The sequence below is a fragment of the Panthera leo genome, chromosome B1 (genome assembly GCF_018350215.1).
Source record: "Panthera leo isolate Ple1 chromosome B1, P.leo_Ple1_pat1.1, whole genome shotgun sequence".
Classification (NCBI taxonomy): domain Eukaryota; kingdom Metazoa; phylum Chordata; class Mammalia; order Carnivora; family Felidae; genus Panthera; species Panthera leo.
The window spans coordinates 34,197,327-34,269,415 of NC_056682.1; the positions used below are offsets into that span (position 1 = coordinate 34,197,327).

General features: G+C 42.6%; 1 protein-coding gene across 1 annotated transcript; it reads left to right on the top strand.

Annotated features, from left to right (window-relative positions):
* Positions 1-13,379: 13,379 nt before the first annotated feature.
* On the top strand, positions 13,380-24,662 carry STC1 (stanniocalcin 1). The gene is made up of 4 exons (XM_042934542.1): positions 13,380-13,687; positions 15,689-15,831; positions 16,547-16,758; positions 22,918-24,662. The coding sequence occupies exons 1-4, from the start codon at positions 13,570-13,572 to the stop codon at positions 23,186-23,188; spliced, it is 744 nt and encodes a 247-aa protein (XP_042790476.1). The 5' UTR covers positions 13,380-13,569; the 3' UTR covers positions 23,189-24,662.
* Positions 24,663-72,089: the final 47,427 nt, after the last annotated feature.

Here is a 72,089-nt window from a genome sequence, read left to right on the forward strand (position 1 = left end):
AAAATGTTTACAACATGGTCAAAATAGCTTTCATGAAAATATGTATGCTTACTGTATTATATAACAAGAAGTGTTTCAAATAAATTAACTAAACTTCCGATCAAAAAAGCTATAAAACTAACAGCAAAATTAGAAAGAATAAGTTAATAAAGGTAAAAGTAGAAATTAATTATCTAGAACAAATACTAGAAGATTTGATAAAACCAAAACGATGGTGCTTTGAAAACACTATAATAGGGGCGCCTGAGTGGCTCAGTCGGTTGAGCGTCCGACTTCGGCTCAGGTCATGATCTCACGGACTGTGAGTTCGAGCCCCGCATCAGGCTCTGTGCTGATGGCTCAGAGCCTGGAGCCTGCTTCAGATTCTGTGTCTTCTTCTCTCTCTGCCCCTCCCCCACTCATGCTCTGTCTCTCTCTCTCTCTCTCTCTCTCTCTCTCTGTCAAAAATAAATAAACATTTTTAAAAGAACACTATAATAAACAAATCTTCATCAAGTCTGATTAACAAAAAAAAAAAAAAACAGAGAAAAGATACAAATAAATAACATTAAATGCCAACAAATGGTCTTAATCGCAGGTACAGAAGAAACTTTACTAATTCAAAGGGAATACCATGGAGAAATTTATACCAATGTAATGCAAATACAGATGAATAATTTTTTTTCTTGGAAAAATATAAATTGCCATATTACTCAAAAAAGAGTAGAATATCCAAATAGAGCAATGAGATGAAAATAAATGAAAAATAGGGGCACCTGTGTGGCTCAGTCGGTTGAGTGTCCCACTTTGGCTCAGGTCACGATCTCGCGGTTGGTAAGTTCCACCCACACACGTGGCTCTGTGCTGGTAGTGGGGAGCCTGCTTGGGATTCTCCCGCTCTCCCTGCCTCTCTGCCCCTCCCCAGTGCTTGCTCTCTCTCTCTCAAAATAAATAAATAAATATTTTTAAAAGTTTAGAAAGACATTATATTAATCTAGGAAATAATTAAAATGACAATTTGATTTCACCAAATATTTTCCAATTACTGCTATTCAGCATTGGTGAGTGTATGGATGAAATGTTCATTCTCGCAGACTGCTCAAAGAAGTAGTGTAGGGGCGCCCGGGTGTCTCAGTCAGTTGACTGTCAGACTTTGGTTCAGGTCATGATCTCACGGTTCGTGAGTTCGAGGCCCGCGTCGGGCTCTGTGCTGACAGCTCAGAGCCTGGAGCGTGCTTTGGATTCTGTGTCTCCCCCTCCCTCGACCTCTCCCCTGCTCATGCTCTGTCTCTAGCTCTCTCAAAAATAAATAAGCTTTTGGGGCGCCTGGGTGGCTCGGTCAGTTAAGCGTCCGACTTCGGCTCAGGTCATGATCTCACGGTCCGTGAGTTCAAGCCCCACGTCGGGCTCTGTGCTGACAGCTCAGAGCCTGGAGCCTGTTTCAGATTCTGTCTCCCTCTCTCTCTGCCCCTCCCCTGTTCATGCTCTGTCTCTCTCTGTCTCAAAAATAAATAAACGTTAAAAAAATAAAATAAATAAACTTTAAAAAAAATTTTTTTTACATAGTAATATAAAGAGGGATGCCTTTTCAGCCTCTATAAAATATTACATGCATAGCCTTTGGCCCAGAAATTTCACCATGAAGGAAGTATTCTACAAAATACAGAAAGCTTACACATGCCCCAAAAGGCATTTACAATGATGTAGAATAATTTGTAATATTGAAAATATTGGAACAAGCTAAATGTCCCCCATTATGGGATTGGCTATATATTTCATATAACAGTTTTAAAATAATGTCTATCTTTGTTATACTTCAGTAAAAGTGTCATGTAAAAGTGTTTTTAAAGGGGAAAAAAAGCAAATTAGGGAGGGCTGTGTGCAATGTAATCCTACTTAAATTTTAAAACAATGAGAACATTGTATAGTACACTGTATCTAGCAGAATATTCACCAAACTGTTAAGAATAGTTCTCGGCTCTTACTTGTGTTAATATATCGGGCTTTTCTGGTTGCCCGACCTCTTCTTTATCATTCCCCAAAGAACTCCAGTTTTGTGCCTCAAGAGAAGATACCTCCATCCCTATTTCCTGAAATGAGCCTTATTGCTCTATTTATCCCCGTCCCCCTTAGCAGTAATAGCATCAGGAAATCACATTTAAGTCATTAAATGCAAGATGTTTTTCAGGTCAGGGTTTAGTTCAGGAATAAGCATGTGACTCAGGTCCGTGCAATAACAAGCCAGAAGGAGCATGGTGAGGGCTTCTGTAAAATAAGTTGGCTCTCAACCGTGAGCAAGTGGAAGACAGGCTATCACTTCAGAACCCCAGGAAGTACTGATGTGAAACCAGAAGCAAATACAACTATTTTGTCTGCATGAGGGAAATCGTCTCAAGATAAAAGCCACAGAGGAGGGTGCACCTGAGGGGATCCGGAGTAACAAAGACAGAGCTATTAAGATAAGGTGAACCTGAAGCCTTACGAATTTCGTAAACTGCAGTTAGAAGGGTCAATACCCTGGTTGTTTAAGCAAGTTTGATTCTGTTATTTGCCGCTGAGGGGATCTACTTTATACCCTCGATGTCTCACTAGCGTTTAACAGCTAACTATATTTCCTTTTTGGTGAAACACTGTCTTCTCCTAATTTGGTGATTGCCCCCTCTCGTCTCACTGGACTTGCCTTTTAGAAAGTCACTGGACTTTCTTGCACCCTCCTCTTCCTCTACCCAACCATTTCATGTCTGCCACAAACCTCTTCCTTTTATGGCCTTCTTCAATTCTCACCCAATACTTTCTCCTTCAATAATCTCAACCACTTCCATGGTTTCTAAGCCCTGACAACCACCACCCCATTTATAACTCCAGCTCAAATGCCCCTCTTGACCAGTAGATCCAGATACCCAACCACCTACTCAACATCTCCTATTAAGCACCTCAGCGTCTTAACTCAGTCCAAAATTGGGGTCATCATTTTGCATCTAAACATACAAAAACTCTCTCCCAATGGTGTTCTATATCTCAGCGGATGTCCCCCCCCCCATTCATCCAGTTCAAGAGAGAAACCCAGAAATTATCTTTGAATGTGCGCTCTTTCTCTCCTCACCGTTCCCCACCCCGTACGTCAATCACCTGATCTCACTGATCCACTAACCTATGTCTCTTGGAGCCACTCATTTTTCTCCAACCCCACTATCCCTTCGATCCAAATGCCGTTCATCCTCACTCACGTCCTATGAGTGTACCTATTCTATCTTGGCTCTCAAGATAGATAAATCCAGTCTTCATCGTGTAGTATGAAATACACACTTTTTAAATGCAAATCTAACCGGGGGCGCCTGGGTGGCTCCGTCGGTTAAGCGTCCGAATTCAGCTCAGGTCATGACCTCGCAGTCCGTGAGTTCAAGCCCCGTGTTGGGCTCTGTGCCGACAGCTCGGAGCCCGGAGCCTGCTTCGGATTCTGTGTCTCCCTCTCTGTCTGCCCCTCCCCCACTCATGCTCTGTCTCTCTCTCTCTCAAAAATAAACAAACACTTAAAAAAATGTTTAAATGCCAGTCTTCCCAATGACACTTGTTTGCCTAAACTCTTTAATGGTCTCTCGTTGCCTGTAGGAAAGAGTTGAAAAGTCTTAACATGACTACAAACCCATGCTTGATCCAGCCCCACCCAACCTCTTTGGTCTCATCCAGTATCATTCTTCCCCTTCTTACCTCTTTCAGTTCCTTGGACTCCCCATACGGCATCTCAGGATGACCATGCGTTCTGCTTCCTTCTCACTATAAACCTCTCCCACTTCCACAACACGGGTGAATAACTAGATGGCATCCTACTCATAGAGAATGCGGGCCGTGGTCGGTGATCCCGAGGACTCAGCGACCCAACCGCCTGGCCCCCACTGTTGCCTAACTGCTTCTTGTTATTGTCCCGACTTCAGCTCAAACACCCTCCTCTTCAGGAATCTCCTCTGACCACCCACCCACGTTCAGTCCGATTTATTGCCTTGAATGTTTGAACTGTGACACCCGGTACATTTGTGACTATTTGTTTATGTTAGCCTGTGGCTGCCACTTAGCCAAACTAGTGACATTAATGAAGGACTGAACATAATGTTGTACATAAGAATGTACGTTGGATTTTCCCCCTCATAACATGTCAAATGCCGAAGTAATATTTAACAACCCCTATTTTCTTCCTATCCCTGCTGATGTTCTTGGCTTAGAAATAGTGTGAAAGAAAAAAGTAAAATAACATGGATAATCCTGTCTCTGCCAATAATTTGCCTTTTAAACTTGTCATTTCATACAGTTAGGAAGCCGAGAGAATATACATGTACAAATTTCTGTCCCCTCTCTACTCATTCTTCCAAAACAAGCATGGGCAAAAGACCTCACCAACGGAGAATCAGCTATTTGGATGGCACACAGATGCCCTTCTACAAAAGAGGTGCTTTAGAAAACTAGACTTTGGAAACTCTACCAGGTGAACACCCACCATACTACATATGAATGGGGAAAGGTGTAAGCTCAGAGCTTCCCCAGCAGTTTGAAGGAGCGAGAGCTCGGAACCCCTCAAGCAGTAATGGCTGTCACTCTAAAGGTCTTTTCTTTACATAGAGAGCAAGCCAAGAAACCACCACACTCTCCCAGACTCATCAATGCGGCCATTGTGCTCCTCCTCCCCTTTTCTCCAGACAAGAAAATAACCCTCAATCAGATCGAGCCATTCCCTAAGCAAGAGGCAAGAACAATTTCGAGGGGGCAGTGAGAGAAACACAGACAAGGGTAATCCAGATAGCCTTGTTCTGCTGCAGTATTTGGGGCAGCCAGCAGCCCTCAGCTGTGAGTGCTAGAAGGAGCAGTGTGGGGAGAGAGCCAGTGGGGAGCCGAACCCAGCAGAGAAATTCCAAAAGTAGCAGCACTCCTACACATCTGGGTGCAGCCGGGCCCGACGACCCTGAATCATGGGTAGCAGCAGAGAATTGTCTAAGCTGGAAGAGAAAGACCATTCTGGAGCGCCCCTGCCCCTTCCTTCCCTGCTGTGCTCCACCAGGCAGTTTTAGAAGAGTTTTGTACAGTTGAACGCACAGTTTTTGGGAACCTAAAGAGAAACACGCTGTACTATCTTCCTAAGTATATTTATATCTGAAATTGAGCGTTTAAGCGTTCTTCTGTAGAATACCACCGGTCGGAACCATGCCCTCTGGAGTCAGACCCAATGTTGAGTCAAGACGCTCCTTCTTAATAACCCTGCCTCTTTGAACTTCCCTTTCCTGCTAGGTAAAATATGCATCATAACACCTGACTTCTCCCATTGTTTAGAAAATTCAATGAGATATGAGGTATTCAAGTCCTGTAGGCCCTCAAGGAAAGGTAAGTCTAAATAGGAAGGTAGCTATAAAGAAGGAGCTTGAGGCTCCAGGGATAAAAGCTGGTCCACAGCAGAACCAAGGTAAACTCAGAGAAGGTAAGGAGCTAATTGGCTTAAAATCAACATTCCCCAGAGTGGGTTCCAAGGAACACCAGTCCTGCAGGATGTCGATAAGTACTACTCATTAAAAAAAAAAAAGCTTTCTGAATAATACCTTTGGGGCACATTGGACTAAACAATGTAAAAGCTTTCTTACTGCAGGATTTTTGGGTGACTTCAACATGCTGATGCTCATGGCGAAACCCTGGTGCATATTGTAGGACTATTTTACCTCTTGGAATACGCTCTAGGAAATGTGGATTTACACTAACGGATGCCTGCGTCCTGTCTGATAACTCCTTCATAAACCAAAGCCGTAGGAGCAACCTATTCATTAGACACTATAGGATGGTACCCTCTGTCTCTGAGCTCGTCAGGGCTTAAAGATCACCGAGAACGGGGAGAAACCTTGCCGGTTCCAAAAGAAAAAAAATACAATAAGAACACTGCAAAAATTTGCAACAGATATTTAAGTAAACGTCTACAAAATGCAACATTATACCCCTAGCCAATTGCTATTTAACACTTCATATATAATTACATAAAAATATACTTCTGATGGAATATGAATGCATCATAACATATTTGCCATATTGTGATTCAGGGGCTCCATTACAGCCTAAAGTTTAAAAGGCCGTTAGTTACCTTAATAAGGGCCACACCTTTAAGGGCACCTGGGTGGCTCAGTTGCTTAAGCGTCTGACTCTTCATTTCAGCTCAGGTCATGATCTCATGGTTTGTGGGTTCGAGCCCCACATCAGGCTCTGCACTGTGCTTGGGATTCTCTCTCCCTCTCTCTCTGCTCCTCTCCCGCTCTCTTCTCTGTCTCTGCCTCTCTGTCTCTCTCTCAAAATGAATTAAAAAAAAATAAGAGCCACACCTTTAAATAGATATTACAGTGTATCTCACACACACACACACACACACACACACACACACACACACTGGAGCTGGAGATGTTCCAATCGATTAAAAATCAAAGTTATAAACCAAGCCCCCGGCATGACATCTGCAGTCAGATTCAGTCACTTAACAGTGAGATAGGTTGGGGGTTCCCCCTCCCAACCTTCCACAAGCCTTCATGCCCAAGCACTTAGTAGAGTTTGGATTCTTCACCCTGTAGCAAATCCCTTCTGGCAACCGCCACGGAACCCTGCAGCAAGGCACAGCTCCTTGTCAGGAAATCAACCCCTCCCTGTGAAAAGCCATTCAGGACACCGATTTTAACAGCGGATGGCTTTGCCTTCACGGCTTCTAGAGGAGCGTGGTGCTTTCCGTGGTTCTTCCCAATTCATGGCAAAGGCCACATTTTAGGGAGTGAGAGGGAAAGGGGTTTGAGAGGGGCTGAAAGACAATCCCAGTTTCTAAAGAGACTGCATTTGTTTGAAAGAAGACACACAAGGAGAGGTACAAAGTCTCAGTCTTGTCACCCCATGGAAGGCAGCTTCTCACTTCCTGCTCAGTCAGCCTGAAGTCTGCTGTGAGTGATTTAAACACCAAACGAAGGACAAAATGCCCCCCCCCAGACACACACACACACACACACACACACACACACACACAGAGGAAACTGCCTTTCCTTTGTTAATCTACAAGAGACCACTGAAGACAATAAGTTACGACTATGGGAAGAAATCATTATAAACACAAATAGGAGAATAAGGAATGAGAATATCATTAAAATTTGCTGTATGAAAAGAATAAGAATCCACTGCTCCACACTACTGTGAGCTAAATTTCCCTGTCTTAGCACAGCGACTCCCCTGATGACATTTTTGCCCTTAAGGATTTCACCACTTCCTCCAAAGCTGTAACTTTTTTTCTCTCTCTCTCTCCCTCCCCCTTCCTATTATTGTCACTAGAGAGTGGGGAATGACAAGTTCAAGAAAATGCTTGCCTTGAGGCCAGAACGTGTTTCCTTTGCACTTGGATTTCCATTTATTCCACTGAATTTCCTTACAATTAATTTTTAAATGGGCTGAGAGAGTTCATTTCCCCAACAGCTGACAAAAACCGTGTTCCATGAAAGCAAACGAAATGGCACTTGGTGACCATTTTTGCTACCATTATAAAACCCTTACAGTATAAATTCTGACTCTGCATTCTGCACTTTACGACTCTGATATAGTCATTGGAATATGTTGATACTCCCATGATACCCACTCAGAGCCAGGAACTGGTTTATCTTAATTGCACTTTAGCCTAAAGCATATTAAATGCAACTTGATTATTAAATGCATTTGAATTGCCACAATAAATTTCTTGGCCAGATTTCCAAACATCAAGTAAAGAAATCTATAATCTCCTAGTCTGGCCCCTTTGCTGACTTGCCAGGTAACTTTGTCTAAAGGCTGCTCCCTCTCGACATCCTCTTTTCTCAGCCAATAAACTAGTAATAATAGATTTGTCTAGCACTCAGGAACGGCTGCAAGACACTTCTTTATACCAGGATGGCATTTTGCAAACGACAAGCTGGCTTTAGGCTAAATATGTCAGAGTGAGGCTTCAGCACAGGTTGTTGACGTGGATTTTCTTAATTTCTATTTCACAAACTCGTTGGCATCACCCATCGGTCTCACTCATTAGGGCTCACAGTTTAACACTGTGTATTTACTGCCTTGCGTCCAGATCTGTGTCTCCGTGGCTTGCCCCGCCCCGTCCCGCACTGTCTGTCTTTCACAGTGCTAACACCCTTCCAGGCACAGAGAGCTTAAAGAATCCACACCGACGGATGGATTGGTTGGTTAGAAGCGGTAAGCCCTGATCTCTCACTGGAGGGGTCTACGTTAAGCACTGAGTGGAGGACTTCCTCAGGCACGTGTAGTGTGACAGGTCTGCCCCAATGCCTGCACCTAACAGAGTGCCAATGTCCTCTTCGCTAAGGTGTTTTGGGGGCAGGACTGAGAAGCAGGGGAGCGCCCGTGCCCCCACGTCGACCTCCCACACTCCCCTGGAAGATTTCCAATACAGAACAGGCACAAAAAACATGTCAGATACAGAGTGAAAAGCTATTCAGCCTTGACTTTGGTCCGAAGACCACTGGAAGAAAGAATGCTAAGTGGAAAAAGGGGTCAAAGAAATTTCGTTTTCTTCACTGATGAGGTGCAATGCTCACCACCACCTGGAAATAAAATTCCTTCTTGAAAACAAAGAACCCAAAGTCACACGTGTTACCACCTGCCCTGAACAGTTAGGTACAGACATCGCCCTCCCCTTAGCACTGGGGTAGGATAATTTAAAAAAACTTCCCTGCCACTTATCTCCCTAGTAGGCAATGTGCATGTCACGAAAATAAAATTCTCCCCTTAAAAAGCATCCTGATGGCCTGAAACAATGACCAAGCTAACAGAGCCAGGAGTCACAACTTTTTTTTCTTTCTTTTTTTTAATTTAAGAGCCATCGCCTTGCTGGTTGGTTCGAGCGCCCTCATGTGTCTCAACAGAGTAACGTCACTTTAGGCCTTCCGGAGGGCTAGAGGTAACGACAGATTCAATGACACACAGTAACCTCTTCACCCCGTTTCAGGCACCTCTTGTGAAACGAAAGATTTTCAGATTGCCCCTAGGACTATGAATTTGTCCTCCCTGATGTAAAGTGACATCGTAACTTGTACCTGAAAGAACGGGAAGCCAAGGTTCACAGAAGCGGAGGCTAATTTCAACTTCTTGCCTGTTCTGGTTTAAACATGTTAGGTCATCCTGCTTATTTCTTTTTCCTCCCCCCAACCCAGACCGAGGCGCAGTGCTCTAAGCCTGCATACCCCCTCCTCCAATGCGGGGCTCGCACAACTGAAGAACCCAGGGCTGCCTCTATAATAACCAAATCTCAGGAGACCAGCTCCATCTTCCACTCTATGACCAGGGGCTAAGCCATTCTTCTCTCTGGGTCTTGGGCTCTTCCTCTGGGAAGAGAGGATAGTGGTTCATTTCTCACAGATAAGAAGCATCTGCAGAAATGCCTGGCAGAGAGTAGACAGGCACCCAGTAAATGTTAATTGGATGCAAACCTACAAACTCTTACACACACCTTGCTGCTTTGTCTTCCTTTTCCTTCTCCTTCTTTTCCTTAAGGTTCGGAAGGCATGACTCAACATTCCAACCATACAGTCAGGCCCAGAATTCCCAAAGCAGAATAACAATGATGCCCCAACCTTGGTCACTATGGCAGACCCGCCTTGATGGGTCTAGCACTCTGTTAACAACAAAAGAAAGATTTATCAAGAAACCATGCTCCCGGGTTCCTCTCACCAATTCACCATTAGCCATTCACCACTTAGCTTTAAGCTAGCCAAATCCAGCAAAGCTCCAGAGATTTTTGGCTTAATCTTCTCACTGAACTCACGCCAGCCTTGCACGGGCACAGCCAGGGCATCATCACCCAGCTTTAGGTGTTGGCAGATTCTCCCACCCACCTCTTTGCACTTTCCCTGCTCAGGGGCAATGGCAAAGCGTCCGCTCTCCTCCCCCCACTGCACCTGGGGCGCCTCCAGCTCACAAAGGCCAGGCTGGGGAAGATGTCTCATCTACTGGAAATATAGTCAAGTCCACTGTTAGGTAAGCCTACTGCTTTAACAGAAGCCAGAAAGTGCCTGACCAACAGACGTGCTCCATATATCTTGTCAACTATAAACATCATAACCAGTGAAAGGGGAAGGAAACACCCTGATGTATATTGCCCCCATTACCATTAAAGTAGGAGACAGGTTTTTTTCCCCCCGAGAGAAGTTCGTGGAATAATTGATAATTTCCATTTTATTTAAAATAGCTTGTCCTTTCCTACTGCTACCATCACTGTCCAGGGCCTTATCAACACGAACATATTACTAACTGGTCTTATAACCTCCATTCGTTTCTCCCTTCCAATCGTCGTAAGTATGATCAAAAGATCTTCCCCAAACACTAACTTCAACACATTCTTTAACAATTCCTACTCAAGAAGGCTTGCTGACTCCCTGTTGCTTGCAGGACAAAATCCGAGCTCTGAAATCTGCTATTCAGACTCCCCCTATTGTCTCCTACCACCCCGGAGAAGTTACAAAAGAACCAGACATCACCTCCAGAGTTCCAGACTCTTACACCTCCAGACTCTTACATCACTGCTATATCCAAATCCAAGACGAGAACACGATGACTGTGGACCCTCAGATATCCTTGAACTGAAATCTAAGTAGAAAGGCCCAGTGTCAACTTCACAACTTTTGGAAAGAGACTTTACCTTGGGCGTTTCCACTTAGACTCCAGTTCCCTCCTTTGACATTCAAGAATGTCAGAGATGAGAATGACCTGATGCCCCCCCCCCCACCGCCCGGCCCTCCGCCCCGGTTACATTCGCACCAGTGCGGCGGGCTGCTGTTGGATTTCTTCAGAGGATAGCTTATCTGTCCTTGTGAAACACTTCACACAGCCGGCAATGAACCTCCAGGCACGTGATAATCAATGAGTGAAATAAGAAGGAACAATAAATCAACATCAGAGGAATCACAAAACACATCCAGACACTTGTAGGACATTCTGTTCTGGTGGCCGCACCAGATAATGGGAAAAAGAATATAGATGGGAGAAATCATCACTCTACACCCTACAAAGCCAGTAGCCAACAAGGGGAAAGTGCAGCGAGAGAAACAAACAGCGCTGCCTTTAACGAAGAGAAATGGCTAAGGAGGTGGAGAATGCTGAGGAACAGAAAGCAAGATCCTCGGGGAAAAGATGCATGCATCTGTTCTCTTGTTCTCCCTCTAGGAGAGAACACTGAACCATTATATTTCATTACCATACATCGACCACTCCTGCCTAAAGCAGTGAAAACAATTTCTGAGCTTTCCAGATACGAACTCTTTGAAAAATGAAATAATCATAGCTTTTTCCTAAATTTGTAAAAAACAAAAACAGCAGTTTACAGCTTTCCCACACTGACCCTTCCTTGAAGACCCCTTCATGAAGCCTTCCCCACATCGCCACCCAGCGTTGACCACGCCCTTCTCTTACCACACAAGGTCCTCACATCCTGACCCTTTAGGAAACACGACTGAGGTTGACCATCTCCCCAACTTGACTGCAAGCTCGACAACAAGAATCCTGACTTTTCCTTCTCCTGTATCTTCTTCTGTATCTCAGCCCCCAGCACGCAGCCCAGGAGGTACTTGAGAAATACCAACACTGTCACTCAACCTAAATGGAAATGTACTTATTATTTAGTGAAAATGTGAAAATTCCCTTTCTTTCCTTTAGAAATTTCCGTTTTCCTTTATTTCCTCTATCCTTTTTTCTAGCAAACTTGGTCCTTCCCCAAAAACCCTTTTTGCAAGGGAGGGCGGGGCCGTAGCCACTCAGCAAGCCCACTCCCCTCACACACACAGAGCGGAGACTTGGTTTGTGGTTAGGGGAGTTGGCGTTGTTTCTTCCACCTTTGAAGGTGTTAGGATTTAAACTGAAACCACCGCCTTTGCAAGATCATCTTGTTCCTGCCTGCATGAATCTCCAATGGCCCTTTTGCATTTACATCCTGAAAATGTCTGAAGGTTGTCTTGCTTAATCCCTTCACTGCACCCCAGCCCTTAATGTAATGCCCACTTTTTTTTTTTTACCCTGATAAGTCCTCTCCTGGATCATCAGCCTCCTTCACAAGTTAAGGACATGCCTCAGTGCTGCCTACTTATAAGAAAATATGAGCTTCTATACCAGGCATGATTTGTGATGCCACTGTAATTTCCCCATTAAGTCTAGAGCTTAGCAGCCCTCTCTCCTACACATTCTGCTCTTTTCCTACCCCTTCCCAGTCTTGCCTGCCCCCTTACTCTCTCCCCGCCCCCAAGAAATGAACTGGTTTACCTAGCAGGTTTCATCTTGCTTCGGCCAGCTTATTGTTTCAACGTGATTATGAAGTCCCCTGGCTTGAAAACACAGTTTGTTAATTTCCAGGCATTCACGATGTCTCCCTGCTGAGTTTAGTGTGTGGAGGTGTGCATGTGTATACCTGCGGTAACTAACACTCCTGGGCGTGCAATCTTGCTGGTGACTAAGAAGATGGAATCAAGGTAAATTTGTGTAACTGGAGAATCATAGTTTTTAGAGATGGAAGTGATGCTAGACTTCGATGTTGGCATTTCACAGATTGGAAAACAGAGGCAGAACAAGGTAAAAGGACTTGACCAAGGTCACAGAGCTAATCAGTAGAAGAACGGGGGCCACCACTCAGAGCTGTCCTATCCCAGTCCGTCAGGGCCCTTCCACTCAGATGCGTCCCTCCTCAGGGGTTCATATATGTGAGTGAGAACTCAGGATGCCCACGTGCAACCAAAGTGCATCACAGACCTGTGAATATGTATGTGCCAACAAGATGGGGACAGTGCCGTGCATGTAGCTTACAACGTAGACAGTATGCAGTAAAATCGGACTGAAACGGCTGTAATGAGGTTCAGTTCGAATCCAAAGAGACCACACTCCACATCCTGCTGATGCTGCCCATTCCCCACCCCCTGTAGATCATTTGGGGAAAAAAATGTATTTCCAAAAGCACCTTGTTGAGATTTTCATGATTTTCCCTCAGTTCGATCAATACACAGTCATCCCTTAACGCCATGAAAATAGCTTTTCACACATCCATGCACACACCGTCACACACACACACACACACACACACACACACACACACGTAAAACATTGGCAGCAGGTACTTTTAATTTGCTGGAAAATATTTCTAAGAAGTCAAACAGCTCCAGCCCAATGAGAGTGCCCTCCGATTGGCTAGCCAGACCAGTTGAAGGACCTGATTGGTCCCTGATCCTAAGGACCGATAAGAACGGCTATAAAATCCCTGGGTGCAGCTCTTGGGCCCCCAGTTTGCAAAAGCCAGAGGTGCAAGAAGCAGCCACTGCAGCAGCAGCAGCAGCAGCAGTAGCAGCAGCAGCAGCAGCCAACAACAGCAACAACAGCAGCAGCAGCAGCAGCCACAGCAGCAGCAAAAGCGTCAGCAGGAACAGCATCAGCAGCAACAAAAAATCCTCATCAAATCCTCACCTAGGCTTTCAGTGTATCCAGATCCACATCTTCACGCAAGCCGGGAGAGGGAAAGAGGAAAGGGGGGGAGGAAAAAAAAAACCCAACAACTTAGCGGAAACTTCTCAGAGAATGCTCCAAAACTCAGCAGTGCTTCTGGTGCTGGTGATCAGTGCTTCTGCAACCCATGAGGCGGAGCAGAATGATTCTGTGAGCCCCAGGAAATCCCGGGTGGCAGCTCAGAACTCAGGTAAGCGGCAAACCCAGGACCGGTTTCTCCCCCAAAGAGCTGTCCTCATTTGCCTCTCGCTTTTGCAACTGTGTCTGTGACGGCTGATCTTGATAATAAATGTGCTTCATGCCTGATGGCAATAAACTGCCAGTGTAATCCAATAGCCTTAGGAAGTGGAGCTCCTTTGTTTAATAAATTGCATGCAACTAACGAAGAAGCCGGGCGCTCTGCTGAGGGTATTTCATTGCATAAGCCTACTAGCCTGATTGCCTGAAATCTGGCACGTACCCTCTTGGGGGAGGGGGGGAGGGGGCGGGGGAAAGGCCTGAATGTTGGCATGCTTCAAAGCGCTCTCTATACTTTCCAGAAGCTGAAGCCGATCTTAAGGTGAGACACGGTTTGTCTGATGCTGTCCCCCTTTCTTCACCCTTAAGTCCCCATAACTGGACTTCCCTGCCCCTTCAGAGAACACACAGAAAGCTCCCTCTGCAGACAGATTTACCGAACCATAGCCCTCAAGGCTGACAAATCCCGGGCAGATGCAGAGAAAACCCTACACATCCCACCCCTGACACTGCTCCTTCTCTTCCTCCCGGCTTTCTCGCGCTTCATTCAGCTGCCCGTGCAGTGCAGCCCGTGGCCAGAGGGCCCCCTTGAAAAAGAGTATTTGTGAAATGTAGCAGCTGTTTCTTCAAGGGGAAGGTCTCGCTCTCTGCTGACTCCCAGAGCAGTTAATTGTGTATTATCTTGGTCTCTGAAGGAAAAGAGTCCTTAGGAAGCCGGTATTAACACCTCTGCCTTTTGACTTCACTTGTCCAGCTTGCCCCTCTGACATTACTGGCCCCACTCCCCTGACTGTCAGCAAAGATGGGATCGCAGGTGTCCAAATGCTGCAGACAACGCTCCTCTCCGAAGAGCACAGGTCCCTGCCCAGAGGAGGGCTTTGCTTCACTTCCTTTTGTACTTAGTTGCTATAGAAATGCAGTGATTCACAATTCGAGCTTGCCTAAAACAATAGCAACCCTAATGCATATTAAAACTGCTTAAAGCAAAGTTATAATTTGAACCCGTGGAAATATATAATTAGGGAAATGACTTGTAACATCCCAGAGGCTGCGGGTGGTGGGAGGGGGAGGGGAAGCCTAACCGAACCAGGCTTTTGATCTCAGAGGAGAATCCTATGGTATGAAGGCTGCAGATCATTTCTTGCCGAGCTGCTTGCCAGAACACCCCCCCCCCCTTTCTGTAGGAGAGAAATTACTTTTATGGGAGATCTTATCCAGAATGTAGAAAGCCTCATGCAAGTTCTTTGCGGTTTTCTTCCAGTCTTGCACAAGGGGTGCCTTGGCCTTGTTATTCCACACCTGTGTTTCTTTTAAAAAAAAAAAAAAAAGAAGGAGAAATGGCTTTTAATATGAGAGAGATTATGCATACCTCTAAGCACTGTCCTATGGTGGGGGCTGGGGTGAAACATGAACGGACCAGATTCCTTTCTGCCAATATGAAGGTAAGTTAGCAGCCCTAAATTGGAAGGGTCTCCAAGTGCACTCCCTGGCAAATGGTCCTCTGCCATTTAGACTAAAATTCCATTCTTATTACTCCGGAGTGCGTTTTTCAGAAGCCAGATGGACTCCCTGGCCCTTCTACTTCCTAAACCTGACCACCAGCCATTGTCTCCTGCCTTCCCGGGCTTTCGGGCTCTAAGTGATACCCTCTGATGCTGGAGAGCTGTTTCAAGCACTGTGCATTCCACAGACTCTCACCTTACTCCTCCGGCCACCCAAATTGTATGTGATGGTGAGACCAACAGGGAAAGCTCCTGCCCTCTCCTTCCACGCGCAGGAGGGATCTGCCTGGCCTGCCCCCGACCCCATCCCCTCTGAACGGGTCTAGCTACTGCCCCCTCACAGACGTCCGAAGAGAAGTTCTTCTGACCCCTTGTCCTTGAATGGCGCCCCCTCGACCCTTCCGAATCACCCTCACTGTTTGACCCAAATTGGATGGATTTGTCTCTTTCAGCTGAAGTGGTTCGCTGCCTCAACAGTGCTCTGCAGGTTGGCTGCGGGGCTTTTGCCTGCCTGGAGAACTCCACCTGTGATACAGATGGGATGTACGACATCTGTAAATCCTTCTTGTACAGCGCTGCTAAATTTGACACTCAGGTAAGCAGACCTTGACCCCTGCCTTCCACTGGCTGCTTGTCGTTAACAGTGTGCTAGACTATTGTTCTTAGGAGCTAGTCTTGTAGGGAAGCAGCTGTGCTTCTCAGCCTCCTCAACCGAAATCCCCAGCTCCAGCGTGTGCATGCACACTCCCGCGTGTGCGTGTGCACGTGTGCACACACATGCACACACACACACACACACACACACACACACACACTTTCGGCCAGGAAGCCGGTTCTGTACGAGACGCTCCCCACCCTCTAATGCACGATTGTCACACGCTGACACAGGTTATCTTATAAGGGAGGGGTGATGAGCAGAAAATCCTCGCCTCTTCAAGAGGAAATAAAAATGTTCTTCCAACAAAGAAGTTCTCACTGTAGGACCCAGCATACTGGCTTGTGAGTTGAGTTATCAAAGTCTCGATCCCAAGACAAAACCGCATCATGGCTACGTTCAAGCTGCAGGGTGGCTGATTGTGGGTCTGTCTCTTTCTTTCTCCTGTCTCATTATTTCTACGGAGCTCAATTCTGAAGGTAGTCTATGAGAGTAGGGACATTTTTTTTTTTTAATCCTGGTCGCAGCATGCGAAGACATACAGACGGCCAGGGGACCACGCCAAGGCAAGCCCCCTTAAGTTCCACATATTGTATGCCCCATCCTCTCTGGGCAGCTCGAGCTAAAGCTTCTCCTCCTACCCCTTGCCTGGCAGGGAAAAGCATTTGTCAAAGAGAGCTTAAAGTGCATCGCCAATGGGGTCACCTCCAAGGTCTTCCTCGCCATTCGGAGATGCTCCACTTTCCAGAGGATGATTGCTGAGGTGCAAGAGGAGTGCTACAGCAAGCTGAATGTGTGCAGCGTCGCCAAGCGGAACCCCGAAGCCATCACCGAGGTGGTCCAGCTCCCCAATCACTTCTCCAACAGGTACAGAATGAGTCCGCTTTTTTGCACTGGGGAGGGAGGGGGGGCAGGGCGGTGGCAGAGCCAGACACAGAAGGGGGTTAATTGCCACAGTCATGATCTTATTTTAGCTTGCAGCCTTCCCAGCTTTTGCAGGGAAAATATGTTTGTGATTGGTTGTGACAGCTTAAGCAGCCTGGATTTTTTTTTTCCTCACTGTTATAGGAAAAGTCTTTCCATGCAGCTAATAGAAAGCTCCATCTGTGGCATCCCTGAGTGCATTTTCATTGTCAGTTTCTCACAATAAGCCTGAAGGGCATTGTGAAGTTTATGGACACAAGCTTTTGAGATATCACATTTGGCTGAAATTATGACTATGCACGGTATAGTTGGCCATTATAAAAACCCCGGTCAAATGTCATAATGCAGACTTTTAAAAAAAAATTTTAATGTTTATTTATTTTTGAGAGACAGAGAGAGACAGAGCACGAGCAGGGCAGGGGCAGAGAGAGGGAGGCACAGAATCCGAAGCCAGCTCCGGGCTCTGAGCTGTCAGCACAGAGCCTGATGTGGGGTTCGAACTCACAAACCACGAGATCATGACCTGAGCTGAAGTCAGACGCTTCACTGACTGAGCCACCCAGGCGCCCTTTTTTCAAAAAAATTTTTTAATGTTTATTTGTTTTTGAGAGACAGAGAGCATAATGCAGACTTTTAAATCCGCATGTGTTCTGAGCAGTCCCAAGCCCAAGCACATATTCCAGTAGGTAGCCCAGAATAAGCCAGGTCACTTCGTTGGGGACTCAGATTTCCTTTGTGAAAAGTGAGATGGCTGGACTAGATGATTCCCCCTCCCAGACCCATGTTAGTTCTTTCTCTAGTCCAGAATTTCCTGGAACGATGTTTCTGGCGAGTGCTCATATTCTCATCTGAGTATTCTAACGTGACCCAAAACCCCGGAAGTAATCATATCTGAGCACCGGCCTTTCGGTGTTGCCGACTCACTGTCTTTACCAGCCGGGAGTGGACACCCAAGACACAAGAGGGCTGACATCCTCATTCCACGACCTACAAAGTTGCCCAGCAAGACCTGGGCTTCCCCATCTGCGATCAAGTTAGGAGAGGTGCCGGTGGGGCTGGCATGGAGGTATGGCAGGGACAGTGAGGCTGGGACACGTTGAGCCCTACTGTGATGCCACACAGCCTGAAACTTGCCGCCTAGTCCTGAAGCACTATGATCCTTTGACTCCCCAGCCAAATCTGCACACACTGACAAAGATCAGTCCTATTACCTATTGCCCAGACCACCGGAGAGCTAACACCAGCCTCCCTGCTTAATCTCCTAGCCAGGTTCTGTCCCTTCTTCAGATAGCACCAACAGCCTGCTCCTCGAGGGGCTTACCAGTGATTTAGTCACACACATGTATGCAAGTAGAAGACGGGAAAGGTAGGTCTTCCTTAGGGAACCGCTAAAGGCCCCTGACATTAAAACTCTGTAAAATTTCTGATTCACACCGAAGCACACGGTAAAGGCTCTCCAGAACCTCATGTCAACTTATAAAATCATTCGTTCGGTACTGAGAAGCGACCGTGTCCTTGGGTCCTAGCTGATTTCCTCAGAACAAGAAAATCAAATCCCACATTTATCTCAGATGGCCTATCTCTTTATATTGATCTTGGTCTTAAAATTCTCCCAAAAAGATTCTTGTGACATCTGAAGAGAAGAAGGAAAAAATAAAATAAAATCGCTGGCTAATTGTTGGAGTCTCCCTTCACCACAAAAGAAAAAAAAAAAAAAAAAAGAAAAGAAAAGAATTTTTAGTAGACAGGGGCTAAGGACAAAGTATGTGTTTGTGGGGCAGCTGGCGGGGGCAGGGGTATGTTGGCAAAGCCATCATTGTAAGTCTAGATCGTCAAGGATCCTGTGACAATTTGTGACTTACAATATGGCATGCGACCAACTTTGAGGCAATGCGAACCTCTCAATTTCAACTGAGGTCATATCTTCCATTTATAAAGGGAGAGGTCGTATAGAAAGGATGATATAGACTCTGGACTGGTGATCTTAAATATCTAAGAAGCGACTCGGAATAGGAGTTTTTAATCAGGCCACTATTGCTTTCAATGGGCTTTCTTTTACACCACTTTATCAGATGGCCACAGGAGCCTGGTCATGTCCCTTTTTCATCTCGGGAAATCACGCTTATTCGGACAGTGGGGGAAAGTGGCCATCTCTTGAAGACCAGAATCTTCATGCAGCCCTTTCTCCCATTATTTCACTTCAACTGGTTAATATTATTCCTGCTCCGAACTGTAGAGATTTCCGGTTCCATGCTGGGCTTGGTTTGCTCTATTTAAGCTCCTCACTCTCCTGAAACATCCTGCTTTCCCAGCCTCTGTCCCACCACAGAGACACATTAAGTTGTGCCAGTTGGCACCGAATTGCAAAGGGAAGTAGTTACAGGTTCATTCCACCTTCCTGTGACTTATCTAGCATGAGATTTGGGCCTGGGAGAATCCAAAAGCCTGTAACTGGACCAGGAGCCAGAACAGGGACGTTTTCCACGGGAGAAATGCGCTCGGAAGACAAAGGAGAGTTGGCTGTCCCCCTGGCTGAATTCGCAAACTGCTCTCTTAGCCATGAGGGACGCAGGCAAAACTGATCAGGCAAGCTGGGAGGCGTGAGGCTTGGGAAGAAATCAGACCAATCCAGATCCAGGGTGGGAAAACTGACAAAGCTTCCAGCTCTCTAGGGCATGGATAGGGAACAGGAAACAGAAGAATAATATTGATCAAGGGAAACAAAGGACTATTTATAAACCCTCACACAGAACGTTCCTAGGCAGTATGTGTGTATTTGGGTAAAGCATGGCTGAAACAGTAGCTATGGAGAATATCTGATGTTATTCTTTACGAAGAAAAAAAAAAAAAGGTCAGGGATGGAATTTTCAAAGTGGGAGGAAAGAAACATGCTTTAGAAGGTCCTTCCAGGCTGGGTGATCAGAACACTTAGCCCATCAAGTCCCTGCGGCACATCCTGCCAACCCCTATAAAGGTGAAGAAAGGACCCTTCTGAAATAGTTCTAACCCTCCTGCAGAGGATGAACCTAAAGCAGACCTGCACCATCCTTGTTCAATTAAGAAGGAAATTATGTATCAAATCCCTAGAAACATAGAATGTCATAGCTGGAGATGGGCATAGACTATAAACACCTCATTTTACTGATTGAAAACACAGAGGCCCAGAGAGGGAAGTGACCGGCTGAAAGTCACACAGCTAGTGAATTGACCGAGTAGGGCCTAGAATGCATGTGGCCTTGAGCCAAGCTATTTGATTTCTGCTTCAAAAATGGCAACCAGTAAAACTTGTAGGAAATCTCCACAATCCAAGTAGAATAAAAAGAGGAAAAAAATAGACTACCAAGGAGAAATGAATGAATGTGCCCCATGGTGATCAACAATTAAATTTGGTAAGTTATCTCCTCAAAGAGAAGGCACATCTTACCAACAGCTATAGTAACATAAACCGTGGGTACACGATGGTGCGCGACAAATACGTGGCAATCGCTAATTCAACTTGTGCTGGAGACACGATCTTTTAAATAATCTCACTTAGTGACTTCTAGATGGGAAGGGTCTGTCTCATTCATCCACACAATCCCAGAGGTCAGTGCCATTCCTGTGTATTCTAGCCCTTAATGGAGAGCCACGGGCCTAAACTGTGGCTCACTCTGGCAAATGATGTTGGCCTCAAGGCAGCCTGACAGGTTGACACGTTTTCCAGACTTGGAGGAGCGGTAATGGAGCCATGGACATTTTACAGGGAGCCCTCTTAGCCTGCCCTTGTTGCGTTAACAAAGCTCCACAAGAGAAGCTAAGGGTAGATTTGGAGGGTGTCACTAGGGTGGTCAGGCTGGTGAGGTCCTCATCCAGAAACACCAAAAACAGGTGTCTTATCTTGGTGAGCAGTGAAAGTAGCGAAAGCTAGGCACCCTCAAAGAGGGAGAGTAAGTGCTTTAACGAAGTGGAACGCAAGAGGCACATCTGGCCTTAAAGAGGCGAGGCTAATGACAGAAGCTTGGTTTCCTTACTGGGGTGAGACTTCGTCATCCAGGCAAGAGCCTTCAATGTCAGTCTAAGGAAAGGCCTTCTTCTGTAGCTCATTTGGCAGGGGCAGTGAGGGCGGGTGGGGGGGGGGGGTCATCTGTTGTGAACAGTTCTTTCTAGAAGTGAAAGGGTTTGCTTTAAGTTACAAAGTCCTGATTGGGGGCCAGGAGGGTGAGAGGTCAGAAACCTTATTCTCTAAGATCTAATCGCCCTGTGAAATGGACCCAGAGATCACGGGGACCCATGTCCTTGCAGAGCCCAAGAGTAAAGGGGTGCCTGGGGATCTATGTGGGTGCGTAGGTATCTGAAGCTGTTGGTGCAAAGTAGTTTATTCTCAGTTTTTCCAAAACCATCTTTCTCCCCATCCAAGTGAGATCTGCTTTGACTCATGTGCTTTATAATTCCGAAGGGCTGGAAAATGTGTTTCTGTGCCAGAGAATCCCAATTTTAACAACAGCTGGATATAATCCTCCCTCGTGGGAGGGGTAGAGCCAGGACTGTGTCTGAGACCCAGGCAGCAGGATTTCTCTTTCGTTCGGCCCCCAGCTTCATCTGCTCGCCCACGGAAGGGTGACCGCTCTGCTTCATTACCCGTGTTCCACTCTGTTTACCGTACATCCTTGAAAGGACCTCTCTGGGGGGTTAAGTTATTCTGGAAGGATGTTTGATCCTGTGCTCTGCGAGGTGAGTTAAAAATAAACAGGTTTCTTTTCATGGAAGATCTTGTGGCCCCAGTGACCCGCAGGCTCCTCTGAGGAAAGAGTCTCCCCACATAAATACTGGAGGTCACTGTCATCGGGACAGTCTCTTGTTAGTGCACAGAGAGCTAATGGGTTTTGACAAGTGCCACCTCCAAGTGGAGCAAACACGTCCCACCTCGCATTGGAAAATTACCTGAACTGTCTTCCCAATGAACAGGACAAGTAATTCATACGCTGTAAATATTAGACAGCTTGTTTCTGAGCCATAACACTTAGCTTCAGGGTTTGGTATACCTAAACAACTTGCATCTAAAATGAAGGTGATTTATACCAAACCCAAAGGATTTTTTTTTGTTTGTTTGAACTTAACCACACCTACCTCTAATTTTTCTTCCTGGAACCATGACTTATTGGAAAGAACTATTATGTCTAAAACTCCCCTTTTCCTCAGTGACCACGAAATAAATTAACAAATTGACAGGAAGCAGGCAGTGTGGCCCCGGGACCCCGGCACATGAGGGTTACCAAAAATAAAGCCACGAATCCTGCCTTCAATAAGTTCACTGCCTAGTAGGGGAAACAGAACCATCCCTAGACCATGCACTGCTGCCCCGTGGGATGCTAAGCAGGGATCTGTAAAATGTCCAAAAAAAGGAAGAGGCCCGCAAAAGCTAGAGCAGTAGGAGAAGACTCGGGGGGAGTTATTGCAGCGGAAAACGTCAAGGACCACCAATGTTTCCATGTAAGTGTCCTCATTGCCTGGCATTCGGCCTTCTGACCGCAATGCGCCTCTGAAGGAAGACTGAGAATGAGAGCAGCCGATGGCCTCTAGCAAGGCGAGCTGAGCGTGTGATGGGGAAATTAGGTTGGGGAGTAAAACGCGTGAGACACTCCAAGGCAGGGGCCTCCTTTGAAAATAGAAGCGAAGTCTGAGTATGCGCTCAGGTGCACGTGCACCTGCACACACACCACGAAACAAAAGGAAAATTGCAAAGAGGCATCAAAATACCTGCCCGTTCCTGTGCCAGTGACTCTTCATGTAAGTGGCCGGGGCTGGGCGCACCTCCTTACGTTGGACTAAGTCTTGTTACTACCACTAACCCATTGTACGACCTCAGACGAGTCGCTTTAGCTCCTCCCACGTTTGTTCCTTCTCTGTGAGATGATGACGTAGCCACTGAACGGTCTTTGTGAGCCCATCTAGCTATGCGTGTCTACGTTGTTAAGATTTGCAGACATGGCCGCCAGCTGTCAACCATTTGTGTTCGCACGCACGGTCTGGCCACGGCGGATGGCGTTGGCTGCAGCCCGGATGAAAGACCGTGTCTTGCCTGGCTCTCGCTGACTGACTGTTGCCTCTATATCTGCCTTGCAGATACTATAACAGACTTGTCCGAAGCCTCCTGGAATGTGATGAAGACACAGTCAGCACCATCAGAGACAGCCTGATGGAGAAAATTGGGCCCAACATGGCCAGCCTCTTTCACATCCTGCAGACAGATCACTGTGCCCAAACATACCCGCGAGCTGACTTCAACAGGAGGCGCACGAGCGAGCCACAGAAGCTGAAAGTCCTCCTCAGGAACCTCCGAGGTGAGGTGGCCTCTCCCTCCCACATCAAACGCACCTCACAAGAGAGTGCATAAGCCGGGAGAGGTGTTCCCAACCTCGCCCAACTAGTATCATTTTAAAGGTGTTCGCGCACCAACTTTGAGTGTACTGTGCCTGGTTTGATTTTTTTTTTTTTAAGTAGTTCCTATTTTCTATTCCCCTGACAGAAAACTGCATGAAACTAGGCTTCTGTAATCAATATCCCAACATTCTGCGATGGCAGCGTTCCCACAGACAGAATACGTGTGATCTTTCTGCCTCTCGGCAGGAGAGAGTACCCTTTTGATCACTTCCCTCTACCATGTCTTCTCCCGGGTCCCCTCAAACTACTCTCAAACACAGAGCATTCGCGTAAGGCCCAGTCCTTGTAATTGGAAGATGTGGAGGCCTTTTAGGATGGTTACCCCAGTAGAGTTAGCTGATGAGAAGCAACTTAACTTAAATGCATGTCTTAAACGCTCATAAAGATGTTAAATGGAATTCGTGTGATGAATCTGTGCTGGCCATGGACGAATATGAATGTCGTGTTTGAATTCTTGATCTCTCATGAGCTAGTATCTTATGGTCTTGATCCTCTAGTGTGTAATTTCCTTTCCAACACATTTACCAAATTGCTCAAGCCTGGCTCTTCAACCAGAGTTTGAGCCCGCATCTTCTTGCATCTAATGAAAAACAAAAAGCTAACATCTTTATGTACTGTAACTGCTCAGAGCTTTAAAAGTACCTTTAACAATTGTCTTAAAACCAGAGAATCTTAAGGTCGAACTGTGGAATATAAATAGCTGAAAACTAATGTACTGTACATAAATTCCAGAGGACTCTGCTTAAACAAAGCAGTATATAATAACTTTATTGCATATAGATTTAGTTTTGTAACTTAGCTTTATTTTTCTTTTCCTGGGAATGGAATAACTATCTCACTTCCAGATATCCACATAAATGCTCCTTGTGGCCTTTTTTATAACTTAAGGGGGTAGAAGTAGTTTTACTCAACATCGAAACTTAAGATGGGCCTGTACGAGATAGGAAAAACCAACAGGTTTATCTGAAGGACCCCAGGTAAAATGTTAATCTCCCAGCCCACCTCAACCCAGAGGCTACTCTTGACTTAGATCTATCCTGAAACGGCTCTGTCACATCCAACTGGGAATTACGGGAACCGAAAAGAGCATCCCTTTGGGCTTGGACCACTTACGGCGTCATAAGGCCTACTCTATCTTGGGAAGTGGCAATTCTTGTCTCACCGCCTCTCATCCGTGCCTGATAGCTCTGGCAAACTGATGATGGCATGGGAGACTCTCCATTAAATCGATCAGGAACGAGTCAATCAGCCTTTGGGTCTTCAGTTCCGGGGACTTGGGGCTGAGGGGGTATAAATAACCCTGGGCTGTCCAGCCTTAATAGACTCCTCTTACATTTTTGTCCTGTAGCACGCTGCCTGCCAAAGTAGTCCTGGCAGCTGGGCCATCTCTGTAGGATCGCAAAAAAAAATAAAAATAAAAAAATAAAAAATTAAAAAAAAAAACAAAAAAACAAAAAAAAAACCAAAAAAAAAAAAGAAAAAAGAAAAAAAAGAAAAAAAAAGAGAGGGAAAAAAGAGCTGGTGGTTTGATTATTTCTGCCGTGATGTTTACAAGATGGCAACCACCAAAGCCAAATGACTAACCTATCTATGAACAACAGTAGTTTCTCAGGGTCACTGTCCTTGAACCCAACAGTCCCTTAAGAGCGTCACTGCCCACCAAAGGTCAATGTTGAGGGAGAAAGAGGGAGGAGGGGTAGGACTGCAGGGGCCACTCCAAACTCGCTTAGGTAGAAACTATTGGTGCTTGACTCTCACTAGGTTGAACTCAAGATTTGACCAAATCGAGTGATAGGGTTCCTGGTGGGAGGAGGGAGGGCACATCTCCAGAAAAATGAAAAGCAATACAACTTTACCATAAAGCCTTTAAAAGCAGTAACGCGCTGCTCAAGGACCAAGGGCAATCGCAGCAGACCCAGCAGCAAGAGCAGCACGGCGTTGCTGCCTTTGTCCCCACACAGCCTCTAAGCGTGCTGACATCAGATTGTTAAGAGCATTTTTATACTCAGAACTGTCCCATCCCCAGGTCCCCAAACATATGGACACTGCCTTAGCCTCTTGGAAATCAGGTAGACCACACGCTAAGTTGACTCTCCCCCTCCCGCCCTCCCCAGCCCCTACCCCCAGGCAAGGCTGACTTCTCTGAACCAGAAAAGCTACCCAAGTATGTGTGTTGTGTCCATTTCGCAAACCCACTAAGCCAGGACCCCAATGCGACAAGTAGTTCACGAGGATTCCTAGCCAAATTCTCTCTTACTTCAGTCCAGTAGGTTCTCTTTGTTTGCTGTGACCTCTTCAAACCGTGGTACCCCCCTTTTCTCCCCACAGCGATACTTCTATATGTATCTATAATACATATATCCACACGTATGGAAAGAAGCAGTTCTCACGATGTTGCTAGTTTTTTGCTTCTCTTGTCCCCATCCGACCCCACTCCTTCCGACTCCCCTTTAAACTTCCAAAGCTTCGTCTTGTGTTTGCTGCACAGAGTGATTCGGGGGCTGACCTAGACCAGCTTGCATGATTCTTCTATCGTGATTTGGTTGCACTTTAGACATTTTTGTGCCATTATATTTGCATTATGTATTTATAATTTAAATGATATTTAGGTTTTTGGCTGAGTACTGGAATAAACAGTGAGCATATCTGGTATATGTCATTATTTATTGTTAAATTACATTTTTAAGCTCCATGTGCATATAAAGGTTATGAAACATATCATGGTAATGACAGATGCAAGTTATTTTATTTGCTTATTTTTATAATTAAAGATGCCATAGCATAATATGAAGCCTTTGGTGAATTCCTTCTAAGATAAAAAATAATAATAATAAAAATAAAGTGTTACATTTTATTGTTTTTTTCCCCAATGTCTTTCATTGTTATTCTTTAAAAACTTCTTGAATGAGACTTTCTGAACGTGAAGTTAACGGCCGATTGATTTCTTTAAAGTCACGAATTAAGTGCCGATATGTAAACGAATGTAGTTTAAATCGACATTTGCCAAATTTCCTTAAGACCATTTGGTGGCTCCCATTCCCCTCAGAATAAAATTGCACCCCAGAGTCCTTCCAGACGTCAGAGAAGCTGGATGGTCTGGACACCACTCAGCTCTCCAGCCTCAAGACTCCCCCTTCCTTCACAGCAATGAACCCTATGCTCCCGCAGTGCGGGAGTTCTGCTAAGGCTGTGCTCGGTCTCCCTTCCGGACCTTTATTTGTGCCGTCCTCACTTTCTAGAAGACCTTGCCCTCCACCTTGTGCTCAGACTGGAAGCCCCTTTGTGTAGCCACTGATGTGGTCCCAGCACCAGAAAAAGCACCCAGGTGCAGGATACCCCCAATGCTTTAAATGAATGGCTTAGAAGGACTTCAGGAGAGAGGGAAAAAAAAGACAAATCAAGGTGACGAGAGGCAGATGGCTCTGTGGTGAGGAGGGATCCAGCTCCGGGGTCAGACTTCTGGGGTTTCAGTTCTGGCTCTGCCACTCGTTAACTGCATGATGTCAGATGACTTAATCCCGAAAGACATCGGTTTCCTCCTCTATAAAATGAGGAGAGTGGTAACTATCCATAGCACTATTAAAAGAACATAAAATAAGTGAAGTGCTTACATGGCCAGTACACGGTATTGCTCACTAAATCGCAGCGATTAGCATCCGAGGAGAGGGGATGGGGATAAAAGGAGGGAACTTCCCATGTCAAAAAACGGGGACAGGATTCACAGCAGGATGACATTTACCTGAGTCTTGAAGGATGGTTACGAATTCAGTCACAAAAAAGTGGGGGAGGGCTACTGTAGTGTAGTGTTTCCAAGGAAAGTTCTCCTATCGTTCGTTCGTTTGTTTCAATTCGTGGATTTTCTCTACATTTGAAATTCAAACACAGACTTTTTTCTCACTGTCATTCATTTCTGCCTCCAGACTGCATTTTTCCAAGTTCAGATGCACACAGGACAGATAACAAATACTGCAGGAGTTGCCACTCTAAGGCCACAAACGTATGGCACTTGCTGTTCTCTGACCGGGCACAGGACAAAGAATACATTGATTTCATTATGATCCTGCCTCCTCTGTCTTCTTCTGTCACACCTGTCCAGGCAGAGAGGCTGTCCACGCTACACTTTAGTGTGCTATTTAAGAGCTGAGACCTGGGGCGCCTCAGTGGCTCAGTCGGTTAAGCATCCGGTTTCGGCTCAGGTCGTGATCTCGCGGTTCGGGGGTCGAGCCCCAGGTCGGGCTCTGTGCTGACGGCTCGGAGCCTGGAGCCTGCTTTGGATTCTGTGTCTCCTCCTCCCCTGCTCATGCTCTGTCTCTCTCTATCTCTCAAGGATAATAAACTTAAAAAAAAAATTTTTTAAATAAAAAAGACCTGAGATCTCCCCAAACTGAGTTCAAATCCTAGTTCCTCTGTGGCTTTGCACCGAGTAGCTGACACCTTCATATCTGAGTTTTTTCAGCTGTTAAAATATCCCTATGAAATAGAGATAAGAAATCAGTCCTACCTCCTGGAGTCATTGACATTAAATGAGTTGCATATAAAATACTGAAAGTGTCCAGCACATAGCAAGTTTCCCCACAAATAGTATTTATTGTGCCCTCAACTAATGTAAGTATCGCTATGTATGTGAATGCTATCACCATCATTTCGATTCCACTCCCACTCCTGACATGAGTCTTGAGGTACCACCTTGGTTCTTGTTCTGTTTCTTTTGTAGATCACTAAACATGACTGTTTAATCAAGACTTTATGAATTTGAATATAAAATATTACAACTAACCAAAAAATGGCAGATTATAATACATGAACATCCATATACCATCACCAAGCTTGAGAAATAAAATAGCCTTAGGGTGCCTCGGTGGCTCAGTCGGTTAAGCATCTGGCTCCTGATCTCAGCTCAGGTCTTGATCTCAGGGTCATGAGTTCAAGCCCCATGTTGGGCTCTGCACTGGGCATGAAGCCTACTTTTAAAGGAGAAGGAGAAAAAGAAAGAGAAAGAAAGAAAGGAAAAGAAAAGAAAGAAAGAAAGAAAGAAAGAAAAGAAAAGAAAAGAAAAGAAAGAAAAAAGAAAGGAAGGAAGGAAGGAAAGGGGAGGGGAGGGAGGAAGGGAGGAAAGAAAAGAATAAAGAAAGAAAAAGAAAGAAAGAAAGAAAGAAAGACAAAGAAAGAAAAGAAAAGAGAAAAAAGAAAAGAAAAGAAAATAGCATAGATAAGATATTCTCTTATGTTTGCCCTCCGGAACCCATTCACACAGTTATAAGAGTCCTTGGAGCATTTGGCTGGCTCAGTCAGAAGAGCATGAGACTCTAGATCTTGGGGTTGTAAGTTCGAGGCCCACATTGGGTGCAGAGATTACTTAAAAAAATAAAATCTTAGGGGCGCCTGGGTGGCGCAGTCAGTTAAGCGACTTCAGCCAGGTCACGATCTCGCGGTCCGTGAGTTCGAGCCCCACGTCAGGCTCTGGGCTGATGGCTCGGAGCCTGGAGCCTGTTTCCGATTCTGTGTCTCCCTCTCTCTCTGCCCCTCCCCCGTTCATGCTCTGTCTCTCTCTGTCCCAAAAATAAATAAAAATAAATAAATAAAAATAAATAAATAAAAAATAATAAAATAAAATCTTAAAAAAAAAAAAAGAAAAGAGAGTCCATGACTAAATTGTCTTGAAAAGCCATGGCTTAAAAGAATTTTTCCAATTATTGAAATACACATAAAAATTTCTTAAATTTCTATCAGCCTTTCAAAAATGGAGTTTTTGGAACTGTCTGTGAATCTGTAGAATAAGAGAAAGAACAGGTCAGGTTGCCCCTCCCATGGGACCTACATGAATGCCATTAGAGCTACCAGCATTGCTTCTGAATCAGTGTTTCTAGATTTACTGTATATACACGTCACCTGGGAATCTCATTAAAGTGATTCAGTATTTCTGGGTGATGCCCAAGAGGCTGCATTTCTAACATGCTCCCAGGTGATGCAGATGCTCCATGAAGGATGCTTGGAGTAGCAAGGTCCCGACTGTTTCCATATAACTGTGTCCATTCCTCCATTCTAGAACCCTCCACACAGCCACTGCAAGGATGTTGCTGAAGCGCAAGCATGATCATTTCACTCCCTTGCTTTAGTAGCTTTCCCTTGCCTACACGACAAAAATCAAGCATCTTGACTTCAAATTGAAACCCCTCAAAATCTGGGCCCTTCTTTTCAACACACACCCTAGGCTCTCCTAATGCTAACTTCTCAGTCTTCCCCCAAAGACACCATTAACTTTTCTGCCTTATTACCTTCACTCATATCATTCCTTCTCATGAATATTCTTCTCCCCAAACTCCTTTTCATTGGCCAAAGTTCATGTCACCTGGGAAGCCTTCCCCAGCAGAGCCAAGCTTATAGCCAAGTGCACTGGAGAGGGCTTGCAAAGAGAGAGAACTTAGTCATCCTTGTATTCTGGTGCTTAACATAAAGCTGGCATGCACTAAGCATTTGTGAGCAGAAGAAGGAAGGAAGGAAGGAAGGAAGGAAGGAAGGAAGGAAGGAAGGAAGGAAGGAAGGAAATCTTTCTATTACCCACCAACTAATCCAGGGCTTTTCCTCCAGTAGAATGCTGGGCCTTAGCAGCCATAACAGCGTATGGATAACAGGGCATGGAGTGCATATCGCCATGGTGAGTAGAGACATTAATTCCAGGTGCCATTTGGGGATCTTTAGGTCAGCCAGCTTATCACAACACCACATGACTATATTTCTTTCCAGCACTAGCCCTGATAAAAGTTTACACTTGCTGTTTCTTTCTCCTGGTAACCTGAGCAACAAAAGACTCATCCACAAACCTGTTTAGAGATTTGCTAAGTTTGTGCAAGACATCATACTAAAGAGCCAGAAGGAATATGGCCGTCTGCAAGTCAAATCACATCAAGATTTCATATATCTTTGGTTCTTTTGTCACGTAGTTATTTTCATAATACCCCTCAGGTCACTAATTTTTCTTCCTTACACTCAAGCTCTGCCATGAACCAAATTTCCCACAGTCCTTTGATATCTTACCCCAAGGAAGAACTTGAGTGCCAGAGTGAGACATTGGCTAAGCCCACCCCACCTCTCTACCATGAAGTCTGAAGAGTAATGCATATCACCCCATTTTGCAAATAACTAATTGAAGCCTGACCACCGAAGTAATCAGCAGAGTACCTATGTGCTACTTGACATTGTACCTGGAAGCTGCATGCAGCAGGCTGAGCTAAAAATGAGAATGCACTAATTCAGACCCTTTCTTGCCAGTGAAATGCATCTCTGCTCCCCACTCTGTAATAAGGGATTTGTGGCTTCCAGTTGACAGAATGCTATTCTCAACTCTAGCACAATTAAGTCACACTGCAAATGTACTGTGCTTCAGGAAAAAACAGATATAGTCTATGTCCCACAGAGACTGTCAGTGTTTCCAACATTTGGCCAAAATCTTGGCACCCATTCCAACGACAGCCTCCTCATCTATCTTGGGATTTCTTGGAAATACAATCACTCCAGGCCATGCCTCACTCCCTCCACACTGGCCTGAGCTCCTCTCCTCCCCATCCCCTATCCATCAGGAGACTTCTAGGGCTATCTGGAAAGGCTGCAGTTTGCTAACCCCTTCACGCCTTACACCTGGTCATCCGAAGTCACCACTCACAGTCTAAGCACCCCAACATCTAGCCCCTCTGTCTGCATGTTCTGTTTTGTTTTTCTTTGGTTGTCAGACTGTTTAATAGTGTAGAATACAGATTAATTTCAGGTTGAAAAAATAAATCAACTTTTAAGAATACGTGTGACTTTTTCCTTGAATGTCTGCACATTTTCTTATTGTGTCATGTCTGTCCTCCCTGAATGAACCTCCTATTATTATCCTCCTTCCAAACTCTGCCCATTCCAAGGTAAATATCTTCACCTCCTCTTTTAGTATCACCTCTAGCTTCTCATCTAAAACCTGATTCCTCAAAAAACACTGTCCCCTGCCATCTTCCCAAATCCTTACTTATTGCTCCAAATCTCAAGACTGATGAGTGGGGCCCAAAGGCCACTTACTCCCAACACTGTTCCAGACTGATTCTGCCACTGTTCCACAAAACTTCTGACCCACTGAGGCTCAGGCTGTTGTGTTCTGAATGTTTGTTTCTCCCCCGGAATTCATATGCTGAAATCCTAACCCCTAGGGTGATGGAATTAGGAGGTGGTGCCTTTGAGAGATGACCAGGATAGGAGGGTAGAGGCCTCATGAATGGGATTAGTGTCCTTATAAAAGTGAGAAGACAGTCATCCATGCACAGGAAGCGTCTCCTCACCAGACATCGAATCCGCCATCACTTTGATCTTGGACTTCCAGCCTCCGAAACTAGGAGAAATAAATTCCTGATATCTATGAGCCACCCAGTCTGTGGTATTCTGTTACAGCAGGCCCAAAGAACAAAGATAGGCCATCTGGCTATACCACTCTCCTCCTCTCTTTGTCACTGTTCTCCAGCCTAAGGGTACTTTGGATGATATTAAGAGGAATTGCCTCTCATTTACTGATGACATGGGTACCAGGTTCACGATTGTCCTTTTCATTCTCAAGTCACATCAGCAGTCTGGACAAGTTCAACTTCGTGAGAACGCTTCATCCCGTGCTCAAACCGTTAGTCCTTCCTCAGCTCCACACCCTGGATCCAGGAGGTACACACCAGTATGGCAGTGTTTTACTCTGATTGGTCATTATCAGACCGGTTAAATATATTGACTGTCACCCTTCTGTGATACTGGTATAATTCAGAAATCTTAAATCCGGAAACTCCCTTTCTGATGGCAACATCTTTCCCTTATGACTCTCCTATTCATTTATTTGCACTACATCAGTTCTTTAACCTCACCCTGACTCCCAGGCCCTTGACCTTTCTACATTCTCCTGATCTTTCAGCCCCTATCCTATCATCATCCTCTCCCTGCTCTGCCTTCTACGCGTGGTTAATCACTTCAGCCATGCAATTGCATTGCCCATCAACTAGCTTGCCCCATCCAATCTCTGTCACGCTCAACTGGAAAAACCCCAACCCTCAGCCAGAGAAGAAAATCATAAAGCATGCACAGATTTGGTGTCACTTAAAACTGATCAGCTTCCAGCTTAACTGGACCCTCGGCACTGCCTGGGAATCTTCTCACCCATCCCTGTTCAGCTCTGTCTTCCACTCTCCACAGCAATGATTAAAACCTTCTCTACTCCCACCCAACCACCTTTCTACTAAGGCTTAGCAGAAAATCTTGCCTCTCACCGCACAGGCAAAATGGAAATCCCTCAATCCCCTGCCACCATAGCCATCCACACCTATTCTTTAACGCTTCCTGCCACAAAAAGTACGGCATCTCTCTTCCTGGCTCAGAATTATGAATCCACCTCAGGTCTAGATCCCAACCGTGTCCCCCTCATGCAAGATCCCTGGCCTTCAGGTGCCTCCTTCTCTCATCCCTTGGCAGCCCCTCCCTTCTCCCTCCTCCCAGAGCTCTCTTTCAGCTGCCACCACCTCTCTCACAATTGCACCATCTTCTTTACAGAGACGTCTGCACTCCTTTTCATTTCCTCACCTCCCATTCACTCTTTAGTTCTTTAGAATCTGGCATCCACCTCCACTGAAATGACTCTAAACTAGGTCAAAACATCTCTTGTTGCTAAATCCAAAATCCTTATCTTATGGGATTAATCTGCCCCATTTGGCACTGATAAACATTCTGTCCTCTGTAAAAGGCCACCGTGACAACACTCCTCAGCCTCTTCCTCTTCCCGTCCCTGAAAGGACGGAGCTGTTCAGCCTTGTGTTCTGGTCCTTCTTTTCATTCTGCGTCCTCTCTTTCAGTACTGTATCTACTGACATGTTTCAATTCCTGTTTATATATGAAGAACTCCAAAACGATATTTCCCTTGAAAATGACCCACATATCCAACACTTGGCCAACTGGATACTTCCTCTCCGATGTACAACAGCCACCGAAAACATAACATACCCAAAACTGAATTCTCCAAACATCCTTCGTTGTCAGAGACTCGTTCCTTACCTGCCTTCCCAAACTCACCAAACAGCATCTCCATCCGCCTGAATATCATCTTTGACACTTGTCTCCTGACCGCTCTTAGCAAATAGGAACCACGGATTTCTCCTTCTAATTGTCTCCCTACTCTGTCCATTTATCCACATTCACATGGCTACTACCTTGACTTAGGCCTCATTCTCAAAAGTCTCCTAAATTCTCTCTCAGATTTCAGGAATGCCCTGTCTTTGTCCCCAAACACGTTCCCTACTTTAGGGACAAGAGACTCTTCCCAGAGAGTAAATCTGATTGTCACCCCACTGCTTAGAAACCATCAACGGCAACGGTAAAATATCAGAAAAAAGATGAACACCACACACTGAATATCATATAAAATGCTGCATGATCCGGCCCCTTCTTACTTTTCAATCTCCTGCCAACCTATTCGAATCCATCCTACTTCTCTTGCTGGGAGCTCCAGCCAAGTACTTAGTATGTGCAATTTCACGCATTTACCTTGCTTTACTTGACCTTTGTTAATACTTTATATTAGCAATACAATTACACTTTGTTCCATCTATACACACACACACACACGCACACACACACACACACACACACTCTCTCACATCTGGCTAACTACTATTCACCCTCTGGAACTCAGTGAAATCATCCTTTACTCCAAGAAGCCTTATATAACTACCTAAGACCGAGTTAGGTACTCTTTCCGTTGCTTCCAAAGCTTCTCATGCTTACTTCCTTAATGGAGAATTTGAATTTTTTTTTCGTGTTTATGTATTTTGAGAGAGGGAGAGACAGAACACAGGCAGGGGAGGGGCAGAGAGAGAAGGAGAGAGAGACTGAAGCAGGCTCTGCACTGTCAGCACAGAGTCCAATGTAGGGGTCAATCTCGCAAACCACGAGATCATGACCTGAGCTGAAATCAAGAGCCAGATGCTTAACTGACTGAGCCAGCCAGGCACACCCCGCCCCCCTTACTGGATCTGAATTGCCTATGGACTTGTTTTTCTTCCCTCGTGAGCTGTATGTTATTTGAGAGCCAGGTCAGTATCTTTTTTCAAAATTGTATGCCTAGTGTCTGGCATATAATAGGTACTCTGGCTGAATTTAATTAAATGAGAATGTGGCATAGCTACATTAATTAAAAAGTGATCATTCTCTTTCCAGAAGATTCTGTTTTTATTTATTTATTTTTAAACATTTAACGTTTATTTATTTTTGAGACAGAGAGAGACAGCATGAACAGGGGAGGGGCAGAGAGAGAGGGAGACACAGAATCGGAAGCAGGCTCCAGGCTCTGAGCCATCAGCCCAGAGCCCAACACGGGGCTCGAACTCACGGACCGCGAGATCGTGACCTGAGCCAAAGTCAGACGCTTAACCGACCGAGCCACCCAAGCGCCCCAGATTTTGTTTTTAGACAATAGCAAGACACATGTGAGACACACATACTGCTCTTAGCATCTATAATCATAAACACTCAGGTGGGAAAAGTGGCGAAGGAAATGAAAGAAAATTCCAAAAGAACAAATACAACTGGCCTTTGAAAATGAAAAAAATTCAAGATCTGTACCTTTTCACCTATATAACTGGAAAAGATTTTGTTAATAATAATTTCCAATGTCGATTAGTGTTTGGGGAAAAAAACAAAACTTTCAAACACTACTGACAGGAATGCAAAACACAGTACCTTTTTGGGGATATCCTATAAGTACCTGTACAGGGTCTTAAAGTTTATGCCTTTAAACTAGAGATCCCACACATAGAAATGTAGTATAAGGAAATATACCCATGTAACACTTTACTCTGGAAATTTTTAACCCAAAAATTTGTGTTACCCAATAAAAATAATCTCTATATGCAATAAGTGATTAAGGGAATTGTAATGAAATAATATTTAGTCATTAAAAAAGATAAAAAGCATATTTACAGACATAGGAAAAGGTTCAAAATATATAAGTGATAAAACACTTAGCAAAATATATGTACATTATGATCTCCTGTTTGTATGTGTACCCAAACATATATATATGAATATGTATATTGAATTATATGTAATTCATAATTATATGGATACATAAGGCTAGAAGATTACATAATAAAATGTTGATAGTGATTATTTTTGTTTAAAGAGTTACTTGCCATTTTGGCTTTGCTTTTTGCAGTGTTTTCCGGTTTTTGGTTTTTTGGTTTTGGTTTTGGTGGGGGTTTTTTTGTATTTTTTACAATGTGCTATTTTGTTGTTTTATTTTTTTAATGTTTATTTATTTATTTTGAGAAAGAGAGTGTGAGCAGGGGATGGGGCAGGAGACAGGGAGAGAGAGAATCTTCAGCAGGCTCCACACTCAGCATACAGCACAACATGGGGCTCAATCCCACGACTCTGACCTGAACTGAAGTCAAGAGTCAGTTGCTTAACCAACTGAGTCACCCAGGCACCCTACCATATGCTATTCTTATGAAACAAAAATAAAATTTTTTAAAATCAAAATCAAAAAGCAGACCTTAAATCCGTCACTTATTACCGTAAAACGACTCTATTTTGCCCTTAAGAGATCCGAAATATAGATACCATGGTCTCACCATATATATTTATACAAATGGCCTCTTTGAAAGAGCAAACTCCCTCATCATATTTGACTGACAGCTGTTCATATATACCTCCAGTGGTTTTGATATTTAAGAGATATGTGTCTGTTCCAAGAAAACTGCTGAATCCCACAACTCCAGGTCAAGGCAATTCATATATCACAAAACATCATGATCCAGTTCCTACTAAGTTCCAGACTCTGTATTCATCACAGTCTAGGACTAATAGCCCCCTCCACCCCTACAAAATAATAACAGTTCAACATTTTTTTCTTTTTTTTTTTTTTAATGAGTAAAAACCACTCCTTATCGGGTTACAGATTTGTCGTTCCCTCCTATACCATGAGGAAGCCACTGGGATGGCAAATTCTTTGAGCTGTTTTCCCCAGCAAAAAAGTAAATCACACCTGATCTTTGCCCCCTCCTCACCCTCTTGGCTGTATGAACGGAGGTGAGCGTTTGCGAGGTAGCGTGCTGTCCGGGAGAGGTACCACTTGCGCTCAGGAACCAGAGCAAACCCAGCTGTCGCACTTTTGATCAAACCCATTCCTCAGTCCTCCTTATTCCCTTGAATAACAAACTATCTTAACACTTGCATGAACTAAAATCACTTGCCCTGTCAGGCTCCGGAAGGGAAGCAGCAGACCTGGAAGTAAGTGAAGTTCTACAGGATCCAAAGTCAAGTCGGTGCCAAACCGTCAGCGAAACAAAGTATGGAGGTCTTCAACCCGCCAATCAGGACAAATGCTTTGAACAGCGGCTTACCAAGTCAGTGAGGAAGGACATCGGGAGTCAGCCTATCTCGTAAAATCTGGGCTAGAAGGCGGCCGCATCCAACAAAACTACTCCTATGCTGCCCCCACCCCATCCTTCTTTTAGGGACCTTTCATCTCTGACAACAAGAAATAAAATGGGAAGCGGGGGCTGAGCACAAAGAAATGGAATTAGCGACAGTGGCTTGCTCTAAAGCTTGTGCCAGCGGCAGTACAACCCACGTCCCCAGCTCTGCTTCACCTCGCCTCTCCTGCGAGAGCCCAGCATTGCCAGCACATGCCCTTGGCCTCGGGTGCAATGGCTGTGGCGTTAGTGTATAATCTTCAGCCCAATTTCTCTTGAACCCTCTGACCCTTCTCAGCAAGTCCCACTGGGCTCCAAAAAAGGTCAGTCCTCACCATCTCCACTGTCGAGTCCCTTCCGTAACTTTTCTGCCCCCTTCTTTGTTCTCCTACAGATCAACACATTATATAACTTAACTGGGTTCTGAATCTTGTCTGGACAATGGCAGACTCAGCATACTCAGATAGCAGAAATGATCTCCCTGTAAAATAAATTCATGGAGCCATTTAACAGAGTAGCTGTGGGGGCCTGGCCGAGAGCTGGTATCTCCCGTTGCCAAAACCTAGTTTCCCTTTATCTCTCTTTTTGTTCCATTTTCTTTTCATTTAAGGTTAATGTTCCTAGGCCTTTCAAAACAGGTGACTCTGGCTATGTTAAATAAAGCAAGGTGTGATAGCATCTTCCATGACTTCAGATGTCAAACACTGGGGAGAAGAGGGAAAAGTACTTTTAAATGACCACATCCTCTTAATAACATTCCAAGGCAGAGAACTCTTATCTTGATTTTAATTTTTCAGTCTCCTGTCATCTCTTCCTCTAAAAATATGGCTGAAAGAAAGATCGCCCATGAAGCACTTATCAGAAAGCCATTAATTAACGTTTGTGGGAGCCAGCTGGAGTATGGGGCAGATGACTGGTAAGGATTGGAGTGGGGAAAGTGACAATGGCACCTGATGAGAACACACTTTATACTCTGTAAGGTCAGGCATCATTTTAGAAACACAGACTTGAACAAATTCAAATATTAAAGTTATTTGCACAAAGCATGGCCTGAAATTCACCTCTGAGTTTCCTCTGAAGAAAGAGCTAATCAAGAAAATGCTCAAGACTGACAAACTTAGGGAGAGAACATTTAACTTACTTAGAAAATTAAATTGTTTTCAGTCTCCAAAGAAGCTCTGATTTAAAACAAGTCATTCTTCCCTAGTGTTTAAGCTTGTGGCTTCAAGCCTCTCTTAGCCAACATGGCAACATTTCCACGTATGTGAAAGCCAGACTTCCAGAAACTTCAGCATTTGTCAGTGTTGTTCACAGTGAATGATCCATGAACCACCTGGAGTTCTAGGTAGATCTAGGCTCCACTCACCCTTAGCTCTCCATCACCTCAGCCCCTTTCCTGACCTTGTGAATCAGAACCTACTCTAGGATTGAGTTTGGAGTCTAGAAACCCTTTCCTGCAAGGCATTTCTGGCAGCATGGATGGATATGTGTGGTCAGGCAGAATTTGACCTATAGAAGTCTTGTATATAAGAACTCAGCTAGAGACAGAATTGAAGAATCCTGGACGTCTAGTACTAGAGACCCAAGTATTGATGCTTGGACAATGACCAACAGCACCTTCAATTATTAAAGAGAAAATACAGAGCTCAACAAGGTTTCTAGATCAAATGTAAGGGAAGAAATCAGGAATTAAGGACCAGAGACAATGGCTGCATCTTGTTAGCAAGAGGTTCAAGATCCCAAAGACAGAAATCCTAGAACAAAGATCAGAACCCAGTGGCAAAGCAGTCGCTCAATAAATATACAAAGAGCTATAGTTAGCAGCAAAATAGACATGGCGGTGTGCTAAGGTCTTCTGAGGACGGGGCTTGTCCAAGGCATCTTGGTTCTTGAGCTGGGACGAGTCCACATAAGCGCATAAGTACATCTGATTAAGAAGAACAGACACATACTAATTAAGAGCCCAAGCTACTCCCAACACCAAGTCTCCCTGAACTCAGCGAAATACAGGAGTTTCCGTAACAATGCCTCGTGTTAAACGTACAATGCCACCAATGGCTACAGTTCATCATCACAGGGAAAGAGGAGAGGGACACAGGCACTTGGGAGGGGAAGGAGCTGACATCACGTTATATCCCCAGGCTGAGTTTTAACAAGGGCAAGGTAACTCATCATTAGCCCAGTGTGCAAGTTCCAGCAATCAAAACACTCAAGCCCAGGCCCAGGGGAACAGGCGCATCTGTAGAGGAAGTACTCTCATTGTTCAGTGTTGAGCAATCGGCCAGGCAAGGGGTTAGAGCAGAAGCAGTTTTCCCTCTCTCTGGACTTCTCCAGCCTACTAAGTAAACCAGCACTGCCGGTGGCATGAAATAACATAAAATACACATTCTCTGAGAACCTACCGGGGGCACTGTCCTACCTGCTCTCACACGTACCATTTAATAGCCCCAGTAACGCTGAGAAACGATTTGTGTTAGCCCCCTTTTACAGATAAGAAGGCCAAGGTACAGAGAAGCTAAGGGATCTGCCCAACAACCTTTCTGACAATTTTTCATGCTCAGAACACTGGTCAGGCATTTTGCAGAAGCTGCTTCTTTTCCAGTAAAAAACAAATTATACGGCAACTTCACTACTTTTACGATGAAAAAGGCTTTAGAAGTTGGATACGCACATGCATATATAAACATGAACACCACAGTCTCAATCTTGTATTTAGTTTGGGGAAAGAGAAAAGAAGTTCCTGTGGATTCTTTTAAGTGCACCTCTCTTGTTTGGCCCAAGTTCTGCAAGAAAACCACTGTGATTAAAGCCTGCAGAAAGCCTGCAGCAGTGTTCATCCACTCACACTCTGAACCCACTTCTGTCCAATGCCAAACTCTGCTTTTGTTTTTTTTTTGTTTTTTTTTTTTTTATTTAAATACAAGTTATTAACATAGAGTGTAGTCTTGGCTTCAGGAGTAGAACCCAGTGACTCCTCTCTTACACAGGACACCCAGTGCTCATCCCAAAAAGTGCCCTCCTTCATGCCCGTTACACATTTAACCCATATCCCACTCCACCCTCAGCAACCCTCAGTTTAGTCTCTCTAGTTAAGAGTCTCTTATGCTTTGCCTCCCTCTCTGTTTTTATCTTATCTTTCCTTCCCTTCCCCTATCTTCATTTGTTGTGTTTATCAAATTCCACATATAAGTGAAATCATATGGCATCCATCTTTCTCTGATTTCTTTTGCTTAGCATAACACACTCTAGTTCCACCCATGTTGTTGCAAATGGCAAGATTTCATTCTTTTTCACCACCACGTGGTATTCCATTGTATGTATAATGTATAGGCCACATCTTCCTAATCCATTCAGCAGTTGATGGACATTTGCACTCGTTTCGTAAGTCGGCTATTGTTGACAGCGCTGCTATAAACATTGGGATCCGTGTACCCCTATGAATCAGCATCTTTTTATCCTTTGGCTAAATACCCAGTAATACAGTTGCTGATACCGTGCTGCCCTTCTGCATTCCTGTTCCCTCTGAAGCTCCTTCCCCAGTTCCCGCCACTCATCGGGACCCAGTTCAAATTCCTACCTCCTACAGAAAATCTTGGGTGAGCCATCAGTCAGTGCTACCCCTTTCTTCTCACCTTATGGCAAGAAGGGACAGACTAAGGAGGCAGCACCAACACAGGTGCTGATTTTGAGGTCAAAAATCAGAGATGGTACAAGGCTAGGCTGCCAGGACACTAGAAAAAGTGAATCAAAACATAGTGAAAGCAGCCAAAATACAGCTAGGGCTGGTCCCAAGTCTAACCAGCAGGCAAGGCAGCAAAAGTCACAAAGCTTTGCAGAAAATATTGAGGGGGAAGAGTCCAGGAGTCAACCCCAGGGTATGAGATGGCCGGAGGTAACAAGGAGACCAAGTATGGGAGCAGGTGGTGACCTGGTCATTCCAGAGTCAGTCCCCAAGCTGCCTTAAGGACCAGACCTCTTTTGCCACGGGTGGTGGAGGCGGGGGCTTGTGTCCACCTTTAGAGCAAAGCAATGGAAACCCAGAATCTGACACCATGATTTCAACCAGCAGCCCTCACCCAGAGGTGGAAGGTCCGTTTTAGGGACATGAGCAATGGCACCGCTGGTCTCCCCGATATTTACCACCACCACCACGCGAATGCCCGAAATGTCTTTGGTTGTAAAACAGAACATAATGGCTTCTATGAAGGATGAGACTTAAGGTGCTATCAACTGGAAGAGAGGAATCAAGAATTCCTTCCCCAGGATCAGAGTGTGCGAGGAAGAACTTGGCTCCAGAAAAGTCAGAAAACACGGACATCATGGAAGGCAAAGCGGCGTGGCCAGTGGAAAAAGGAGGCTGGGCATTTCATAGGCTCCGTTTGACCCTTATTAACAGCTCCAGATGTCTCTTACTTCTCATCCAATTGAAACTGGTCCTGGAGAGGGATGGGAGGGAATGGTCAGTGACCGATATCTGATGGAGGCTCCGTGGGCACCCCCAGCCCCCTCATGCCACTCCAGAGGATGGAAGATATGCAGAACTGAGAACAAGCTCACCCTGAGTTTGCAGCCTGGAGGTGGCCATGCTATTCCTGCTGTCGCTGATTTTGCTCTGTAATGTTGGACAAGTGCCAGAACCTCTCTTGTATTTTCATTAATTCATGAGCAAGATGTCTAATCCCTGTCTCATAAGAATGCTGTGAAAATTAATGAGCTTATAAAAAACTAAACAAAACTGATGCAAAAGTCCTCTGGATACCCTAGAGATGCTATAAACACCAGGTGATCTAATTTAAAATACAGATGTGTATTTCCATTTATGTGAGCCAATATAAGAACATTCAATTTACAAAGCAATGGCTATTTGCTTATTTTTGAAAGGGGGTGGGGGGCAGGGAGGGTCCTACACAGAAAACAGAATATCCTAGAAGTGGAAGAAAATTGATGTTGGGCACTTAGTTTAAGATTTGAAATCAATAACCTTTATTGGACTCTTACTATGTGCCAGGTGCCATACTAAGCATATATTATCTCATTTAATCCCCAGGGTAATCCACGGAAAAGGTTCTCACTATCTCCCATTTCACAGATAAGAAAACAGAAATTCTGAGAGATTAAGTAATCAGCCAGAGGTCACGGATCTAGCCAGTAATGGAGGCAAGATTCAAACCCCAGAACTGCTCTGTTTTTCACTTATTTCTCTTTCCATTAAACCAACCTCATCCCCAACGAATTTATAGACCCCGTAGAACATGTAACGTTCATAGAGTATCCAATGGCAAAAATACAAAAACAAAACAAAAAACAAAAAAAAAGAACGAAACTTGGCAGAGCAGCTAAGGGACAAAGCTTAGAAATCCAAATGCTCATCAAAGCTGGAGACAACACATATGATAAATTATCTCTAAAATTATGTAAATCCGTAGGAGAATAAGTAACACACAATGTACGAAATTCTTATTTGCCTTTGCCCTTCCACTCAGTTCCTTCTGGTAGTCATATTTATGACAGGGGTTTCTAGGGGTGCAGAATGCTGCCCCCCATGGAGAAGGGCATCTCTTGCCTGGGAGTCCAGCCTCCTCCGACCCTATATCCCCTACAGCCGTGGGCCGGTCAGTGCCCCTCTCCAGAAAATCTAGTACGACTCCATCAACACTGACAGAGGACCCGTCAAGCACCAGGCACCTGCCCGACAGCCTCTTCCAGCTCTCAGGTTCCACCCTGTCAAGTGACGATTAACGGTGCACTTGCCTGCAGAAACTACAATGTTCAATCCTTCCCAATGCCTCACTTATTGCTGAGAAGGAGAGGTGAAAGGGACTCCAGGCGATCCTCAGTTGGCCCCTCGTCGCAAACCTAGCAAGCCCCGGCTCTACCTTCCCTCCCTCTGCAGCCTGACATCCCAGCCATCTGATGATTAACACGTCTTCCTGCAAAGGGAGCAATCACCTCCCGGCCCCGGGGGGAGTTGGTGACCCTGGGCTTCCTCCAGCCCACGTGGTGTCCACCTGTTTCCTCCTTCTCCCTCGTGCAGTTCTCAAGACACTGCCTAAAGCCCAGAAGCAGAGACGAATGCAACCCGGAGCCCTGTGAGTGAGGCTGAGTTTAGTCAGCCATTCAGAACGGTGCTGGAATCTTCCCTTTCCAGTCTCGAGAGGCAAGCCCGAGACCACTGGGGCTCCTCTACACCACCTGTGGACTCCATTTGACGCCTCGGCCAGGAAGCATATAATGATTGGGGGTGGGGGGAGGAGGCATACCCTTCTCCCTAGAACGGAACTGCAGGAAAGGTCAGAAAGCCAATTGTGTACGTCCCTGGGGCCGGTAACACCCACATAACTATCTGAGGTCAGCCTCAGGCTTAAGGAAAATAGGCAGATGCCGACCGGCTGGTAGAATTTTAGGGATACCCAGACAGCACCCCCTGAATGAAAAAGACTGCCTTCCCCCCCAACCTTGCTAATCCCTGAACCCCCAGGCTGCCAGCTCAGCTCATGGGCTTATCATCTTTGTTCCCATGTCCTCTGAGCCTGAGATAAGCCCTGAGATGCTGGCCGAGGCTGGGGTGCTGTCCTGGGGGCTGGACAGCTGGCTCTGATGACCTGGTCACTCAGGATAAGCAGACCAGGTCCAGGAATGAGGGTCGCGGCATGGCTGAGGGTTGCCCACCCAGCCCTGTGCCCTTGTGCCAGGCCACCCCTCCCACAAACCACAGGACCTAGAGCCAAAATATAAACCACTTCAGGTACTCCAACTGTTTCACTCACTGTGATTGTCTCGCTTTCTAGTTCTTTCCACCCTGGCTGGGTTTTTTCTGGCTGCTCTATTTCAATGCCCAATCAACCTGTAGCCCTTGTACTTTTCTTTTTCATTTCTAGTACCTTCCTTGCTGCCTTGAATCGACAATGGGATTCCACGTCCATGGCGCTAGGGCGGGGAATCATCACAAAGAGGCTTTGCAGTCAGACAGGCCAGGGTCTGGCGCCCGCTCCGCCATTCGTTAGCCGTATGAGCTTAAGCAAGTTATTTTAGACTCCCTTAGCTTTGGTTTCTTTACCTATAAGATGAGGTCACTAATAGCAGGCATGTAAGGTTATTGGGATGATTAAATCAGATAAAGGATGTAAAGTCCAGGGGCTGGTAGGACCTCAAGAATGGTCACACTCATCCCCTGGCTGTCCCCAGTCCCGAACAGCTGCCCAAGCAAAGCCAACCCAGCCCAGCCCTCTTCCCAGCCAGGCTCCTCCTGACACAGCTGAGAGCTAGAGGCACGAGGAGAGCCGCCAGGCAGGGCCAGGGGAGAGGCAAATACTGTCATCAGACCCCAGAGCAGCATAGGCACCAAAAGGGGAGGAAACGCCAGAGGCCAGTGCTGGGTGAGTGTCCATGGCCAGGGTTGAGAATGAGGCAGCAGTGTCTGGAACTTAGCTGTGGTGATGCTATCTGGTTCTTCAGGGAGGCACAGGGTTGCAAAGTGAGGAGCTGGCCAGAGCATGCTTAAAATAACAGCCAGAAGGGTAAGCGTTTATGCCCCACCTCTGTGATGTACACCTCGGGCTGAAAGCGTTTCCCTTCCTCTCCAGAGCGCGGAATTCTTGACGGAGAAGAAGCACCTGGAGGGGAGACAGGAGAAAGACATCGAGGGGCAGGATAGGCTCAGAGAAGGGAGGAGGTACCCCAAAGATAACCTAATTCTTGGTTTCCTTTTCCTTTGGAAAGACCTGCAAGGTTCTTCAGCACCAGCAGTGGATGTAGCTTGTGTCCTCAGTACCAAACACGGGGCCTACACGGGTGAATAAATAAATCTCATAACACAAGCTGCCTTCGGACCTCTCAAGAGATTCTGCCCACCCCGCTGCTGCCCTTTATTCGTGACCAGAATCCCAGCACCACCGCATGAAAGCCAGCCCAGGGCAGTGGCACCTGATGGAGACGTCTGTCGGCCTCCCCCACGCACACTGCCCACCTACACCTGCCCTTCCTCGCTTTCCATTCCCTGACTCCGCACCCAAACTCTTAACAGGCAAGAGTTGGGATAGTGGTTGGAAGTGCAGGCACTGGAACGGGCCTATGTCGGTTCAGTGCTTAGCTCTAGTTTGGGATTTGGGCAAGTTACCAATCCTCTCGGAGCCTTGAGCTCTTTACCTTTAAGACGGGATTGTAATTCCTACCTCATAAGGTTGTGCGAAAGTTAAACAGCTTAACATGTGCAGAGTTGCCTACTTGATACTAAGTGCTCGATGAATATAATAGAAAATGTATAAATTATTAATATCTTTCAACCCCTCTCCGTGGTCTGACAACTCATTTTAGACTCTGCTCTGAGTGTCTCATCTCACCTCCCCAGCAGATTGCTTAAGCAATACATCGCTTCAGTGTAAGCACCAACCATTGCTATTTAGGTAAGAACCACTGGTCCCACCAGCTCCCCCCTCCCACCCTTCCAAGCAAGCACCCCTGCCTGGCAAGCAAACTCCACACGAGAAAAGATGCAGACAATCAATCAGTGTGGTGTCACGGAGCATCTTCAATAAGACTAATAATAATGGTGCCTTCAATAAGAGAATGTAAATTGGACAGTAGGCAGCAAATATTCCCCTACAAACTTCTGCATGCAGAGCATTTATGCTCAACCTCACTTGCCTATAGTTTCCTGATGTATAAATGCGACTGTTGGGGAAAACCTTTCTGGTTCCTAAGCTTTCTGCATTATATGACTGTTAAAAATCTGGTGAAAGCTCCCTTTGAATCTGTAGTACAGGCCCTGGATTAAGAAGCCTTGGGCCAGATGATTTCTGACACATAGGAAGCAGGTTAAGAAAATAAGATAATAGAGAGAGACATGGCTTTCATCTGATATGCACTGTTACATCCATGCTGACTGTTAAAATCTTGAAATACTTCTGTTCTGGGTAGTAAATGGCATCTGTCCCAAAGCCCTCCCACCTCTGTGTCCCTGCTAGTCTGGACCTTCTGGTTCCTGCCCCAGACCCTAAAGATATCCTCATCATCTAGCAATTAATGGAACCAAAGGGGGGTCTTTGAGGCCCTGTGCTAACTTTACGGCCAGGAACCATTTGATCAATTAGTGCCCACTGTTTTCAGGACCATTCCTAGTATATGCTAAATCTTCAAAGAATGGTGCGACAATGGCTTAGGAGATCAGAGGACTCAGAAAAGTTTCATAGAGAAGGTGATATCGGAACTAGGCTTTGAATGTGGTATATGATATAGCTAACACGGAGGGAGGAGTCCTTCCAGAAACAGGGAGACTCAAAGGAGGCAAAGCATGAAGCGGGTTCAGTGGACAGGAAGGACACTAGTTTGGGCAACTAGATAATATTCATCAGGAACAAAAATGGAAAAGCAGGGAGGGACCAATGGGCCAAGGACCTTAAATGGCCAAGCTAGTTTGGACTTTGTCCTCCAACACAGAACCAGGCTTATCCTAAATGGGATGAAGGGCTAGACTCTTAGCTAGGATATTCCCACTAATCTAACCACACCATATCATTCTAAAACCTCAGAGAGTGAAATGAAAAATTCGGAAAATAAAGGGAAATATACTATAACCACAGATTATCATAAAGTCCGGAGGCTTTGAATTTTGTCCTGACTCTACCTCATTCAACAGCTCAGAGTTTCCAAGGCCTTTGCCAGCTCCAAAGTTATTTGATATTAAGATAGAGAATTTGGGTTCCTGTGTATCTTTCTCCCTTAAAATTTTTAGATTCGGAGGTCCACACAGGGAGTTCTTGGACTAGTGCACCAACGATCAACCACAATCACCACATTTGTTGTATTTTTCTTTCGTAGCTTCTCCCTTAGGTCATTAAAAATTTCCAATTCAAGCAGCCACTTGAGAATTCCATTCGTACCTCAAAGCAGTTGATAAGAATGCACTGTTACCGGGGACACCTCTCGGTTTGGCTTAGTACTGAGTTTTTGGCACAATCGCTATGAGCTGGAAAAAAGTAAAAAATATTACTAGATGGAGCTGTGCCTTCCATATGTTCCTTATTTCCATTCAAATGGCTCTAGATTGGAAAGAGAGGTAAAGATAGGGGAGGGGGGTGGTTAGGGAAAGAGAGGACAGAAAAAGAGAACAGGAGAGAAAGAGAAGGAAAACAAAATAAAACCAAAGTGTTGCATAAACATTTGCTGGCAGCTTAAGACATAAATAGACCCTAGGGGTCTTATGCTCATGAACCTGCATTAAGCTGACACTTCGAGCCAGTCGCCACGAAGGTTCCTGCCTGCAAGGGTAGGGTGTTGCAGCACTCCAGGCCGAGAGGCAGGTAGACTAGCAGCACAGTGGAGTCTGGGGGTGACAGCCACCAGTCTCAGAGATGGCCAGGGGAACAGTGTGCAGGGATCTCTAGCTATCAGCTGCCGCCAAACCACACCCCTCCCCCCCCACACACACACACGCAACTCAAGATCACTAGGCAACTGCTTCTTTCAAAAGCCCCACCCTGGCTAGAACGTCAGTTCACCAAGTCAACAGCGGGCTAGGGTCCTGGGGGCTAAAACCCAATCAAAATGGCAGGGACAGAAATCCGGAGAGTAAGAGCAAGTTCTGATGCATCCAGAAGATGGTGGCAATGAAACTCAAGAACCTGAAATCTGTCTTCATGGTGCCAGATACGAGTGATAAATCCAAGAGCTCAGAGGCAAAGAGCATCAGTAGCAGAGGGAGAAGCAAAAACAGAAGTGAAGTACCCCTGACCTAAAGAACTGTCCCCACCAGGACTGCAAGTGCCCAGGCTGCTTGTGATCCAGTTTCAACTATGAAATGGAGGTGGGAAGAGCAGCCAGGTGCCAGCTCATAAGCTGAGGCGCATATTAAGCAGATTAACCTCTTCCTCCCTTGCTAGGAATGTCAACACATTCACATCTATCTGTCCATGTACACACACGCGCACACACAATCTGCAACTTGGCACCTCTATCTTAAGACTGTCATCTCCTCATCTAGAGATGACTCTGGGCTACATGTAGCAAAACATAGACCCTAGGTCTTGACTTAATACCCACCCATTTGGGGACTCTAGAATAGTCTCTTTTCTCTAGCCCTTGGTTATGTCCCACAGTCAAACTACGGCTTATGTGAGCTAAACTTCTGGTGGTTTGGAGGAGAAAGTGAGGGAATGAGTTGTGACAGTGCTTTGGAAAAGCATATATGTTATATCAATGTAAGAGATCCTATTATTAAAACAGCTTTGCAGGCTACTTAGTTTTTAGTTTTCTTTCAAAGCCAGACTTATCCCAAGACCAAAGCCAGTGACAGCTCATTTATGATTATAGTCAAAACGTGACTTTTGATTATTCCTAGATCAGCTCACCCTGACTTGCTTCAAGTCCTTCTCCCAACCTAAGTAGTTTTATCCTAGAGTTGCCAGAAAAGAATGCAAGACATCCAGTTAATGTGAATTTAAGATAAACACCAAATAACTTTTTAGTAGATCCTAAATCACGCATGGGACATACTAATACTAAAAATGTACCCCTTGTTTATCTTAATCTCAAGCTTAAATGCACTCTATATTTTTATTTGCTGGATCTGGCAACCCTATTTTATTCATACACCGACATCTTATCTTCTCCTGAACCCAACAGTATTATTCAATATAGTAATGATGTTGGCCAACCTTATGACAGAAGTGAGACATTAGTTGCCAATTTCATTCTTCTTGAAAACACCGAGTATCTTTTTATTTATGTATTTATTTTATAAATACATTTCAACCTTTTTTTCATAAAAAGTCTGTAAAAGCAAAAAGCTCAGAGATTAGAATGCCTAGTTCCCAGTCCCTTTCTCTTCCTCGTACCCATGTTGCAGCCTAGCCTCTCTAAATAACAGAAGACTAAACATAAGAGACTCTTTTTTTTTAATATGAAATTTATTGTCAAATTGGTTTCCATACAACACCCAGTGCTCATCCCAACAGGTGCCTCCTCAATGCCCATCAGCCACTTTCCCCTCTCTCCCACCCCCCATCAACTCTCAGTTTATTCTCAGTTTTCAAGAGTCTCTTATGGCTTGGCTCCTTCCCTCTCTAACTTTTTTTTTTCCTTCCCCTCCCCTCTTAAATTTCTGTTAACTTTCTTCTATTAAGTTTCTCAGGATCCACATAAGAGTGAAAACATGTGGTATCTGTCTTTCTCTGTATGACTTATTTCACTTAGCATAAGACTCTCCAGTTCCATCCACGTTGCTACCAAAGGCCATATTTCATTCTTTCTCATTGCCAAGTAGTATTCCAGTGTATATATAAACCACAACTTCTTTATCCAGTCATCAGTTGATGGACATTTAGGCTCTTCCCATAGTTTGGTTATTGTTAAAAGTGCTGCTATAAACATTGGGGTACAAGTGCCCCTATGCATCAGCACTCCTGTATCCCTTGGGTAAATTCCTAGCAGTGCTACTGCTGGGTCATAGGGTAGGTCTATTTTTAATTTTTTGAGGAACCTCCACACTGTTTTCCAGAGTGGCTGTACCAGTTTGCATTCCCACCAACAATGCAAGAGGTTTCCCGTTTCTCCACATCCTCTCCAGCATCTATAGTCTTCTGATTTGTTCATTTTAGCCACTCTAACTGGCGTGAGGTGGTATCTCAGTGTGGTTTTGATTTGTAAATAAGAGACTCTTAAATACAGAGAGCACACTGAGGGTTGCTGGACAGGAGGTGGGGGGGGGGGATGGTTTAAATGGGTGATGGGCACTAAGGAGGGCACTTGTTGGGATGAGCACTGGCTGTTATATGCAAGTGATGAATCACTAAATTCTACTCCTGAAACCATTACTATACTATGTGTTAATTAGCTTAGATGTAAAATAAATAAATAAATAAATAAATAAACAAACAGAGGCACCTGGGTGGCTTAGTCAGTTGAGCACCCAACTTCAACTCAGGGCATGATCTCATGGTTCATGAGTTCAAGCCCCACTCAGGCTCACTGCTCTCAGCACGAAGCCCACTTTTCATCTTCTATGCCCCTCTCTCTGCCCCTCCCTTGCTTGCGCCCTCTAAAAACTAAATGAACTTTTAAAAAATAATAATAACAGGAGACTAATCTCAAAGTGAAACGAAAACGAAAGAAACCCTCCCCTGTCACCAGCACCAACTTCAGTCCTGGCCTCACATTAGATCAGGGAGACTTAAAGGCCAAGATACTGGTGCTCCACCTCAGATGCACGTCAGAATCATGGAAACATCAAAAAATTCAGATGCTGAGGTCACAATTATACCACAGTCACTTGGGGTGGTGCTCACAAATCGGTATTTTCCAAAGCTCCTCATGTGATTCTAATGAGGACCTACCACAGAAAACCACTGCCTCAGCCGTTCTATCTCATTTTTACGCCCAGTGCAATCCCCTTAGGAAGCCTTAGGAAGCTATAGGAATCGGGTGGTTGAGGAAGGAGAGTAAGGCAGCAAAAAGAAATAAGATCTGGTTGTGCTCTGTCCTCAAGTGCTGAATCTGGACTTGGTCTTGCTTCTGTTTTACTTTGCCTGCGGCCACCTTTGCCCTGGAGCAAATACATCACCCGAAGCCTCTTACCAATATTAGCAATTAGATTTAAAAGATGAGATGAAAATGCGAATAATAACAAACGCTTTTAGAATTTATGACATGTTTTATCCTCACAGTCAGGCCTGTAAGGTCACCCCCACAGTACAGACAGGAAAACTGAGGCTCATGAAGTCTGAGTGGCTGAACCAAGGTCACCCATTGTGTCAGTGATCCAGTTAGAGCCAAGGTCAGGCTGTTTCTATGACACAACAATGTATCACCACATACAGCCGCTTAGGGTGTGCACTGACCAATTCCAAGGAGCATCATTCACCGTACTATGATACGAATGGTGTCTCTGAAATAAAACCAAAGACAATCTAATATGTCGCCAAAAACTGCTGCTCCTCCCAAGTTATCAGAAACCATTGATGCAAGTACCGATGATTAGAGGTCTACAAAAAGGAACTTGGTTTGGGAACAGTCTCCTTGAACCAGGTAGCAAATCCACACGTTTTTCTGGCCCCACCAAAAAGGATGAATGGGGGCACCGGAGAGGCAGTGAGAGCAAGGGTCAAAGACAAAGAGCAACCTCCCATGGCTGCTTCATGCCCAGCATTGTCCAAATTCTCCCTACTCGAGTTCTGTTCCTCCCTCAGAGCAGCTCCTAACATTTCATCTCAGCATTTTCATTGTGGCAATTCTAGCCAAACGCCTGGAACTTATTTTGTACCCACACCCATTCCCTCACTCCCTCACACATAGTAAAAGTCAAGATGTCCTGACATTTCACACCCTAAAGAATGCTCCTATCTCTCCCTGAATGTCCAGCCCTGACCGCACATCACAGTTTGGTCCGACTGTCTGTTCCCTGAGCTGACGGAACGATCTCCCAAGTGGTCTCTGAAGTCAATCTTTGCACTTCGACTTCATGCTCCACACAGCCACCAGGGTAATTGCTCTAAGATGCTAATGTGACGTATCCCTCCCCTGTTTAAAACTCTTCAGTGGTTCTCCCACTACTGACACGTTTGCATGATGTACGAAGCTTTTTATCAGCTGCCTGCCTATTTCTCTAGCCTCACTCTATCACTTCCTACCTTGCCTATTATGCTTTGGCAAAACCAAACTGCCCGTGGTTCCACCTTATGTCATGGGATCCCACACCAATATGCCTTTACTCATGGTGGATCTCTGACCTGAACCCTCCTCTCCCCTCCTACCGTGATTTGTTTATTGTATAACATCTTCCCAGTCTTCAAGGCTCACTCAAGTGTCATTTCCTCCAAGAAGGCTTAATTCAATACCCAGCATGGGTGAAGAGCCTCATTTTTGAGTTCCCATGGCAACTTCTATTATGGTTCTTATTACACTGTACAAAAAGTGCCATTTTTGCCTGTCCACGTGATCTCCCTTAGAGACCACAAACTAGTAACCTGAAGGCTAAATGCAACATCAGATGTTTTTTGTTTGCTTGCAGTATATCTTTTTTAAGTTCTGTGGCATATGCCAACATTTAACGAATGAGCAAAATGATGTTCAACTTTAATCCCAGATAGAGTAACAAAGACCAGATTTAACCTCCCACCTGAAACAAACAGCACCAAACAAAAAAAAACAAAAAAAAAAAAAGGCAAAAGATAGGAAAAGAAGTTTTCAAGAAATTGAACATCAGGTAACGAATCCCTAAAAGATGATCCCTAAAAGATCTTTTAGTGACCCCTAAAAGATGGGAAACAAAGGAGGTAAGCCCTACCATTGCCTCAGTATATTGCCTTGAGAGAATTTCCAGACCATGACATAGAAGGGGGACCTGTACTCAGGCCAGAGGACTCCTTGAACTGAGAAAACTGAGCTGACCAGGGTAGTGAGAATTCACAGTGCAGAATATCTGCAAAGAGAGAGCTATACTGGCAAGGAACTCTGGATATCTGTAGAGGGTCCCCATTGAGCATTCAACAGAATACCAACCAACACATGCTTGTGAAAAGACTACTTGAGTCCCAGGAGAGAACAGTCCAGAAAGCGTAGGGGGGAAAGTTCCCAGGACTTACATAAGTCCAGAAATACTGCCTATTTCCAACAACCATATCAGAAAACCTCATATTCACAGAGCACTGGGTAAGAGTACTCACATGTTAACTCAGTAGTGTGAAATAATAAGCCCTAGAACCAAGTACTGCTCTCGTATCATTTAACAAACTTGAAAAGGAAGACACCGAATGGATCAAAATTACCAGGCATTCAAAGACACCAAAGATATGATGCCTTGTAAGGTGGAAAAACAATCCAGAACTGGGGCGCCTGGGTGGCTCAGTTGGTTAAGCGTCCAACTTCAGCTCAGGTCATGATCTCACGGTCCATACATTTGAGCCCTGCATTGGGCTCTGTGCTGACAGCTCAGAGCCTGGAGCCTGCTTCGGATTCTGCATCTCCCTCTCTCTGCTCCTTCCCCACTCACACTCTGTCTCTGTCTCTTAAAAATGAATAAATGTTGGGGGAAAAAAGTCAAAAAAAAGAAGAGAAAAAAAAAAAACAGTCCAGTCCAGAACTAATACAAATGTTAGAATTGGTTGACAAGGCCATTAAAACAAACATAAAATATAACAGTAGTCCATATGTTCAAAAGTTCAGTAAAGATAGGTAAGTTACAAAAATGACACAAATGTAGTGTTTAGAGACTAAAACTACAATGTCAGAAATGGTAAAATACGATATATGGGATTGATGGCAGATCAGACATTACAGAAAAATAAAGAATTTAAGGACTAAGTAATAGGAACTATACAAAAAAGAAACACAAAGAGGAAAAGGGAAAAGATCATCAACCGGACAAATTTAATGGGGTGAATATACATACTGTGGGAATTTCCAAGGAAGGAAAGGGGATAAAAAAATTTTTGAAAAAATAATGGCCGACAATTGTTTGTTCGTTATTTTCAGCAAGAAAATAAATGAGGAAGCATTGAGTTATAACCAAGATATGCATGAATCTGTACTGAATTAATAAATAAATGAGTAGATAAATGGGAGACAATCGATAAATCACAGAAGAGCTCCAAATTATTTATGGAGATATTCTGCTCTGAAGGGGTGGGGAGGCATCTAACTTTAAAGCGGAGAAACCTGACAAATGCTATCCCAGCCTGGTGAGATAACTCCTCCCCCTCCTCTCTCTCTCAAAAATAACTAAACATTATAAAAAAAAAAAAAAAAAACCCTAAGAAAATGCGAATTAAATATGGATTTTAGTCAACAGCATATCAATATTAGTTCATTATGATTCCTGTACCATACTCACAGTAGATATTAATAATAGGGAAAAACGGGTGTGGCATACATGGGAACTCTGTACTATATTTGTAATTTTTCTATAAATCTAAAACTCTTCTAAAATAAACAGATATCAGCAGATTTCTCTTAGAAAAAAAAAAGCAGGCAGGAACACAGCAGAGGCACCTCTTTAAAGAAATGGAATAAGGAGGGCACCTTTTGGGATGAGCACTGGGTGTTGTATGGAAACCAATTTGACAATAAATTTCAAAAAAAAAAAAAAAAAGAAATGGAATAAAGGGTGGCTGGGAAGATAGCAGAGCGGAAGGACCCTAAGGTCACTTCGTCCCATGGATACAACAAGATAACACTCACATCGGTGTAAATCGTCCAGAAAATGGCCCAAAGGCTGGCAGAACAAACTCCACAAGGTAGAGAAGAGGCCACATGGAAGAAGGTAATAAGGGTGACATGGCCTGGGAGCAAAACGGACTGGGGCCATTCGCAGTGGGGAGGGAGTCAGTAGCATGAAGAAGGACGGAAAACAGACTTCCACACCAGGGAGCCCATGAACAGGGAGGATGAATCCTTGCAATATTTGCCTTTGAACGTGACAGGGGCTGAATTTTGTGAGTTCTTACCACCAGTGAGTCTGAAAGACTGGCATTTTAAAAATTGGTAGGTTCACCGCTGGGAGAGCCCCCAGGGTGCTAGGAAGCTGGGTCCTCACCCTTAAAGAGACAGCACGACAAATACCTCATGCAGATATAGCACAAAACCAGCAGTTTGAAAAACACCAGGGACAGACGGGAGGGAGAGTGGTTTGCTCATCTCAGAGCACAGACCAGAGAGACAGGGATCACTGGGAGACCCTCTCCATGAACAGAGGAGCTGGAAAGTCCCATTTCCCTCCCCCACCCACTAATATAAACAATGGCCACCTGCGGGAACCAGCACAGCACCTACACCCATTACCCAGCCTGCTTACACCAAGCCCCACACCCCTGCGCTTCAGCTAAACCACCCTTCTCAGCCACACTCACTTGAGTCGCTGCACTGTGGGCATCTCCCACTGAAAACCAGCCTGAGCCCCACCAACAGCACATCTCCTGACCCGCACATTTTGCAAGACCTCAGCTCCTTTAGCAGTGGGGGCAAAGGGCAGGCATCATATGACAAGCAGACCACCTACACACCTTGATAAAATGCACCCCACCCCTGCTGGGGACAAAACACTGCTTACAATAGGCAAAAAGAGCCTCCGTTGATAACCAGACTGAAGAAAAAAGAGGCCAAGAATCAATATCAGGGCACATGCTACACACATAGGAGATACTCCGTAAAGCACCAGGCCCTGAAGAACGGGGTACACTGAACTGCAGGGCACTCCTGGACCCCATCTTCATAATGCTATTACTGTTGAAAGCAAGAGAAATAGCTGACTTTCCTAACACAGAGAAACACAGAAAGTTAAACAAAATGATGAGACAGAGAAATATCTCCCAAATGAAACAACAGGACAAACCACAGCAAGAGACCAAAAAGAAATATGTATAAGTAATATGCCTGCTGGAGAATTTAAAATAATGATCAGAACGATCCTCATTGGGCTTGAGAAAAGAGTGGAGGATGTCACTGAGACCTTTAACACAGAGATAAAAAAGAACCAATCAGAGACCAAGAACTCAATAAGTGAAATTACAAATACACTTGATGGAATAAATAGGAAGCCAGATGAATCAGAGGAATGAATTAATGGTCTCGAAGAGAAAGGAATGGAAAGTAACCAAGCTGAGCAAAAGACAGAAAAAAAAATTATGCGAATTGAGAATACTCTTAGGGAACTCAGTGATGCCATCAAGCATAATAATATTTGCAGCATAGGGGTCTCAGAAGAAGAGAGAAAAAAGGGGACAGAAACTTTGTTTGAAAAAATAATAGCTGAAAACTTCTCTAATCTGGGGAAAGAAACATATATCCAGATCCATTAAGCACAGAATCCACCCAAAAATTCAACACATGGAAGTCCACCCCAAGACACATAGTAATTAACGTGACAAAAAGTAGCTATAAAGAAAAAATTTTAAAGCAGCAAGAGAAAAGAAGTCAGTTACACACGAGGGAAATCCCATAAGACTATCAGAGGATTTTTCACAGAAACTTTATAGGGAGTGACACGAAATATTCAAAGTGCTGAAAAGGAAAAATCTGCAGCCAAGAATACCTTATCCAATAAGACTATCATTCAGAATGAGGAAAGATAAAAAGCTTCTCAAACGAAAACTAAAGGAGTTCCTGGCCACTAAAACAATCCTACAGAAATTTTAAAGTGGACTCTTTGAATCGAAAGGAAAGACTATAAGTGACAGCATAACAAGTAAAAACAACAGAAGCAGTAAAAATAAATATTTCTGGAAATCAGTCAAAACATTCATAAAATAAAAGGATGTAAAATATGACACCATATACCTAAAATATAGAGGGGAGAGGAGTAAAGAATGGGTTTAAACTTAACAATGATCAACTTAATATAAACTGCTATATGCAGAAGATGTTACATACACATCTAATGGTAACCACAAATCAAAAACAAATGAAAATGAAAATACAACAGTGCAAAATCTTTGGGAGGCAGCAAAACTGGTTCTAAGAGGGAAGTTTATAGAAATACAGGGCTACCTCAAGAAGCAAGTAAAATCTCAAATAAACAACCTAACCTTACATGTAAAAGAGCTAGAAAAAGAAGAACAAATAAAACCCAAACCAAGCAAAAGGAAGGATATATTAAAGATCAGAGCAGAAATAAATGATATAGACACACATACATGCACGCACACACACAAATAGAACTGATCAATGAAATCAGGAGCTGGTTCTTTGAAAAGATCAACAAAATTGATAAAACTCTGGCAGGACTCATAAAAAGAGAGAGTACCCAAATACAATCACCAATGAAGGAGGAGAAATAACAACCAACACTACAGAAATACAAACAACTATAACAGAATATTATGAAAACCTCTATGCCAACAAATTGGACAGTTTCCAAGAAATGGATAATTCCTAGAAACAGTTTTAGGAATTCCTAGATAAATTCCTACCAAAACTAAAACAGGAAGGAATAGAAAATTTGAACAGACAAATTACCAGCAACTAAATTGAATCAGTAACAAAAAATCTCTCAAAAAACAAAAGTCCAGAACCAGCAGGCTTCACAGGTGAATTCTACCTGTGAAGAGTAGAAAGAAGTAGAAAGAAGAGAAGTAGAGTAGAAAGAAGAATTACCATGAAAGAAGAAGAGAAGTAGAAAGGAGTAGAAAGAAGAAAGAATTTCTACTTTCTAGAAAGAAATAGAAAGAAGAGTCAATACCTATTTTTCCTAAACTACTCCAAGAAATACGAGAGGAAGGAAAACTTCCAAGTTCATGCTATGAGGCCAGCATCATCCTGATACCAAAACCAAATAAACACACCACAAAAAAAGAGAAGTACAGGCCAATATCTGTCATGAATATAAATTTAAAAAATCCTCAACAAAATTTCAGCAAACTGAATCCAACAATACATTTATAAAAAAATCATACACCACAATCAAATGGAATTTATTCCTGGGATGCAATCGTGGTTCAATATTCACAAAACAATCAACACGATATGTCACATCAAGAGAAAGAATAAAAACCATACGATCATCTCAATAGGTGCAGAAAAAGCATTTGGCAAAGCACAGAATCCATTCATGATAAAACTTCTCTGCAAACTAGGTCTACAGGGAACATCCCTCAACATAATAAAGGCCTTATATGAAAAACCCACAGCCAACATTATACTCAATGGTGAAAAACTGAAAGCTTTTCCCTCAAGGTCAGGAATAAGGCAAGGAGGGCCACTGTCACCACTTTTACATAACAGTACTGGAAATCTTAACCACAGAGATTAGACAACGTAAAGAAATAGAAGACATCCAAATTGGCAAAGAAGAAGTAAAACTTTATTTGCAAAGGACTTGACACTGTCAAGTATAGAAAACCCCGAAGACTCCACCAAAACACTATAGAAATGATAAATGAGGGGTGCCTGTGTGGCTCGGTTTGTTAAGCGTCCGACTTCAGCTCAGGTCATTGATCTCACGGATTGCGGGTTCAAGCCCCGCATTGGACTCTGTGCTGACAGCTGGAACCTGCTTCAGATTCTGTGTCTCCCTCCCCCTCTGCCCCTCCCCGACTCGTGCTTCTGTACAGAAGTCTATATACGCTATATGCAGTCCTATACACAAATAATGAAGCAACAGGGAGTTAAATTAGGAAAATGCTCCCATTTACAAATGCACCAAAAACAACCATATGTATGTATATATGTATGTATAAATATATATGTATATATATTTGTATATATGTATATATATTCCATTATATTTATGTGGCTGAATAAATACGTATATATTTCCTATATATATACTATATATATAGTATGTATATATATATAGTATATATATATATATACATACTATATATAATATATATATACTATATATACTATACTATATAGTATACAGTATATATAGTATAGAATAGTATAGTATAGAAAATATATATATAGTATATATACTATACTATATACTATATATATAGTATATATACTATATATACTATATATATATACTATATACTATATATATACTATATATAGTATATATATACCATATATTTTTATATATGTATATATATATATAGTATATATATACAGTATATAGTATATATATATATATATACTATATATTTGTATATATGTATATATATTCCATTATATTTATGTGGCTGAATAAATACATATATATTTCCTATATATATATACTATATACTATAGAGTATATATATATATACTATATACTATAGAGTGTATATATATAGTATATATATATAGTATATATGTATATATATATACATATACATATACATACATATACATGTATATGTATATATATATAGTACTATATATAGAGTATATATAGAGAGAGAGTATATATATATATAGATATAGATATAGATATAGATATAGATATATTCCTCCCACAAAAAAACTTCTTTATCCATTCATTTAACAGTGGACACTTGGGCTGCTTACATAATTTGGCTATTGTAGATAATGCTGCAATAAACACAGGTGTGCTTATTTAGGAATAAACTTAACCAAAGAGATGAAAGACCTATACTCTGAAAATTGTAAAACACTGATGAAAGAAGCTGAAGATGACACAAAGAAATGGAAAGACATTCCATACTTATGGGTTGGAAGAACAAATATTGTTAAAATGTTTATACAACCCCTAAAGCAATCTACACATTTCATGCAATCCTTATCTAAATACCAACAGTATTTTTCACAGAACTAGAACAAACTTTGTATGGAACCACAAAAGACCTCAAATAGCCAAAGCAATCATGAAAAAGAGAAAACTGGAGGTATCAAAATTCCAGATTTCAAGTTACATTACAAAGCAGTAGTAATTAAAACAGTATGGTACTGGAACAAAAAAAGACACACAGATCAACAGAACAGAATAGAAAACCTGGAAATAAACCCACAATTATATGGTCAATTAGCCTTCAACAAAGAAGAAATGAATACGCAATGGGGAAAAGACAGTCTATTTAATAAATGATGTTGGGAAAACTGGACAGCAACTTGCAAAAGAATGAAACTGAACCACATTCTTACACCATACACAATAATACATTCAAAATGGATTAAAGACCTAAATATAAGACCTGAAACCACAGAAATCCTTGAAGAGAGCACACACTGTAATCTCTCTGACATTGGCCACAGCAACATTTTTCTAGATATTTCTCATGAGGCAAGGGAAAGAAAAACAAAAATAAACAGTTGGAACTAGACCAAAATAAAAAGCTTCTGCACAGTGAAGTAAACTACCAACAAAACTAAAAGACAACCTATAGAATGGGAGAAGATATTTGCAAATGACGTATCTTATAAAGAGTTAGTATCCAAAATATATAAAGAACTTACACAACTCAACACCCCCCAAAAAAAACACAAATAATCCAATTAAAATGGGCAGAAGATATGAACAGACATGTCTCCAAAGAAGACACCCAGATGGCGAACAGACACATGAAAATATGGTCATCATCACTTGTCATCAGGGAAATGCAAATGAGAACTACAATGAGGTATCACCACATACCTGTCAGAATGGCTAAAATCAAACACCAGAAACAACAAGTGTTGGCAAGGGTAGAAAAAAAGGAACCCTCTTGCACGGCTAGTGGGAATGCTAACTAGTGCAGCCACTGCGGAAAATAGTATGGAGGTTCCTCAAACAGTTAAAAATAAAACTACCTAAAATCCAGTAATCATGCTATTTAACAACAACATAAAAAACCACAAAAACACTAATTTGAAGGGATACATGCACCCCTGTGTTTATTGCAGCATTATCTACAATAGCCAAATTATGTAAGCAGCCCAAGTGTCCACTGTTAGGTGAATGGATAAAGAAGGTTTTTTTTTGGGGGGGGGGGAAATATATATATATATATATATACATATGTATATATATATATATACATATATATACATATATATATGTACATATATATGTACATATGTATACATATATATACATATATATACATATATATACATATATAAATATATAATATATATGTATTTATTCAGCCACAAAAATATGACATATATATACACATATATATGTATGTGTGTATATACATATATATATATAATATAATGAAATATTATTCAGCCACAGCAACAAATGAAATCTTGCCATTTGCAACAACATGGATAGAGCTAGAGACTATAATGCTAAGCAAAATAAGTCAGTCAGAGAAAGGCAAATACCATATGATCTCACTCATATGTGGAATTTAAGAAATAAAACAAAGTAGCAAAGAAAGAAAAGAAATACAACCAAGAAACAGAACCTTACCTATAGAAAACAAACTGATGGTTACCAGAGGGAAAGTGGATAGGGGCAAGGGGAAACAGGGGATGGGGATTAAAAAGTATACTTATCATGATAAAGAAAAGAAAAGTCCTTATTAAAACAAAAAGAACTGGAGGGAAAATATTATCCGCTTAGAATTTTATACCCAGCAAAAATTTCTTTCAAAAACAAAGGTGAACTAAAGATGCTTTCAGACACTGTGAAGTTGAGAAATGATTCATTAGAAGACCATACCACAAGAAATGTTAAAAAAAAAAAAAAAAAAGGTTCAGACAGAAGAAAAGTGTAACTAAAGTATAACTACATGGAAATGTGTATCTCACCGATGGCTAAAGAGCATAACAAACAGTAATTGTATATATAAATGTGTAAGAGTTTATTCTATTTTTCAAATATCTTGAAAGGTAATTCAGTGTTTAAATAAAAATCATGATAATGTATTATGGGTTTAGAATGTATACATAATCAAAAGGGGCTAGAAGAAGAGAGATAAAAAGGTACTATGTAAGGTTCTTATGCATGAAGTGGTATAGTATCACCCAGAGGTAGACTGTGATAAGTTAAAGATGCTTACTTAAGCCTTCGAGCAAACAAAAGTAACAAAATAACAAGTTATAACTGTAAATTATCGAAGGAGATCAAAATAAATCATAAAAAGTCCTCAACTAATCCAAAAGAACATAGAAGTGGGGAAAGGAAATATAGAAGTGGGGAAAGAAAAGATGGGGCAAATACAAAACATACAGCAAAATTATAGACACATCCACAATCACACTGAATATAGTCTAAACACCCTAATTAAAAATCAGTGTCTAATTGATTTTTTAAATGGCTCAACTATATGCTGCCTACATAAATGCAATTTAAGTATAAAGACACAAATATATTAAAATTACAATAATGGAAAAAATATACTTTATGAACATTAAGAGAAAGTTAGGACAAGAAACAGAAAATCAGAAAGTATGTGAAACATGTACAACATTATCAAAAATTTGATCTACCCACCATTTTTAGAAAAATCCACTGAATGACAGTAGAAACACATTCTTTTCAAAGACACAGAAAACATTTTCCAAACAGACAATCTTCTAGGCCACAGAACAAGGCCCAATAAATTCAAAAGGATTCAACTCACATATTTTTGTTCTCTAACAACAATGTAATTAAGTTAGGAATCAATAATAGAATTATCTCTGGAAAAATCTCTAGATATTTGGAAATCAATTAATGTACTTCTAAATAACTCATGTCATAGAATAAATTAAAAAAATAGACTGTATTTTGAACTAAACAAAAGTGAAAACACAGCATATCAAAGCTTGTTGGATATACTCCAGAGAAATTAAAATGTATGTATACATATAAACCTGCACACAAATGTCCATAGCAGCTTCATTTATGATCTCCAATAACTGGAAATAACCCAAATGTCCTCTAACAGATGAATGGTTAAAACTGTGGTAGATCTAGGGGCGCCTGGATGGCTCAGTTGGTTAAGCATCCTGCTCAATTTCAGCTCAGGTCTTGATCCCAGGGCGGTGGGATCGAGCCTCACATCGGGCTCCAAGCTGGGCATGGAGCCTGCTTGAGATTCCTTTCTCTCTGCCTCTGCCCCTCTCCCCAGCTCGCGCTTTTCTCTCGATCTAAAATTTAAAAAATAAATAAAAAAGAAACTATAAAAAAAAAAAAAAACCACACTGTTACATCTATACCAGTGATGAAAAAGGACAAGCTGAAAGCTAAGTGAGCAAGCAGGTGAATGAGGAATCTCCAGGTCCTTATTCCCCCATGAAATATCAAATAAACAACAACATAGAGACCAAGGTAGCTTTGTCTAGAAGCCAGTTAAGAAGTTGCATCAATTGAGCAAATGCCTAACCAATGCCGAATGGCAACAGGGAAAGTGGACATCCTTGTTTTGTTTCTAGTATTTGGCGAAAAGGGTTCAGTCTTTCACCTTTGGGTATCATCTCAGCTACAGGCTATTTATAAATACCCTTTATTATCCTGAGGAAGTTTCTATTTTTAATTTTCTGAGAGTTTTCATCACAAAATGGTGTTGGATTTTGTCAAATGCCTTTTCTGTGTCAGTTGAGATGGTAATGTGGATTTTTTTTTCCTTTGTCCAATTAATTGTTTTATTAATTATGGTGAACCACCCTTGCATTCCTGCAAGGTCCCACTTGGTCATGATTATTGCTGTTAAATTCAATTTGATAATCCCTTTTATTGCTGTTAAATTCAATTTGCTAATATTTCCTTGAGGATATTTACATCTATATTCATAATGAATATGGACCTGTAATTTTCTTTTCTTACGACGTTCTTCATCTGGTATTGGATTCAATGAGAGTAATGCTAGCCACACAGAATGAATCAGGAAGTATTCTTGCTTCTTCAGTTTTTTGGAAGAGTTTCCGAACGATCTGTGTTAATACTTTCAATGTTTGGTAGAATTCACTTGTGAAGCCATCTGGTCCAGAACTTTTCTTTCCTGGGAGGTTTTGGATTACTGATTCAATCTCTCTGTTATGCATCTGATGAAATTTGCTACTTCTTGAGTTAGTTAATTTATGTGACTCAAGGAATCTGTCCATGTTTCTTCTAGGTTATCTAATTTGTTGGCATGCAACTGTTCACAGTATTCTCTTATAATCTCTAACCTCTGTCAGAGCAGTTGTAACATTTCCAGTTTCATTTTTATTTGGGTTATTTGTGCCTTCTCTTTTTTCATTGTCAGTCTAGCTAAAAGTTTGTAAATTTTGTTGCTCTTTTCAGAGAACCATCTTCTGACTTTATTGATTTTCTCTATTGTCTATTTATCTCTGCCCTATTTTTTAAATTATTTTCTTTCTTCTGCCAGGCTTAGGTTTAATTTGCTCTTTCTTTTTCTAGCTCATTAAGGTATAAAATTAAGCAATTGATTTGAGATCTTTCTTCTTCTTTAACATAGGCATTTACAGATAAAAATTTCCCTGCGAGCATTGCTATACTGCCTGCCATATGTGTTTGTATGCTATGTTTTCATTTTCATTCACCTTTAAGTATTTTCTAATTTCCCTTTTGATCTCTTCTTTGAAACATTGGTTGTTTAAGAGTGTGTCATTTAGGGATACGTTCTCGTTGTTTTATTATGTAGTTCAAGTTCTCTATTTTCTTACCCATCTTTTGTCTGGTTGATTTGTCCATTGTTGACAACGGGGAATTAAAGCTTCCGGCTCTTATTGTAGAACTACCTATTTCTCTTTTCAATTTTGCCAATTCTTCCTTCCCATACTTTGAGACTGTTACTAGGCGTGTAAATGTTTGTAATTGTTATATCGTCATACTGAAACGTTTTTTAATAAACAGTATCCTTCTCTGTCTCTTGAACCTTTTTGCTCTTAAGATCTATTTTCTCTGGTTTGAGTATAACCACTCCAGCCCTCTCTTGGTTACCCTTTGTATAGAACATGTTTACCGTCCTTTCATTTTCAACCTGTTTTTTTTTTCTTTTTAATTTGGATGGAAAGTAAGTCTCTTGCAGATAGCATGCAGTTGAATCATATTTTTTTATCCATTCTGCCAATCACTGTATTTTGATTGGAGGATTTACATCCCTTTACCTTGAAATTACTGACAAAGAGATACTTCCGCCCTTTTGCCTATGCTTTCTATATGCCTTAGAGCTTTTTTGTGCCTCACCTCCTCCATTACCGCCTTCTTTTGTGTTTAGTTCATTTTTTGTAGTGAAACATTAGGGTTCCCTCTTCATTTTCTTATGCATATTCTAGAGATATTTTCTTTGTGATTACCATTCAACATCTTAGACTTATAACACTGTAACTTAAATTTATACCACCTTCACTTCAATAGTATTCAAAAGCCGTGTTCCTGTACATCTCTGTCTCCATCTTTCTGTTATTGATGTCAGAGATGGCATCCGTATACATTATGTGCCCAATAACAACAATTAAAAATTTCACGCGTTCGTCTCTTAAATCATGTTCCAAGTGAAAAGTGGGGTTACAAAACAAAACTATAATAATACTAGATTTTATAATTTCCCATGCGTTTACCTTTGCCATGGGTCTTAATTTCTTCACATGGTTTCAAGTTACTATCTGGTTTCCTTTCATTTCAATCTGAAGAAGACCCTTTGGCATTTTTGCAAGGCAGGTATAATGGTAATGAACTCCTTCAAATTTTGTTTAGCCAGGAATGTCTTTGTCTGGAAATTCATCCCTCATTTCTGAAGGATAGCCTTACCAGATATAGACCTCTCAGTTGAGTTTTTTAGTACTTTGAACATAACAACCCACTACATTCTGGCTTCCAACATTTCTGATAAGAATGTGGCTGATAACCTTATTGAGGACCCATTGCATTTCCTGAATCACTTCCCTCTTGGTGATGTGAAGGTTCTCCCTTTGTCTTTGACTTTTGACAGTTTGATTACAATGTCTCCCACAGTGTGTCTCTTGGAGTTTATTCTACTTGGTGTTAACAAGATTCTTGGATTTGTAGACTATGTCTTGTGTCAAATTTAGGGAGTTTTCAGCCATTAGTCCTTCAAATATTCTTTCTGCTACTTTCTCTCTCTGTCTTTTCTTCCTGGAATTCCCATAATGTGCTTATCGATCCATCGATGATGTTCCATAGGACCCTTAGGCTCTCTGTTCACTTTTCTTCATTCTTTTTTTCTTTTTGTTCCTCAGAACTTGGTAATTTCAATTGCTCTTTCAATGCAGTGATTCTTTCTTTTGCCTATTCATACCTCCTTTTGACTCCTCCATTGTACTTTTCATTTCAGTTATTGTACTTTTCAGCTCCAGAATTCCCTTTGGTTCCTTATCTGTAATTTCTATCTCCTAATTAATATTCTCATTTTATTCACACACTGTTTTCCTATCTCTATCCATGCCTTCCTTTAGCTCTTTGAACACCTGTAAGAGTCATCTGAACATCTTCATCTAGTAAGTTCTGAGATCTGGGCTTTCTTAGGTATTTTTTTTTTTTTTGTCAGTTTGTTTTGTTCCTTTGAATGGATCATACTTTCCTGTTTCTTTGTATGCCTTATGATGTTTTGTTGGAAAGTGAACAATTCAATGTCATAAACTGGTAACTCTGATAATCTGATTCTCCTCTCCCAGCATTTGCTGTTTTTCTGTTTATTATAAGGTGCCTCTATGCCAGGATAAGCCTAAGATGAAAGCTTAAGGTCTTCTCAGGTCTTTTCTGAGGTTGTATATTTCCATGGGCATATGTGATGGCTTCTAAGTTTCTCTAAATGCAATTGTTTTTGAATGTCCGAAAGAAGAGGGGAAGCCCTTTAAATACCCTGGAAGTCACTGTAGCACATGGGGTCAGAACAATGGCAGCCAATCTCCATACTCATGCTTCAGTGATCAGAGCAGCAAGCCACAACCAGAATACAGAGCTCGAGCACTTGGAAGACAAGGTCCTTATTACCTTACTATAGCAAGTAGCACCACAAGCACAGGCTGCCATTCCCACAACTACCTGCCACAGGGTTGGGGGTAAGGGAGTAGGCAGCCACACTGTACTGATGGCTGAAATGCACCAAAGTTAACTGCAATTTGCCAGCCAAACTGTATCCTAAAAAGTCGCAAATAGAGCTCTGAAATATTTACTTCAGATAGATCCTGCCATTGCTATTGTTGTCCAGGTGGAGACACAGATTCCTGGTACTTCCTACTCCATTATCTTCCCTCACATCACTCCTAGAGGGAAACTGCTACCACTAAGTGCCTAGGCTGGAAAAGAGAAGTGTCTCAACTCAATGACTTTAGCTTCCACCTTAAGAAACAAACAACAACAGGGGCACTTGGGTGGCTTAGTCGGTTAAGCGGCCAACTTCAGCTCAGGTCATGATCTCACAGTTCATGGGTTCAAGCCCCGCATCGGGCTCTGTGCTGACGGCTCAGAGCCTGGAGCCTGCTTCAGATCCTGTGTCTCCCCCCCTCTCTGCCCCTCCCCTGGTCGCATTCTGTCTCTCAAAAATAAATAAACATTAAAAAAAAAAAAAAAAGAAAGAAAGAAAGAAAGAATTTAAAGAAACAACAACACAACAAAAAAGAGCAAATTGACTTCAAAGTAAGCAGATCAAAAGAAATCACAAAGATCGAAGCAGACAACAATGAAATAGAATATTGCACCAAATCAATAAATAAAAGCTAGCTATTTGAAAGAAACAGCACAAATAATAAAACTCTAGACAAAATGATCGGGGGTTGGGGTGTGTGTGAAATGGAGGCCATACAAAATTACCAATATCAGGTATGAGTGAGTTGATTCTATACATATGAAATTTGAAAACGTGGATAATGGACGAATCTCTGAAGACAAAACTATTAAAGCTTACTCAAGAAGAAATAGTTAACCTGACTACCTCTATGTCTAACAAAAAGATAATTTTTAATTAAAAACCTTCTCAAAAAGAAAATTCCAGGCCTAGATAATGATACTACTTAATTCTCCCAAATATTTAATAAAGAAGTAATACCAATTCTACACAAACTCTTCCAACAAATGAAAGAGAAGGGAATACTCCCAATGCATTCTAAGAGGCCACATAACCCTAATAACAAAGCTGGACAAAAACATTACAAAAAAGGAAATCTACAGACCAATATTCTTCACGAACATAGATGCAAAATTCTAATACTAACTTTAGTCATTCCAATAATATATAAAAATGATAACACATCTTGACCAACTGGAGTTTTTAAAATTCAAAAATCAATCTCTTCAATTCACCATATTAACAAAATAAAAAATGCAAATCACATGATTATCTCAAAAGACAAATAAAAGGCATTTGTCAAAATCTAACATCAATTCCTCAAAAAGAAAAAAAAAACACCTCTTAAAACACTGTTTACAGGAACCTGATAAAGGGCACCTAAAAATTCCCGTAGTTAACATCTAACTTAAGGATGAAAAACTAAACACTTTATACCTAAAGATAAAAATCAAGGCAAAGATTTCTGCTTTCACTATGTCTACTCATTATTATATACAAGATTCCAGCCAGTGCAATCAGGCAAGAAAAGAGAAATAATGGATACCTGGGTGGCTCAGTCAGTTGGCATCCAACTCTCAATGTTGGCTCAGGTCATGCTCTCACCATCATGAGATTGAGCCCCTGCACTGGGCTCCAACCTTGGCATGGAGCCTGCTTAAGATTCTTTCTCCCTCTGCCTCTCCCCTGCTTGAGTGCTCTCTCTCTCTCTCTCTCTCTCTCATAAATAAATAAATAAATAAATAAATAAATAAATAAATATTTTTTTAAAAAAGAAAAGAGAAATAAAAGGTATCCAGATTGGGGTGGAGGAGAAGGTACAGTTGCCTTTACTGGTTGATAATATAATCATCTACGTAGAAAATCCTATGGATCCTAACAAAATGAAATAAAAAGTGACTAGATCTGACAGGTGAGTTTAGCAAGGATGCAAGATACAAATCAATTGAAAAAAATGCACTGTATTTCTATATACTATATATAGTATGGAATACTTAGAGATTTAAAAACTATCAAATGCCATTTACAACAGCATCAAAATTTTGGGGGATGCCTCACTGGCTCAGTCAGTAGAGCATGTGACCCTTGATCACGGGTTTGTAATTCCAAGCCCCACATTAGGAGGAGAGTTTACTTAAAAATATAAACAAATAAAATTGTTAAAAGAATAGCATCAAAATTATTAAAATACTTGGAGAAAATCTGATGAGATACGTAAGACCTGTACACTAAAAACTATAAAATTTTGATGACAGATAATGATGACCTAAATAAATGGAGAGATACACTTTATCCATGGGTCAGAAGACTCAATATTGTTAGGATGTGATTTCTCCCCCAAATTCATATGTAGAATCAGTGAAACTCAAATCAAAATTTTAGTGGATTTTTGTTGAAACTGATGAATGACTCAAAAAGTCTTACAGAAATGCAAAGGATCTAGAAGAGTCAAAACAATAGCCTGGGGTTTTCTTTTTGAGAATCAGGTTTTAATTACAAATTAAATTTCTTTGTTAGACAGAGCTAGTCAAGTTCATGATTTCTTCCTGAATAAGCTTTGGTAGTTCATGTCTTTTAAGGAATCTGTCCATTTCAAGTTGTCAATTTATTACCTGTAGAACTAACTCTCTCTGCGCCTCCCCTGATCGCACTCTGTCTCTCAAAAATAAATAAACATTTTTAAAAAATGGTAATTTTGTACCTCTTCCATTTTTCATGGTAATTTTGTACCTCTTCCATTTTTCATGGTAATTTTGTACTTCTTCCACTTTTCCCTTATCAGTCTGAGTAAAGGTTCATCAATTTCATCCTTTCAAAGAACCAGTTTTGGAAATTAAGAATAACGTTGAAGGACTATAACTAAATAATTTCAAGACAGTACAAGGCAAATAAGATGGTATAACACTGAGGTAAAGATAGACAAATAGATCTATAATACAAGAGTCTAGAAATAGGCCGACATTATCTTCAGACAATTAAATTTTGACAAAGACACAAACAACAGTTCCGTTAGGGAAGAATAGCCTTTTCACCAAATTGTGCTGAAGCAATTATATATCCACATGCAAAAAAAAGAAGAAGAAAGAACTTCAATAAATAATCTCAAACCAATACAAAAGACGAATCACAAATTTAAAATATAAAACCTACAGTTATAACACTTCCAGAAGAGACCATAGGAGAATATCTTTGGCACATTAGGTTAGGCAAAGATTTCTTATTTACAAGAAGATTACACAAAAAAGGAAAAATTGATAAATTACATGTAAAAGAAAAAAACTGAAAACTCCATCTAAATTTTTAAAAATGCGTATATCCATAATATTTTCTATATGTTATGATGTTTTGACATTTTGAGGAGTCTCGTTGGCTGAGAAGAGACCACCCCCCTCCCAGGGCTAACGGATTTCTAAGATAGCAAACAACTTGTCAATGAACCTATCTTTCATATACAAAGCCATCAATCCCAAACCCACCTGCCTCCCATATTTAATACCAAGCCAGTATTTCTCCTGCCCTGAATCAACCTACAGTCAGATACCAGGTAAGTAAGGACATTTGCCATGCCCCAAAGCCTGCCAGAATTATTCAAACTAGCCAACTGTAAGCTGTTTACCCTGCCTCGGCTTTCCCATGGAAACCCCAATAAACGCTGTGGCCTATGCCTCTCCCTTGTTTCTTATTGCCTCCCACCAACACCAGTGCTTCCCCATGGGACCCTGCACATGTGCTGTGCCTCTCGTCTCCGGGGGGCCTGGGAGTAATATTAAACTTCTATTTCTTTTTTTTTTTTTTTTTTTTTTTATTTTTGGGACAGAGAGAGACAGAGCATGAACGGCGGAGGGGCAGAGAGAGAGGGAGACACAGAATCGGAAACAGGCTCCAGGCTCCGAGCCATCAGCCCAGAGCCTGACGCGGGGCTCGAACTCACTGACCGCGAGATCGTGACCTGGCTGAAGTCGGACGCTTAACAGACTGCGCCACCCAGGCGCCCCTAAACTTCTATTTCAATGGCATTGACTTCTCCATGTTGTCACTCTGGCTTTATAAATTAAGGCGTGGGCATTAATCAACCTGCTTTTCAAAAGACCCTGTTAAGAAAATGAAAAGAACCACCACAGTGAGGAAATATTTGCAAAGCGTATATGGACAAAAAAGCTTGCATCAAAAATAGATAATAGGGGCTTCCTGGGTGGCTCAGTCAGTTAAGCGTCTGACTCTTGATTTTGGCTCATGTCATGGTCTCACAGGTGTGAGAGGCAGCCCCTCAGGCAGGTTCCATGCTGGGCATGGAGCCTGCTTAAGATTCTTTCTCTCCTCGCCCTCTGCCCCTCCCCCACTCATACTCACTCTCAAAATAAAATAATACATCGATAAAAGAACATAAGAATATGTAATGTATATCATCTTATTACTATATATATATATATATATATATATACGTATATATATACGGTATATGTATATACCATACATATGTGTGTGTGTATACACTCACATGGTATATATGTATATACCATATATATATATGTATGCACATGGTACATATGTATATACCATGTATATATGTGTATACACATGGTATATATGTATATACCATATATATGTGTGTATATATATGGTATATATATATATGTATACACACACACACACACACACACACACACACACACTCTTACAACTCTCCAAACTCAGCAAGAAAATAATTCAATAAAACAGTGGACAAAAGATTTGAATAGACATTTCACCAAAGTAGATATATAGAGGGCAAATGAACACATGAAAAGATGCTCAATATCATTAATGATTAAGGAAATGCAAATTAAAACTACGGAAGATATCACTATACAGCCACGAGATTAGCAACAATTCAAAACACTGACCATACTAAGCACCACAAGGTTCTCACAGTAAATACCCAGAAAAAAAAATCCCCTCAGGTTTCCAGCAGTGGGGAGGGGAAAAGAACCATTTTTAAACATGCCCGTGTATACTTCCTAACAAGCCCTGCCCTCAGGAGAAATTATTAACTGCAGCCTAAAGTGCTGGAGCATTATCAGAGCCTAACTGACCTAGAGGAAGAGAAATAGCCAACTCTAGCCAGCTATAGCCATCCCCTCCTTACCTAAGTGGGGAGAGGAAAACTAAGAAACGCTTGTGAAGTTCAGAGACCAGAGGCAGGCTCACTGAAAGACAGACCTGATCATAGAATGCTTCCCCTCCTCCATACCTCACCACCATGTTAACAAAAGCTTTTCTAGAGTTCTATGTCCTGGTATATATCATGCCCAACTAGCAAGGGAAATTTACAAGCCATACAAAAGACAAAAAAGACAATTTGAAGAGACAGGACAGGCATCAGACAGGAGAGGGTTGTTGCAATTATCAGAGTGGGAATTTAAACCAACTACGAATTAACATGCCAGGGTTCTAGTGGATAAAGTAGACATTACACAAGAACAGACAGACAATGAAGCAGAGAGACAGAAATCCTTAAAAAGAACAAAGTATGGTATATGCAATAGAATACTATGCAGCTATAAAAATGAGTAAACTAAAGATCTCACAACATGGAAATTCTCAAAAGTAATTATGCTGAGTGAAAGAAGGCAGACCAAAAAAAAAAAAAAAAAAAGGAGTACATAATGTATGATTCCATTTATATAAAACTCTAGAAAATGCAAACTAATGTATAGTGACAGGATATCAATGGTTGCCTGGAGAGGTAAGACAGGGAGGGGCAGGAAGCAGGACTTACTAAAAGGAATAAGAAGGGGCACCTGGATGGCTCAGTCGGTTAAGCATCCAACTCTGGCTCAGGTCATGATCTCACAGTTTGTGAGTTCAAGCCCCACATCGGGCTCTGTGCTGACAACTCAGAGCCTAGAGCCTGCTTCGGATTCTGTGTTCCCCTCTCTCTTTGCTCCTCCCCCACCAGCACTGTCTCTCTCTGCCTCAAAAATAAACGTTGAAAATTAAAAAAAAAGAAAATTGTTTAGAGTGACAGGTATTTTCACTATACTGATACATGTGATGATGGTTTTGCTGATACAAACACAGGTCAAAACTTAAC

Bases quoted from the DNA above. Each gene is read 5' to 3' on its own strand.
- STC1 (XM_042934542.1), top strand. From the start codon at position 13,570: ATGCTCCAAAACTCAGCAGTGCTTCTGGTGCTGGTGATCAGTGCTTCT. The intron at 15,832-16,546 runs GTAAGCAGACCT...CTTGCCTGGCAG, and splicing joins CTGCTAAATTTGACACTCAG to GGAAAAGCATTTGTCAAAGA. The intron at 16,759-22,917 runs GTACAGAATGAG...TCTGCCTTGCAG, and splicing joins CCCAATCACTTCTCCAACAG to ATACTATAACAGACTTGTCC.